The 72,089-nt window shown below is 46.0% G+C and overlaps 1 protein-coding gene, 1 long non-coding RNA gene and 1 pseudogene across 11 annotated transcripts; 1 reads left to right on the forward strand and 2 right to left on the reverse strand.

Moving 5' to 3' along the window:
- The first annotated feature begins 7,490 nt into the window (after positions 1 to 7,490).
- LOC103631129 (L10-interacting MYB domain-containing protein) lies at positions 7,491 to 11,565 on the forward strand. 9 transcript variants are annotated; one of them, XM_035959960.1, is made up of 7 exons: positions 7,491 to 7,767; positions 8,399 to 8,459; positions 8,578 to 9,105; positions 9,179 to 10,514; positions 10,595 to 10,667; positions 10,781 to 11,283; positions 11,382 to 11,565. In XM_035959960.1, exons 4-7 carry the CDS (start codon positions 10,194 to 10,196, stop codon positions 11,385 to 11,387), a joined length of 903 nt encoding a protein of 300 aa, XP_035815853.1. In that variant the 5' UTR covers positions 7,491 to 7,767; positions 8,399 to 8,459; positions 8,578 to 9,105; positions 9,179 to 10,193; the 3' UTR covers positions 11,388 to 11,565. The 9 variants fall into 9 exon arrangements, with proteins under 9 accessions (XP_035815853.1, XP_020394874.1, XP_020394870.1 ...); XM_020539285.1 differs by lacking the exon at positions 8,578 to 9,105 and having other exon boundaries at positions 7,519 to 7,767; positions 10,187 to 10,514; XM_020539281.1 differs by lacking the exon at positions 8,578 to 9,105 and having other exon boundaries at positions 7,519 to 7,767; positions 10,192 to 10,514.
- A 12,040-nt stretch (positions 11,566 to 23,605) lies between these two features.
- Positions 23,606 to 24,674, reverse strand: LOC100277062 (uncharacterized). Of its 2 annotated transcripts, none has more exons than XR_004850195.1 (2): positions 24,142 to 24,674; positions 23,606 to 24,046 (listed from the first exon to the last, which is right to left on the reverse strand). It is a non-coding gene; the product is annotated as an uncharacterized lncRNA (long non-coding RNA). The 2 variants fall into 2 exon arrangements; XR_004850194.1 differs by having other exon boundaries at positions 23,606 to 24,060; positions 24,142 to 24,594.
- A 22,026-nt stretch (positions 24,675 to 46,700) lies between these two features.
- Positions 46,701 to 47,365, reverse strand: LOC103631130 (uncharacterized; annotated as a pseudogene).
- Positions 47,366 to 72,089: the final 24,724 nt, after the last annotated feature.

A 72,089-nucleotide genomic window follows, 5' to 3' on the forward strand; every position in this document is an offset into this window, starting at 1 on the left:
CCTTCTACATCAGCGATGAAGAATGCAACAACAAGGGTCTTAGTCCCGATGGTTAATTCAACGGACATGACTCCCCTGGTTTTGATCGAACTATCAGTTCCAACACCGCTGAGGGTCATGTTGGTCTTGACAAGTTCGTCATCTTGTTTACCTAATTTTCTGTACAATGAATAAGGCATTAGATTTACAGCCGCCCCTCCATCTACCAACATTTTAGCAATCGGTATCCCATCAATGTGATCGCGCACGAAGAGTGGCTTTAAATGATTTACCGATTCCTTTGGTTTAGTAAAGGCGGCTTCTTTAGGACCAAAATCAAACTGGGCAACAATAGGTTCATCGTCGCCGACAATAGTACAATCGGCGGAAAATGTAATAACATTTACATCCATACCTGGGCGTTCTGGAGAAGCTTCATAGTCGACCAGGTCTTCTCCCAGTAGGTCATCCTCCTCCATTGATGTCGGTACGTCGTCGGAGGCGTCCTGGTGTGGTGCGGACGGTCCGGACTCAGGGGTCGGACGGTCCGCGCCTTCTGTAGCTAGTCCAGCCTTTTTAGCCAGGTTGTCTGCCATACCTGCAGGGTGCTGCACAAGTGCTATTTTATTTTCTATTTTCGTGGCCGTTTGCTTTTCCTCAACGACCTTTGGTCTCCATTTCTTTTGCGGTGGCGAGTACTGTGGATGTGTGTCATTGAATATCTTTTCCGCCTCCTTTTCCTAGTTTTATTTTGCTCTTAGGCGTTATAATTTTCGCTTTTGGGACCGTGTCAATCCCGCTGGGCACCATCGAGGCATGGAGTATTTTGGATCGGCTGTTTTGATGGTAGTCGTATCTTCTTGTTTGGTTGTGTTGGCCGATTCACCAAAAATCATCGGCCCTTCATTATCTTCCTGTATGATGACATTTGCAGTACCTATTTTGATGATATCCTTTTTTGTTGTTCTTTCGGTCGCTGCAGGTATATGCCCCTGCTGGATTGATCGGCCTTTGAGGCCGAGTACTCCAGCAATCTTGTTGGGTCTGTGTCTGGTGACCGGATTGAGCGACGCTCAATCGGTCTTGTACTGGAGGTGCCAACCTGTTGAATACAGATCTTTGGGGTGCCCCCCAAGCGGGGTACTGTGGCATCCCAAATGGATATGATGGCATGTGCCACATTTGATTTGGGACATATGGTGGAGGTAAATATGTGTATGGATATGGCATAGGTGGATAAGGGGGTGGAGGTGTCCATGTAGGTATGTTAGATATCAATTGGATAGTATGACCTTCCATTTCTTCCGGTTGGTGGGGGTGGTCCAATCAGTCTTACCTGACATTGCTCACGAATGGGCGAGCGAGGTCGCTTTGCTGGCCGGTCACTGGGGCCGACCTTCTTTTTCACATATTTGGACAATAATTGATCGAAAGTCGGGCCAGATTTGACCAGCCGACCAGCTGCTTTAAATGTATTTGTTTTCCACGTACCTATCTCTGGTCGTCGTGGTTTGAAGGTACGCGGTCGTTGCGGGTCTTGAGTATGATCGGATCGTCCGCTGGAATTCTCCGGACCGTCCGGTGTGGTCCCGGACCGTCTGCGCCTGTGCGTCGGACCATCCGAGATGCACAACACGGGCTCCTGCTCCTTGGTCTGTGCTTGCCCCCCAGCACTAGAGGTCGTGATGGTCACCTTAAGAGTCTCCCCTCCATCGGGAGTCTTCTCGGCCACCACTTTCCTGCAAGAAGTTTTGTGATTGCCATCGACCTCTCTTGTGTTGCCGATGATTATCTCTTTGTCTTTGCCCTTATCGGCTGTGTTTGGCCGAACCAGGATCCTTTTGCCCTCAAAATCGATCATGTTCATCGGAAAGGGCTCCGTGTCCACCTGCATTTCCTGAAATTTCAATCGTCCTTCGTTAATGGCCGATTGAATCTGTCGACGAAATACATTACAATCATTAGTGGCATGAGAAAATGAGTTATGCCATTTGCAGTATGCACGACGTTTTAGCTCGTCGGCGGATGGAACAATGTGATTTATTTTAATATTGCCATTTTTTTAGTAATTCATCAAATATTTTATCACATTTACCAACAATAAATGTAAATTTAACCTCCTTTTGCCGTTTCTTTTGAACCGGCTGCAAGGAGGAACAAGCCGAAGATTTGGCCTGCTTTGGCCAAACCATTTCAACAGTGTATACTTCTGTTGATTCATCGTCCGAGCTACTTTGGTCGCACTCTACTATATGGACATTGTGACGAATGGTTTTGGCAGTCTCTTTGTTTCGGCTTTCACAGGCCAAAGCTCTCTGGTGTAATTGTGCTAGCGTGAAAAATTGGATGCCTTCTAATCTTTCTTTAAAATAATATCGCAGTCCATTAAAGGCTAATCCTGCTAGCTGTTTTTCTGCTAAGTGTATTTGGAAGCATCAATTTCTTGTATCCCAGAACCTCCGGATGTATTCATTAACCGATTCATCCTTCCTCTGTCGCAGTGCCACTAGGTCTACCAAATCTAACTCATAGTCACCAGAGAAAAAATGGTCATGGAATTTTTGTTCTAACTCCCCCATGATGAAATAGAATTAGGAGGTAAAGTGGCGTACCATGCGAACACGGTTCCTGTTAAAGACAATGAAAATAAACGCACACGAAATGCTTCTGTGTCGGCCAATTCTCCTAATTGTGCTAAGAACTGGTCTATGTGTTTGCGCGTGTTTTTTCCTTGGTCACCCGAAAATTTTGCGAATTCGGGTATCCTGGTTCCCTGGGGGTATGGGTGGTGATCAAATCGGCTGTCATAAGGTTTCCGATATGATTGCCCCCAGGTACCATGCTTACTCTGAGCTTATCCCGGAACGCCCCGGCTATTTCCTCCCTCACTATATCGATGACAGCCGGTGCAAGACCACCGGCTCTCTGGTCAAACATAGGTGGGGTTGGCTGGATATTAGCGTGTTGTCTTCCCCCATTGGTTTGAGCTATGTGGTGCATTGCCATTTACCCTATATGACTCATAGGATTGATCGTTCCTTTCCGGCCTTCTAGGCGGGGCCAGAAAGCTTTGCTAGGCTTGGGATTTTGTATTAATGGGCTGATGCATCGCATAGTGTGATGGGAAGTGTTGCTGGGACGGGTGAGGATTCAGATAACAATCCTCCTCAAAAGACTCATGCGCGGACTGTCCGGACATGTACCCGGACCGTCCGTGATTATATGCGGACCGTCCGTCGTTGTATGCGGACGGTCCGACTGGGTAGTTTAGATTTTGTGCCATATGTGGTGGCTCGAGTGCATGTCTGGGTAACTCATTAAAAATGGGCCCGGCTGTTGCTGGCTCGGACGGTCCGCGCTCACGTGCGGACGGTCCGGGCATGTGCAGATCAGCTGATTTACTGTTGATTTGTGGTTGCTCAGAGTATGTGTCCATCAGCATCCCATAAAGGGGTTGTGACTGGTCGTGACAACCTATAGCCGATGTATTACGCGTGTTACCCCCTAATTCAACCTCGTGCGAAGGAAAATTTGCAATACTAGATTTATCAAATGCACGTACTAGTCTCCTATAATCGTTTGCATCCCCCCTATGATATTCTGCATTTGTTCTCGCTGTTCATCTACATAATTCTTAAGAGATTGTAGTTCGTTTGTATTACTTACATTAGAGATATCTGGTGTGGGTCGGAGCGAAGCCGGATCCGTCGCCCGTTGTCGGACGACTTTATTGTTCCTATCCACCTTGAAGTTGGCTAAGAACTTTGCTCTCGCCTCTTGAATCAGCTACTCCTTATGCTCCTCAAACTGGAGCTGTTCGTCAGCCGGCAAGGTTTCCTAAGTTGGCTCTATAATGTTGCTGGGGGAGACTTCAGAACTATCCCTTGAACCGGCCATTAAGGGCCGATTTGATGGGTCTAGATGTGTTGTCCCCAGCGAAGTCGCAAAAAATTATGTTGACGCCCTTTTCGGGCGTCAAACACTCAACAAGAACCAGCGGCAGTGCTCTCTGCACAAGCGCGGACGGTCCGCGGCTAGGGGCCGGACGGTCCGCGACCTAGCGTAGGGCTAGGGTTCCCTGCCTGACGGCCGGACGATCTGCGCGTGCGCAGGGGGCGGCGAAGGTCGCCGGCGGCGCCTGGATCTCGCTCCCGGGAGGGACCCCGTCGGGGAGGAGAGATCCTAGGAGTTGTCTAGGTTCGGCAGGCCGACCTAGACTCCTCTAATCGATGTAGAGTCAAAGAGAAGCGGAGAATTTGGGGATTGAGAGGCTAAACTAGAACTAGACTAGAACTACTCCTAATTGTACAGGAAATAAATGCGAGATAGAAGTATTATTGATTCGATTGATGATTACAAATCGGTCGTATACCTCTCTATTTATAGAGGAGGGGGGCTGGACCCTTTACAAACTAATTTCCGAGCTAATTCCGCGAATCTAGCTAACAACCGTAGCACAAAACTCGGAACCCTAATCTGTTCTGCGCACGCACGGACCGTCCGGCCCACAGGCGCGGACCGTCCGCAGCTCAATCTGGTGCCCAACAATTATAATCCAGATTATATAATCTATAAGCTGAAACAAACAGGCCCTAATACTATACAAGCCTTTTGATAATGCCCATCTTCCTCGTGTTCTCATGCCGTTCTTGGAGGGGGGTTCTTGGAGGGGGTGAAGGGTGTGGCCGCCTGGGCCTCCAGTTACATGGGGCCCACCTTCATTAGGATAGATCAACAACATATTACTATATATATTTGGTATTTAGTTTCAACTTTCATGTGATCTTTGCGATAAATAACTGGTTCAGAGTGCTTAGCCCACAACGCACATAATGATCCATGTGTCTTGTATTTTGTCACCTAGCGGCTATCGTGTGCCGTCACCCATTAGCAGATCCCTTCTAACAAGTTTGCGACGCGGGACCTGTGATTGTGACGGTGACTATTACATCAACATAAATGAGCTTTTCAAAGTTAAAGTTGCTGACAAATTATTCAAGGTCTAAAATATCACAAGAAACATAAAATAGTTTGACTACTTTATATATCGAGAAGATATTAGCGAATAAAATTGATATTGATGTCATTATAATGACTTTGTAACAAGTCATGTTAGAATTTTTTAAGGTGACCATATATTCTATATTTTTACTTGAATATTTTTATATATGATTGAGTATTTATTAGTAACATATATTATATATTATAAAATTAGGGGTCCCTATTTTTAAATCTTGCTCTAGGCCTCTGATTTGTTAGGAACGGCCCTGTGTGTTCTCACCTAAGCCCCATGTGCATCCGCTCGCCAGCTCGGCTCGATGTGGCTCGATGACTGAACGATCTCGGCTCGTCCACTTGGCGAGTTGGAGAAAGAGGCTCAACTCGGCTCGCGAGTCATTTCCTGATACTTGTTATTGCATTATTTAGTGAATTAACATTATATAAATTTGAAATATGGAATCATCATTCAACATTTTGAGTAATTTAAATCATAAATTGTAATATATTCATCATCAAAGCCTAAAAACGAGCTATTATCCATAAAATTATCTAGTATTCATCATTATTCTATAAATTGATTAATTTAGCATGGCTCACGAGCTGGAACGAGCCGACTCGGCTCGCTGCAAAAACGAGCTCGAAAAATGGGCTCGGCTTAGCTCGCGAGCCGTTTCGAGCCAAGCCGAACCGCTCTGAGCTCGAACCAGCTCGAGAGCCTCAAGCTTATTTTCCATTCTTATATGTGGCTTCCGGTTGGTTTAGCTTTTCTTACTAGCTTTTCTGAGAATCTGAGTATTGTTGGGATTACTTGCAGAGGAAGACGAAGGTGTCTAAAGTTGTTTGGACTGCTGCAGCTGCAATCTATAGAGGCAAAATAATGTAGAAAAAGCAGAACCTGGTGGATTAAAGCCGAAGCGAATAGGATAAGGGTTTAGGATCTAGAAAGTGGCGGATTCCTACTATTGAAACGACTCGACCAATTATGTGTTTATGTTGATTTTTGGATGTTTTTTACCAAATCGATTTTTATATAAGCTAGCTGAAAAACTGGGTGTTTGGTAGTCCGCAACATATTTTGGTGGCTTCAAGCTGGAAAAAGACTAAAACAAATAGCCGCCTTGTCCACTACTTTGTCGTCGCACCACACTCGCCTTAAATGAACTAGGAGCCAACTCCGACAAGACTCAATGACTAGATTCTCTCCCACTCCTCTGGTCGCCTTCAACGGCTTGCCCTAAAAGACCCTCTAAAACTTTAGCTGGCTGAAAAACTGAGTGTTTGGTAGTCCGCAACATCTTTTGGTGGCCTGAAGCTGAAAAAAACTAAACAAATAGCCGCCTTGTCCACTACTTTATCGTCGCACCACACTCACCTTAAATGAACTAGGAGCCAACTCCGACAAGACTCAATGACTAGATTCCCTCCCACTCCTCTGGTTGCCTTCAACGACTCACCCTAAAAAACTATATAAAACTTTAGGAGCATCTTAAAACCACAACGTTTATCTCTAAAAGACTCTAAATTTAGAGACATGTCCTGTACTAAATTTAGAGACACGTCCTCTTACCCATACATATGTGGTCTCTCTTCCTCCCTACACCTTTTTCTACTCTAAACTACGAATAAAACACATAATTAATATGTACATAGCGTTTTAGGTCAATATGATAAATGCATATATGAAAAATCTTATTTAAAATATGTTAGGAATATGGTGTGTTATGTATAGGAGGTGAATTTAGAGAAAATTGTTATAGGAGCTAGGTTTTAGGGGGTGGAGGATGGTGAAAAAGTGAGATTTAGGGGTCGTATAGAGGCAACCGCCCAAGCCTCACACCGCGACACCGGAATCTCACTACCAAAGCCAACTAGCATGCGCTCTTGTCAAATCGCACTGACTTTGCCGCAACACGTGTGCTTGCATAGTTGATGTTGTATGCCTGAAAATAATGGCGACAGTGCTACAACAACTTCCTTAGGGCTTGTTCGGTTAGCTCTCAATCCATATGGATTGAGTGGGATTGAGTGAGTTTAAATCCCAAGCAAGTCAAACTTCTTCTTAATTTTTTTCAATCCCATTCAATCCATGGGTAACGGAATTAACCGGTGTGATTCCGCACAACTTCCCAAGCTTGAACCAGTGTGACTAACGGTCAGCAGTACTGAAGACCTGAACCCGGCAAGGCAACCGGAGATGGCAACAGGAGGAGTCTAGGCTAGAGTCCAGACCAGGCGCAGCCAGCGTATACCGAAACTGAATACCAAGTATAGCGGTGTGGAGTGGAGTACATAATACGTATCTAGAGTGGTTGCAAGGGAGAAGGCATTTGGGTATAAATAACCCTGTAAGGGCTCCTTTGGATGACCCAATCCCTGCAGGGATCCCAGCCCAATCCACGTGAGAAATAAGGCCCGCGTCTTCTCTTCCGCACATATCTCTGGCTCCTGTTTGGATGAGACACGGGCCAAAAATGTCACGGGCCTTTTTATTCCTAACCCTGTCGATCCACGGGGAAGTAAAAAAACTAGTCCCCACTCGTGTTTCTCATTCCATTCCCGTGGTCGCTCTCGGCCTCTCATCTCGTCCGTCACTCCCACAGTCCAGCAGCACCTATGGCGGCTAGGGTTTGCGTCGGCGGTTGAGAACTCACGCGCCCACGCTACATCGCCTCCATCCCCACTCGCCCAAGCTCCATTGCCTCCATCCCCACTCGCTCACAGCTCGCTGGGACGTGTCGGCAGTGGATCCAGAGCCGGTGACGCGATCTGCAGCTACGAAGGAGAGAGGTAAGAGGAAGAGGGACGCCTCCATCGTCTGCTTTGACACAGTGCCGCGGACGTGGGTTTCTTCGTGTTTAAACCTCCCCTCCGCACCAGCAGCAGCCGCCCGATGGAGGGCGTGGGTTTCTTCGTGTTTAAACCACGCTGACGCCACGCCAAGCCTTGTAGCAGTTCGCGCGGCGTCACCAACCGAACTCACCAACCGATCAGAGGAGCTGAGCTGCGAGCCTGCGACTGCGACTTGTTGGGGACCCTGCCTGAGCGCTGAACTTGGTTTTGTCAGTGTCAACCTTGTTCGGCTGGCTGGAAAAGGTGTGGACTCTGCCTGGAATAGAAGTTCAGAAAACTGAAACACGGACCAGAAGGTTACAAGTTCAGTTCAGAAACAGAGACTAAAAGGTTACAAATTCAGAAAGTCCAGATTCCTAAACTATACAAACACTATCTTCCCGTCACCATTTTTATCTAACTAACAAGCATCGTCTTCTCATAATATGTGATCAGCAGACTAATAATATGCAGTGATCATATTATTCTTTTGTGTTGGGCCGTGTGGGGGAGGCAAATTCTTTTATTCTTTTGTGTTGTTCGACCATATAATATGCTATTGTAAACTCACTTCTCAATTAATATGCAGTGATCAGCAGACGACAGTGCTCCCTGACACTGGGATTTCGCTCAGAACAGAAGCTACCACGGTAACTCACTTCTCAATATGGTAATTAATTCATCAGTTTATCTGTTTACCTGTTTATCTGTTTATCACTTACTATTTTTAATACTATAACTAAGTTATGTACTATTTGCAACTCTTAGATAATGGGATCTAGTGACAAGATTATGGAATATCGAAAGGAAAAAATTAGGAAATTCATGCAATTACAACAAAAAGAAGACGATGAATTGTTTTTTGTAATAGTTCCTGCCATACTTCAGTGCCTTAATGATGAGAAAAGGCCAGTTCATACTTCTGAATATACTGGTGCTAAAAAGATGAAGGAAATTCTAGAGGGGCATGAGAGTTGGTGTAAGTCAGAGTTTCGTATGGAGCCCGAGATTTTTAAGGCAACATGCAACTATCTTAGGTGGGAGGGGTTGTTGCGTGACACACGGAGAGTTACCATTGAGGAGCAGCTAGGAATGTTTCTATTTATGATTTCACACAATGCTAGCAATGAAAGACTAAAGAAAACATTTCAACATAGTGGGGAAACAGTCCATAGGCACATAAAGGCGGTTTTCAATATAATTCCAACTCTCACCCACAAATTTTTGAAGCTTCCTAGTTCCAACCAAACTCACCCCAAGATTGCAACAGATCCTCGATTCTGGCCTTTTTTTAAGGTGAGACATAGACACTTGAGTCAATTGTTTCCTAACCTTTGTTGCATCTTAAATCTGACTTGTTCATCTACAGAACTGTATTGGTGCCATTGATGGTACACATGTCCCCATCACAATTTCAGAAGAGAAAGCCCCACCATATAGAAATAGAAAAGGCACACTGTCTCAGAATGTGATGGTAGCATGTGACTTTAATCTGAACTTCACATTTATATCCTGTGGATGGGAAGGGTCTGCTTCAGACGCTGGAGTTCTTCGATCAGCTATTAGTAAGGGTTTTCATGTGCCAGAAGGAAAATTCTACCTTGTGGATGGCGGATATGCAAACACACCAGAATTCCTTGCACCATATCGTGGAGTTCGGTACCATTTGAGTGAATTTAGGAGGCGACGCTCATCTCGTGCAAGTGAATATGCTAATCACAAGGAAATATTCAATCATCGCCATGCAATCCTTAGAAACCATATTGAGAGGGCTATTGGGGTTCTAAAGAAGAGATTTCAAATCCTGAAAGTGGGTACACATCATCCCATAGAATCTCAGATAAAAATTCCAGCAGCTGCAACTGTCTTTCATAACATAATTAGAGGCTTAAATGGAGATGAGGGGTGGCTAGATGAGCAACCTACTTATATCCAACCAAGTGATCATATCGACCTACCTGAAGGAGATGGGAACTATCAAAATGATGTGGAGTCTCTTAACTTACAAGATCATGCTGGAAGCATACTTCGAGATCAGATTGCCATACAAATGTGGGAACGCTACAATCAAAACCAATCTTAAGTTATAATTGTTGCTGCTATATTAAGTTATGTATAATTGTTGCTGCTATATTAGTATAATGTATGTGCAAATGTTGCTGCTGTATTGAACTTCTTGAAACTTAATAAATGTATTATTATTGACATCAGGTGTTTTTTTAAGTTACCTATGTGCAAATGTTGTTGCTGCTATATTAAGTCATGTATTGTTGCCATACAAATTGTGAATGAGATGATACATTTGTAGTCAAGTTTTCTTATTTATCTCCATTGTATAGCTTGTGAGTTGTCCTGTTCATCGGGTGTTTTTTCTTAGTATAGCTATGAGTAAAGGAGAAAACTCTAGGGCTCATTGGAACTTCAATAAAGAAAAAGGCCTAGTTGATATATTGAATGAGCACAATCATCAAAGGTTCCGAGGGCAAAATGGATGGGCGGCCGAAGGGTGGAAGAGCATTGTGAAGAGTTTTAATGAAAAGTTTCCATCTGATCGGTTTACAAAGGGCCAAATACAAGAAAAGGAGAAAGAGCTTAAAGCAAACTACAAGGCAATCCGTGATGGAAAAAAGAAAAGTGGTGCAGGATGGAATGAATCTTTGTGCATGATTAATGCTGAGCCAGTAATATGGGAAAAGCTTATCCATGTAAGGTCATTTTATCCACGAAAAGTTTCATTTTATGCCTTGTTTATATATTAATAAATGTTTTATTTTGTACCCAATAGGATATTCCAAGGCTGAAGAAATTCCAAGCAAAATCATTCCCTTTGTTTTATGAACTGGAAAAACTGCATGAAGGTATTGTAATATTTGTATCGCATACCTTTCAGTTAATTAATTAACTTGTTTTATGAACTGAAAAAACTGCATGAAGGTTTGTTTTTTGTCTCTCTATTTTCTATGTGAAACAGGAAGCATTGCTACAGGTGATTTAAACTTCACATCAGCTGAACCAGCACCCCAACCAACTGAACATGTTAGCACTATTGATATTGATGCTCATGATTCTCACCTTAACCCTTTCCTTGCAAATGTGGATGATCACATGCCATCTAGTGGACCCATAGACATAGATGAGATAGAAACACCGTCTTCATCTTGCTCTAAAAATCTTGAAAATAGGATTGGGAAGAAAAGAAAGCTCAGTATTGCTGGAGTTTTACAAAACTATGTGGACATTAGGGCAAATGAAACAAAAATATTTATGAATGAACTCAATGAGACAACTAAGGAAGTAGATGACTATTCTATCAAGCGGTGTCTAGATCTTTTAGAATCAATTGAAGAACTTTCAGATGAGGAAAAGGCACAAGCAACAAATGTGCTGAAGTGTGAGGTCAACAGAGAAATTTTCATGAACTTCAAGATTCCAAAGGTTCGTTTGTTATGGGTCAAAGGCGAAATCTCTCCCAAGGTAACTTTCATATGTTTGTACTTCAAGATTCCAAAGGTTCGTTTGTTATGGATACCAAAATGATTGCATCTAATTGTTTTGCTTTTATGTAACTGTAGATCTAATCTACATTGTATCGTGGTTGCTGGTGGTGTTTACAAGCTGATGGCTGCAGATGGTGCTTCATTTTTGGCTTCTTTGTATCTGGTTTTGAGACATTGTAGTGAAGGTTGACATGAGAAACTCTTGTATGAACTTTGGAATGGTTATCTTTGGACTGCCTTGTGACAATTTACCTTTTTATGTACTTCGGATTTATATGGAATATTTCGTTTGATGCATGTACTTTGGATTTGTATGAATATTTTTATCCTTGCTAATAATTTTGTGTATTGCCGCAACAATTTATATTTCTATGTTTTCTGATTTTTCTATTTTTTATTGGTCGGGATTTTAATCCCTATCCCTCCCAAATAGATATTGGGTAAAATTACCTCTAGAGGGTTCTAATCACCTAGTGGGGCAGGGATGTCTGGTGTAGGGTGGAAATTCCCTTCGGGGTGTAAATACATGTGTATTTTCTTTCCAAGCATCCAAAGGAGCCCTAATAGAACTCGGAGAAGCATCTATTCTGAATTCTGACATTACTGTTCACGAACCAAAAAGATAAAAGAAATAGAGAATCTGAGGCGATCGTGAGGAACTCGTTCTGTTGCTCACACTAACGCCATTAATCGTTGTTGTAGAACCTAGGGATGTCAACGGGGATGATCCCCGGCGGGGAGTGCACCCCGTACCCGTCCCCGCCAAATTAAACATTCCCCGTTCCCCGTTCCCGTCCCCGCCTAGGGGGGGGGGAATTTTCCCCGTACCCGTCCCCCATCGGGTATACGGGGATCCGATGGGGAAAATCCCCACCAACGAGCAGGACCGAAGAGCAGCCGAGCAGCAGAGCCCGACGAGCAGGCGAGCAGCAGGGGACAAGGCCGGCCGAAGAGCAGGTGAGCAGCAGGGACATGGCCGGCCGACGAGCAGGCGGCCAGGAGCACTGAAGCAGCCGACCGATGAGTGGATCTGTGGAAGACGACTTGACGAGCAGGACTGCAGGAGTCCGACGGGCGACGGAACAGATGGAGCTAGAGGGCTGCTGGACGCCTGGACGCCGGCCTGGTCGCCTTGACTCCTGGAGCGTGCGTCCGCTACTCAGCTGGAGCTGGGAGGCTGGGAGCAGAGCATCGGAGCAGGCACAGTCGCACTCGCACAAGAGCTGAAGAGCAGCCGCCGCCTGCCGCCCGCCAGGCACTGCGCTGCGCACCAGCCACCAGAGCAGCCGCCGCAAAAAGAAGCTAGGGTTACTGGGTTAGCCGTCAAACATTTGAGGCACTGAGCTACGCTGAGACATTTGAGACACTGACTAATGGTCCCACCTGTCATAACGGCCCCCGACGGGTAGCGGGTATGGGGGGCGATAAACCGTACCCGTCCCCGCCATCCCCGATGGGGATTGATTCTTGCCTATATCTTTCCCCGCAGGGACTATTATCTCCCCATCCCCGTCCCCTAATGAAGGAATTCCCCGCCGGGATCGGGGAATGGGGCCCCATTGCCATCCCTATACAACCTCCTGGAGCTAATCGAGCCGCAGATGAGCACCTCCCCCACCTCTGTAGCATCCTCTACTAGCCTCGACGTCATCTCCCTTGCTATTCTGAGCCATCACCTATCTCAGCTTGCCATGTTCGTGCCTCCCCAATGTGAGAGCTCCTCCCCCGGGCCCCGACCACTCCCCAAAACCCCACCTCAAATGCATGAGCTACAGACTGGGATGCTTTCTCCTCTCTCCTAGGCGATCCTCTCACCTTACATACCCGTATTGGAGCTCTTAGTAGCTATCTATGGTGAACAGAGGCGAGCGAAAGAAGAAGACTCCCATATACACATGTTCTCTGTGTACTATGAAGGTCCTTTTTTTTTGCTATCGAGCACCTTACATTCAAACAAACTAGCCAATAGCGTGGTCGTAAGTCCTCCACCTGGGAGGCATACGAACAGGGTTCAAACCTTTGTTTTTATCCATTCATTTTCGTAATTAATCCCAACCTGGGAGGCATATGTAAAAGATATTAATTGTGATATTATACAATTAATATCTTTTACATATGGACTATGATTAATTTGATTCTTTCACCAATTTTTTTTCTAAAATCAAACTCTACATATTGTAATTTTTCTAAAATCAAACTCTACATATTGATTGTTAAAACCATACAACATACTCATATTTGTGCTTATTGTGTGATTGGTTAATTGTATGCGTACTCGATGACGACTGTTGGAGTAGACCCAATCTCGAAGGATGACCAGTTGGAGCCCACCGACAATACGCGAGCCAAGACCATCTCATTGACCTAATCATGATTGATTCCAGGTTAGATTGATTAATAAAAATAATTAGACATAGGCCCGCATCAAATACTACACCGTATGCCATGTGAATGACCGAAATTATGCTTGTCATGATTGCATATCGATGTTCCCGCAAGCATAATATTACACTCTGTCACATAATAAAATGAAGGGAAATGGTTTAAGAGTAGAGTGGTATGTGTTGGTTCTTGCGCTACTATAGTTGTAGACCAGTGATCGAGCTTTATCATGGTGATATCTCGGGTTTGTTGTTGGATATGGTTGTGGTTGCCCTAATCACAACAATAAAACATAAAATTTCTGACGGCTTAAGCCATCGGAGATTAGTCTTAAACCATTAGACATAGACTATTTCCGACAGCCTAAGATTTATCTCCGATGGGTGTCTATCGATTCTAAAAGGTCGGAAATAAGCTAATGTCCGACGACCCCGGGCACCGTTGGCAATATGCTCGGTTAACGACCGTGACAACGTCCAGTGGGCTCACATATGTTATGTCCGGCGGACTGCATGCAGACCGTCAGACATAATAATATTATCTCCAATGGCTTGCATGTAGTCCAACGTTAATTACTTTATATTATGTCCGGTGGCCTCGGGTAGCCGTCGAATACTATTTAGTAATGTCCGACGGCTTGTTTGTGGCCATTGGACATAATAAATTCTAGGGAGTTCAAAATTTTCCCTGCTTTTTTGTTCATTCCCACAATATACATTATAACAACCAGAAATTTTTAGATTTCACAACATTAACATATCACAAACACGTACACATAAACAAACACATACACATTCACAACCATAAACACATAGATTCACAACACACATTTTGTCGACAAGATAACATTCGCAACCAAAAGCACATTGTAACACCCGTTTAAGGGCAAAAACGAATGTATAGCATATGTGTGCCAGGATCTATTTCCACACATATGTTGATGTCACAAGTGTAATATATCAAAAGAACAATGCATAAAAACGTAAATAAAGATTATAATAACATATTACACTTCAAACAGACTTAATATCTTAACCTTTATTCATCAAAGTACAACAGAACATGGGCATCCTTCCACAGAAAGATGATCACGGGAATCACTAGACTAGCATCCAACGAGTTCACCATCATAATTTTCATCTGCAACCTTCTGATCAAAATTAAGCAAGGGGTGAGCTCACTTATGGTGCAGGCCCAGCAAGTGGGGTGAAAATGCAAGGTTAACAAGGTAAGGTTGAGTTTTAATGCAGTTAGCATTTTAGTTGGTCAACATTTTATTATCAACACCTGATTATTAAGTATAAGTACATACCAAACCCATATTAAACATAAGCAAAAAATCTTTAGCATATATGTCACCAACATAAATAATCACCAACATCAGCTCAATTCACTTGAGCAAAATAGAGCATGATTTATTTCCATCTTCAAGTTCAATTATCATGTGAGGGTCCAAGCTGCTCTTAACCGTGAGTACGACTGATATATCAGTTTGACACTCTGCAGAGGTGGTACAACTTTACCCACAAGTCATGTATCCCCTTTAGCTTAGGTTGATCGCACCCGTACTCACTACCGAGGTGAATGGCCAGGGATCCATTATGAGACTTTCACAATATACACTTAGTACGAAACAACCCGCTAAGGTTTCTAAGTCGGTGTGAAGGCTCTCTGGGCGAGGCAGCTTAGCCAAGACTACGTCCCCATATTAACGTGAGCTGCCACCATCAACTGCTCCCCCTCTTTCCTATATTTTAGGTAAGGTTGCTAAACACTAAGCAAATTAAGCTAATTACCAAAGCTAGAGCCATGATAGCACTTGTGGTTGCACTGTTTTCCTGGGTGGTCACTCCATGTTCCAATTAACACAATATGATCTTGTTTAATCATCGGATTAACACAATAACGTAAACTTAATCTTCAAAACAATATTACATCATCAACAGGAGTACCAGCCTAAAGTTGAAGTTGTAGCAATAGCATAGCTATTTGATTAGATCATAATCCCAGGTTAAACAACGAGTAAGGTTGGAAAGGTTATGTGTATCTGAATAGGTAACCCATCAAATTATGCACATATCAAAAGTAAACTTTATTATATGTATTGTTGGGATCAAACAGAGTATGCAGAGGGAGAAGACAACTTGTCTTGCTTATAGAAAACTTGAGATTCTTCCACGGAATAGAGCTTGATTCTCAACTACTGGATTAATCTCTAAACAACACACAACAAACAAAAAGGAATAAACACCACTCAATAACATACAACAATCATCATAAATCAACCTAAAAACATAAAAAAGAACATTTACTTTTTGAAAACATCACAGACGAGGATTATAATGAAAAGTATTCTTTTTGAAAAGGTCTGATCTATATTTTATAAAACAAGACATAATATTAAAATATCTTAATTATAAATATACAAATATTTGGTTTACTAATTGTCTCTTTTATAAAAGTCATATGTGGTATGTCTAAGATTAAGGGTTCACAAGGTTATAAACATTTTATAAAACATTAATTATAGGAAAAGCTAATAAACAACTTAAACAAATTTTATGTGGAAAGATCATAATCATATTGTCAAACACCTAGTTATGAAGAGCTATGATATATGCCTTAAATGAACTTTCATGCAAAAGATAATAAACAAATAACTATATTTTATTCTTTATTAAGAAAGCTATATAAAAAATATGTAAACTAATTATAAAAGAATATGAAAACAAACTTTATTATTTTATTCTTTAGGAAAAACAAAGTGATATACATAAATAATATGGACTCAATTTGATGGACGGTTAATCATGCCTAGAAACTAATTAAGTCATTTTAATTTGGAAACAAATGATCTAATTCATTAATAGAGAAATTTTATTCGACATTATATAAACTATTATTTTAGTTTATAAAAGCAAGAACACTAATTAATCCATTTTAACACTTATTTTAGAAAAATCTCTATAGCATCTTTAAACATTGTGAGAAGTAATATATCATCATTTATAAAAACTTGAATATAAGGCTAAATATAATTAGACAATTATTCATATTTTATTTTTATTAAGAAGCATATGGTCTATAGTTTCTTTTAATTTTCTATTTAGGAAGGTTATACTTAATGAACATTGTTAAATTATGTAAAAATGATATTCATCGAAAAGGCCATTTTAATATTTCTTGTATAACAACCGTAATTCAAATTGAACTATGAAAATGCGTGAATTGTTGGAAACTCTAATTAAAATGCTTATCACATAATTAATGAAACTAACAAAATCTTTTCTATTTTATTTAGGTTCCAAATATACATGTTATTAACAAAAATTGTAACAAGGATCAAAATAAAACTAAAGGTAGACTAGCATGGGTAGCTTGTAAATTTGCATTTTGTTTACTATTAGTAATTGGCGCGTGCTTGCGTGCGTCGGAAATATTTTGTAAATCTGTTTTTAAAGATTTTATAGGTATCTGTATATATATTATACTACTTTTGTTCTAATATTTGTCGTCCGCTAATTTATTTTTTTAAACTAAATCGCGATAAATAAAAAAGAACGAAAGGTTGACACTAAACGATTTGGCACAGAACTAATCTTGCAGGCTATTTGCAGCGCAAACAACACCCAAACCCTATATCCCTAACGAACAAATAAGTAAGAGTTCATATAACATAACAGGGCATGTTTAAGTAGATAGATCAAATAAAAATATGACATAAATTAAATTATGGTGCAGATGTAGTCTTCATGCAAAGTAGGGGTCAGATAGTTGATGCTCAGTGTGTGTTAACTGTAAAACACAGATACTCATTAGTAGCAGAAGTCAGGGATGTAATCAAATTGAATACGAACGAATATTTGTTGTATCATATTTATTTTTATATTCTCTCTTCAAATTCAAATCGAATATGGATATTGTCGAGTTGTGTCGGATAAGATTAGAATTGATATCGATATCTTAAATATCCAACTTAGAGTATACGAATACAGATCGAGTACTGAATAACCGGACTCGAATACAGATCAGATTTCAGCCCTCTTAAACGGATTGATTTTGAATACGAACAGATACACTACAGGAATTCCGTTGACTCTCGTCGGCCAGATTAATTCCCGTCGGCCAGTGTAAAAGCCGACGGGAATTAAGTAACTCCCGTCGGTCGTCAACTAGCTGACGGGAATTATTTTAATTCCCGTCGGCCACGTCACCTAGCCGACGGGGTTTATTAATTCCCGTCGGCTTTGTCCCTAAGCCGACGGGGGTTATTTAATTCCCGTCGGCCACGTCATAGGCCGACGGGGATTAATGGTTTTAGAGCAACGGCCGAGCCCGCGCGGACTCATTCTTCCTCCTCTCTCTCGCTGAAATTGACGAGCCGCCGTCGCCACCGCCGCCCGTTCGAGCCGCCGCCCGCCCGAGCCCCAACGCCGGCGCCCGCCCGCGCCCCAACGCCGGCGCCCGCCCGCGCCACCAACGCCGCCGCCCGCCCGAGCCCCCAACGCCGGCGCCCGCCCGTGCCCCCGCCGCCCGTCCGAGCCGCCGCCCGCCCGCGCCCCAACGCCGGCGCCCGCCCGAGCCCCCAACGCCGCTGCCCGCCCGCGCCCCAGCCGCCGCCCGCCCGTGCCCCCGAGCCGCCGCCGCCCGCAGCGAGCAGCCGCCCGCCCGAGCCGCCGCCCGCCCGAGCACCCGCGTGGCCGAGCTCCTGCGCCGCCGGGCCGCCGAGCCGCCACGCCACCGCGCCGCCGTCATCCGAGGCCCGCCACCCGAGGCCGGAACGCCGCCCCCGAGGCCGCCAACGCCCTCAGTTCGTCCCGAAGCGCCGCCGTCCGCCCGAACGCCGCTTCTAGCCCTCGTCGAGGTATAATCCTACCTATATGTAAATAAATGTGATTATTTTCGTCGGTTTTTATGGCCGACGGGAGTTAGCTTTAATGTGATTAGAGTGTGATTAGAGTTAGTTTATGTGGCTTGATTAGAGTGTGATTATTGTTTATTTTCGTCGGTTTTTATGGCCGACGGGAGTTAACTGTAATACGATTACAATTTGTTAGTTTAATATCACATGTTAATTTTCGTCGGTTTTAATATCACATGTTATTTGTTAGTATTATTTGACTTAAAATTGGATGTTGCAATATTGTTAATTAATTATTATCATGTTAATGTGATGAAGGTGATGTTATGTATATATATATATATATATATAGTTTTACTACTTACCTATAGATATATGTGTGACGTGTAGAAACATAAATGTCTCACACGCACTCTTTACTCGTACACACAGCCACAATAATGGGTGATATACGTGATTGGATGTATGAAGGTTTCAAGAAGGGTGGGTGTCATACAAGTGAATGGTTTGTCAAGACGCAGATGTTTCTGGACCATGCAGCTGCTTTGTCACAAATAGATAATATTAGGTGTCCATGCAATAAATGTAGAAATATGACGAGCCACACCAAGAGGCAGGTCACACTACACCTGTGTTCGCATGGTTTCGTGCCAGGCTATAAGGTCTGGTATCTCCATGGTGAAGATGTTGAACGAGCAGCAGAAGTAGAAGTTGATGATGGTGAAGATGATGTTGATAGGATGGACCAGATGCTTGAGGATCTGCAGCCTGAACTGGCACCAGATCATCATGATTCACCTACACCGGAGGTTCAGAAGTTCTTCGACCTACTCAAAGCGTCAAAAGAGCCTCTTCACGGGCACACTGACGTGACCGTACTGGAATTCTTGACCCGACTGATGTCAATCAAGTCCAAGTTTGCATTCTCAATTAATTGTTACAAGGAGCTTGTGGATTTGATTAGCGAGGTTCTTCCTACGGGTCACAAGATGCCCAAAGACATGTACCAGTCCAAGAAATTGCTTGAAGGTCTTGGTATGGAGTATGAGAAGATTGATGTTTGCCAAGACAACTGTATGCTTTTTTGGAAGGAACATGGCAGAGAACAGAAATGCTTAAAATGTGGGAAGTCGAGGTACGTGGAGCTTGTAAATGAAGATGGGGAGAAGGTGGTGACAAAGGTTGCACATAAACAGCTTCGGTACATGCCTCTCACTCCTAGAGTGAAACGTTTGTTTCTCTCGAGAAAGACCGCTATGCACATGAGGTGGCATAAAGATTGTACGGACAGACAAGATGGGTTAATGGTGCACCCGTCAGATGGTGATGCATGGAAGGCTCTTGACAAATTTGATCCAGATTTTGCCAGCGATGCAAGAAACGTTCGTATCGGCTTGGCAACTGATGGTTTCACGCCGTTCAATATGACCGCTGCGTCGTATTCATGTTGGCCTGTCATTGCCATACCGTACAACCTTCCACCTGCTCTATGCATGAAATATGAGTTTATGTTCCTATGTCTTGTTATACCTGGGCCTGAGCATCCTGGCGTACGCCTCAATGTGATGCTTCAACCACTGATTGAAGAGTTAAAGAAGCTATGGCAAGGTGTGGAAGCCTATGACTGCTTCAAGAAGCAGAAATTCAATCTTCGTGTTGCATATCTGTTCTCGGTTCATGATTTTATGGCGTATGGTATTTTCTCTGGATAGAGCGTGCATGGTAGATTGACGTGTCCTTATTGTGCTAAAGATACAGATTGTTTTCGTCTTTGTGCTGGTGGCAAGATATGTTACTTTGATTGCCATAGATGTTTTCTACCCTTCAATCACCCCTTCAGAAGGCAGAGAAAGGAATTTGTTTACATATTTACAAATAAATCTTGAGTTGTATGTACCAGGATGAGCAGCACACTGAGGAGCAGCACATTGAGGAGGAGGAGCACAATGAGGCTGAGCAGCACAATGAGGAGGTGGAGCACAATGAGGAGGTGGACCACGTGACATGGGACTAGGCCGCACAGCATCACCAGCCATGGGACCAGTGGGACCACCAGAGAGAGCAGCAACAAGCGTGGGACCAGTGGGGCCAACAGGGCGAACCAGCTGACAACCCGATGGATGATGGCTCGGGAGGCTCTTCAGGGACACGCACACGTCGCTCAAGAAAAAGCCACTCAGTAAAGCCTCGTCACGCGATAGAGCGAGAGGCTGATAGGACTTTAATCATGCCACATGGAGATCGGTGAGTGTAATATATTAACTTATCTAATATAACTATTATGTGTATTGTTAATGTTTTTGTGTACTGCAGGAATTGGGAGGACCTGTCCTTTGACGGCAAGGGACACCACACTCAGGTTAACCTTAAATTGGGTTCTCTTTGCCGCCTTCACTACCCTGGTATAGTGAAGGTGTCAAACGGTGATACCGAGGATGAGGTGCTCGTCAGTACCTGGGATGAGTACAAGTTTAAAAAGGAACGAAACCACACCGACAGACAGGGACTTGTGTGTAATGACTTTTGGGTATGAATTCTTTATTATTTTTGTTATGTTTCTTAATATTGTAAATCTATGACTTATACCATTGTATTTGTATTCTTTATGTTGTAGCTTCGATATCGGTTGCCTGACGGAGAGGATTACATGGGGCACGCTGAACGTGTCTTGCAAAACAATGCAAAGAAGCTGGTGAAGGATGCCATATACTATGCGAGAATTCAGGCTACAAACCTGTATTTTCAAAAGCATCCGGAAGAAGCGGGCCCCTTGAATAAAAAGGAAGGGTCCTCAAAGATATATTTGACTGAGGATCAATATCGTGAGGTTAGTATTCAATTTGTTTTACCCTTTATATTTATTGTTGTGATTGATATAATATGTAACATTGTGTGTGTGCAGGTGATGGTTCCATGGATGGCTCCCGTGCCTGATGCGTACTATGCTTGGTGTCGATATTGGGCTTCCGAAGGCTTCCAGAAAGCGTCAGCGCATCACAGACAATGTCGAGGAACCAATCCTAACCACAAGTTTGGCGGTGACGACATGATACGAAAAGCTAAAAGAATGGTAAGTTTGATCTTTCTATGTCGATCAACAAATAATACGATTGCTTATGAATGTTTTTTGTTTATACAGGAAGCTACGAGTGGCCAAAAGCCTAGTGACATTGAGGTGTACCAGGAGGGCCACAAAGGACCAGACCCGAACAACCCTGACCAGCTCTGCAGCCAGACAGCCACGGATCGCTTGGTGAGTTTTGGCTAAAAAGTTCAAACGTTCAAAGTATATAAATTCCTGCATTTGTAAGGTTGTGAATGATGTATAGGCGGCATATGGGGAGGAGATGGTTCGTCGCCATGGCCCTGACTACGACTGGCGCCATGAACCGGTGGATCCCTCGGTGGTGTACGCAAGTGGTGGTGGCAAAGCACATGGACGGTAAGCTCTAACTTATGAAATTATATGGTTGACACTAAATGGATTATGCAGTAATAACATTTTTTGAATCACTTATAGATACGCACTCTTCGACGGATTCATTGACTCGTCGTCGGTGAGATCTCAGAGGACGTGTTCATCTTCCCGTAGCTCATGCTCTCGTCGACCGAACGAGCAGGAGTTGGAGATTATGAGGATGCGTGAAGAGATGAGACAACAACGCGAATTTATGGAGGCTTGCAATGCTCATAATCAAGCGATGTATCAAGTGAGTACACATAATCCGAACTCTAAATTATTATATTTCAATACAACATCTTCAGTAGTAACACATATGTGTTTAACAGTTAATGCAGCAACAGGGCATCACATCAAATTTTCCACCGCCACCACAATGGAGCCAATTTGCAAACACACCAGTTCCACCACCACAGTTCACCACCCCTCCGACACATATACCTGCACCTGGAGATAGGGTACGTTTGATAACTCTCCATTAATTTATACACTTGTATACTTTTTGATATTTGCATTTAACGTGTTGATATTTGCTAACTTGCATAGGTTACGCCTGAAGCGGGTGGCAGTGGGTCTGATCCAGCAGCAGGGACTGGATTTGTTGACTCGCTCTTCGCGTTCCCTCCTCCTAGTGGTGAAGGCGGCAGCGGTCAAAGCTCTAACCACCCAAGTGGTGGTTATCTCTAAACACTTAAACTCGTGCTCGTTATGTTTTTAACTCCTGGATGTTATGTTTGTGTAAACACTCTCGTATCTGAAATGTTTGTGATGTGTGAATTATATCAATGTGTTTGTGATGTGTGATGTCAATGATGTTTTTGTGATGTGTGATGTCAATGCGTTTGTGATTTATATGTTTATGTGATACGTTTTGTCATATGTTTGTGATATATATGTTTTGTGTATGTTATGTGTGAGAAATATCTAATTTGGTGTTGCTGTTGCAGAAATATAGGTTAACTCCCGTCGGCCCAGTTAATTCCCGTCGGTTTGACCATAGCCGACGGGAATTGACTATTAACTCCCGTCGGCCCAGATAATTCCCGTCGGCTGACCTGGCCGACGGGAATTAATTATTAATGCCCGTCGGCTGACCTGGCCGACGGGGATTAATTAGTAACGCCCGTCGGTTGTAGTGGCCGACAGGAATTAGCCCTTATTCCCGTCGGCTCGATTATGGCCGACGGGGATAACGTATTCCCGTCGGCGGCCGACGGGAATAACCGTATCCCCGACAAGGGACGCCTGGCGGCTGACAACCGACGGGAATAAGGGCTAAACCGACGGGAATTACTTATTCCCGTCGGTTTAGTGCTTATTCCCGTCGGTTCCTGGCCGACGGGAATTAACTGTTTTCCTGTAGTGATAATATCCTTACCATTTACACCCATTCGACTGCTGATGATGGCCAGACTTTGAAGTGGACCTGTTAACCTGCCAACCACTGCCATGGTTCTGTAGGCTATGAGTTAACAAAATGTTAGAGTCAACATATTTAGCCCTTAATTGATCTCTAATATAGGTTGCATGATGACTGCACACTTAGAAATCGATAGGAAATGCAACAAAACTAAAACAACATCAACCAAAAGTAAATAATGGGATAGCCGGATGGGCAACCACAAAGGATATAGATGGGAGAATCGAATCGATGAACTGTAGTAGTCAAAGAGCCTATTTGGAGAACCTTTTTACTGGATTCTTATGCGAGAAAAAGCGAGGAGACACGCCCTAATGAGACAAACACTTTGTTTCAACATAGAATTAGAAACGACGCCAAAACAACAATGAGAGAAATCGCCTGTGATTCTCTCCTCGCTTAGACGCTCCTACTCCGCACCACAACAGCACAACTCCGTTCCATGGTGTTCTCGTCACTCTATATAGGCCATGCTTGAGCAGTGAGGTCGCGATAGTGGAGAAACACCAGCAGCTACACATCTGTCTCATCTTGCTGATTTGCTCTACTGATTCCTCTCCCTTAGCCTCCGTCAGGCTCTTCCTCCACACATACACACCAGCACACCGTGAGTGTATCTATGACAAATTTGCTAAATATTAAATAGAAAATTAAGTGAATACGATGATTTAGAGATGAACAATTAAGATCGGAGTCTTGAACCATTGCATACCCTAATTGTTGCGGGTGTGATGAGGACGGTGTCGGTGTTGTATCCGACGAGGCACTTGGCGATGCAGGTGCGACCAATGTGCATGGAAGATTTGTCGATGATGGTGTGGGCGGAGACGACGCAGACGACAAGAGTGTGGCCATGCATCTGGGGGCGCAACTGGTTGACGGTGGTGAAGACCGGCTTGCGCACGGTCTTGGCACCGTTTGCGGGATCCGCAGCCAGCTCCTGCTGGATGCCGCTAGAGCGTGTTGTAGTTGAGGTAGTGGCCGGCCAGGGGCGGATCCATGGGAGGGCAGGTGGAGCGTGCCGTCGAGATACTTCCCCTGCAGTGAGATGTTGGCGACGGCACAGCGGGCATCACACGTGGCGCCCTCAAATCTCCTTGTAAGGTGCTAACACGCATGGGGCGTGGTCAGGCGACCACGATGGGTGCTGGCGGCCGTCCGTTCCAGCGCACGGCCCCGTAGCGCCAGAAGCACACGCACCTTGTCTTCGTCCGCCGTGCGGGCCTCACTTGACACCTGGCCACGAGCGAAGAAAAGGAAGGCAACGAGCGCAGCGAGGCAGGAGCTTCTTCTAGAAGGCTCCCGTGTTTTGGAGGTCGGCTTGTGGACATCGAAAGATGAACGTTGGATGACGAACGTGTGGCTAAGAAAAAAAGGTTAACATGGCGCATGGGTTTGCAACCTCTTGCGTCCGGCTCTATTATATAGAAACTAGTATCGTGCTCGCAACTTGCGCGAGTCAGTGATCGCTTTATACAGTTTAAATACATTAATTTTCTTCCAATACATTCAACAATCTAATTTATCATAATCATCTTACTTCAGAAGAACAATTTATTTATATGTATCAAGGTCAACGCCTTCAATTTGGCTTAGGAGATGAAGGTTATTACCTACCTAGAAGAAGATTAAAAAACAATTCCAATTTGCATGACTTAAGAAATACATTTGAATAGATTATCCAGATGACGCTGAGTTACCGAACCACATAGTTCATTTCTTTCCTTTCGACGCTTTTTCTTTTCTCAGAAAGGCTCCTATAGGGCAAACATATTGTTTTCAGTTTCATATAGGATGGCGTAACCTGAGAATGGATTTAATCACTGTCTCATTCACGTGGCATGGTAAAATGCATGGTAAAGAATTAAGGAATAAAGGCAGATTCTAACTTATGTTTCAAGCCTGCAACATACCAGATGCTACATTCGGACCTAGAGTTTGTTCATTTCTATGAAATTCTAAAGAACAAATTCAACTGCGTTGTTAATAGTTTCTTCAACCCTGCATCATTAAAATAGAAAAATATGATGGGACATATGGCTTCATTAATACTTCATTGGGATAGATGAAGTCATAAATTTTAGGTTTATTGTGTGATGCATGTTCACATATGCCTTGAACTGTATTAACAACAATCAAACTGTACAGAGAGTATTAGTAACCAATCTTATGTGATATTCTATACAACAATCTTGGTAGAGAAACACTCTAGCCTATTAGTAAGAAAATTTGATTCTCTCGGTTTGTTAGTCTGATGCTGGCTATGATCTTATATGGAGTGTATTATTTTCGATTAACATTAGTATTTGCAGTTCGGCAGTTCCTATATTTACTTTTGTGATGATTAATGACAGTTTTCGTTGATGCTAGGCTGAGTGTATAGGACATTTGAAGAGGCACCACATGAAGTTTCAAAGTTACTGATACTGTATTACAATTTGACTTATGCCATGGTGCCATTTTTATGTGTGTTTCTGGCTTGAACTATATGTAGTTACATGCATGTCTCTACTTTGATAACCTAGAAGACTATTGCAAACGATTGTAATTATGTATCAGTACTAAATTTATCAGTCGTACTAAATTTTAGTTTGAGAAAACGTTATTTATGACTTTTCTATTTTTCTGATTGTGAATATTTTGTACCTGTGTTTTCTAGACTGCAGCCGACACTCTTTCCTCGGCAACATTTTGACTCCTAAAGGGATATGGATGGCACAATAAAGCAAAGGGCACTTCGCAGTCAGAGAAGCTAAGTTGAATGCGTGCCCGAGGTAGAAGAGGAGGATCAGTGTGAGCCCCGTGAGGAGGAAGGTCTCGGCGGTGGCCCGGTCGACTTCACGGTGGAAGGACCCACTGCACTGCGCTGCGCAAACCGCCCGCACACATCCTAGCGCCGCACGCCCGCGTCGGGGAGGAGCGACGCATCCTTTACCAGGGGCGACACAGCAACGACTTCCAGGGACGGCGGCGGGGCTTGCTCATCTGGGAGGTCTGTGCAGCGAGCTAACGGGTGAATGAGAGCATGATGGATAGCGCTGACAGCTGCCGTGGAGACGGTGGGGCGAGGGCGATGGTGGGCCGCTGGGGGGAGGGGCGGAACTGCTACGCCCAAGCGGGAGGGTTAGTCAGGGGTCGATGGGGCTCGAGCTTCACGGAAAGGATGAATGGAGAGGTGGGAGGTCTGCGTAGCTCCTGGAAGCGTCCCGACACGGAGAGGGCAGAAGGTTTCGAGGAACGTTGTTTCTCGATTCGACGGCTAAAAAAATAAATAATGACGTGATGGTCCGGTTGCTCTTCCTTGCTCCCACGGTTAATATATAGAATCTCTTATTATTTTTGGTAAAAAACATAAAAGCTATAATTCTTTTTAATTTCTTTATTTGAAAACCACCAACAAATCGATTATAACAACATAATTCTAATTAATTTACAAAAATATGTAAATTATTGGGACTTATAAATTTAAACTGATTAGCACTCTAACACAAAGCTAACAAAATATTATTTAATTTATTTAGACACCTTTTATATAATGAAATCAATGTTGTATGATTAATACACTATTAACCATAGCTTCTAGGAGATAGTTTAAAAATATGATCTTCTATCTTGGGATGCTGGTTTGGCGAGCAGAGACTGACACGACCGGCGGACGCAAGGGATCAGATGCAGCGACTCGTGGACGTCGGCGCCGACGTGGATCACGGTGCAGAACAGGAAAGTCAGAACAAGCTCCAACGAACTGGGCACGGTTGGCGCGGACATGGGATGCCGAGTGCGAATCCACCGGCGAGCTACGTCGACGATGGCTCGACGACGCTGTTGCTGTGAGCAGAAGCGAGGGGCGACAGGGAACTTGGTGGGGCGACTTTTTCAACCTTGCATCGAGCAACCGAAGCCAACAAAAGAGACTGAGCCATGACCAGCTACAGCGAGGGGGAGCAGGCATCGACGACGGTTGTGCGTGGCGCACGGTCGGTGAACAACACAACAGGGCCTCAACAACAGGAGGAGAAGGAAGCTCTAGGGTGCGGCATAGTTCTCTGGTGGCACGAGCTGGCTCTAGAGAGACGCGACGTGGGCTCTTGTGCGCGGCGAGAGAGACAGCAAGGCGGGCACTGTGCGGCGTGAGTATGTGTCTTATAGCCAGGGAAGGACAGATGGAGTGACACGAGGCGAGGAAGAGAAGTCGACACCATTAATATAGATGGAGAGGGGAAGAAATTGCTGGGGAAGGGAAACGTAGGTGTGGTGGTGGAAGAAATCAATAAAATGAAACTTTCATAAATACCTAGAAACGAAAATTATTAACCTATCAAAATGCGTATTCCAAAAACACTTATTTTAACAATTCATTGTTATTTTATAAAAATAAGATCTTCTTCATAAGATTAAATCCAAAAAATGGATTTGAAAACCAAGTCAAACAAAACATATGCTTCAACATGAATGCATCAATCACTTGATGAAATTTATATATTCAAGAATTTGTTTGATTTAATTATATCACTATTTCATTATTTGAAAATGTAAATATTTTTCTTTCTATTAGAAATTAATAATTTAAACTAAGTTACCTTTAAATGATGAATTTAGGGTGTTACATACATACCTCACATCCTCATTCACATATCACAAAGGTCCACACATCGAACTTAGTTGATCCACATTCATATAGTTCCAAATTCATTCAAATATCATAATAAAACTACTAAGTTCCAAAAGGGCATTGGAATTGAGTCCTAACTAACTAGGCTTGCTAGCCGTCACCAGGTTGGTTAGAGTTGTGGCCATTTCCTTCGACTGGGCTTTGGGTGGTGAAGAGGTTGTTCACTCACGAAGTCGTGGTGTCGTCTTGGCTAGATGCATCTTCAGGTGCTGCAACCAGAGCACATGAGGTGTCTGGAAGGCCTATAACACATATTTGGATATTAACCACTAAGTTCTTCATTTTATAACACACACACATTTATGTACATATCCACAAATATGTAAGCTGGATCAACCAAAGGGAAATGTGGCGGCAGTGGAAGTTGCAGTGGAGGCAACAGTTGAAATTCCGGAGACGACATCCTAAAGGATGGCGTCTAGACGTCCATTTGCTGAGTCAGTTGCTACAAATTAAATGCAAGTAATTATTGAGGAAGTATGATACACAACATGTTTGTAATTGTTACAGATAACATATCACTTCAACTTACTGGGAGGAGAGCTTGTTGCTAGGCCAAGAGGTTCTAATAGTACTCGTTCTTCTGCTTCTGGTGCTCAGCTTGCTGCCTCAACAGTTCCTATTGATAATCTAACTGTTGTCGCAACACTGCAATCTCCATGTCCTAGACGGAGGATCGAGAATGAGACACCTGCGAGGACAAGGTAGTGGCCCCAGCCATCGTCCTACCCCGACCCCTGCGTCGGGGGTTGCATAAGAGGTGACCACTGGCCCGCATACGTCAGCGGTGGGGCAGCAGGGGCCAAAAATTCGGAGACCGAGGCCTTCTGCCATGCCTATCTCCGGGTAAGTTGTCGAATTACGAAAATGCCTTTCGTGTATAGTTTTTTCTCTAATTGTTGTTTTTGTCCTTAGCTCCAAACGCCGAGCCAATGCGTCGATCTTCACTGCCACCAAGGCGGTGAAGCGTGGCGCGGGGACGTCCGCGGGGGCCTCGGCCCGCCCCCCTTCTGTCTAGGAGCCATCTCAGCATGGTGCTGAGGTGGCTGTGCCCACCCCTGGGGTGCCGGTTGAGCCCGACACGGCTGTGGCCGAGGTTGCTTCCGTGCGTCCCGTGTCACCGGTGGAGGCCATCGTTGTCTCCTCCAAGGATGAGGCAGAGGCCGATAATGCTGCGCCGCGCATAGCATCGCCCATGGTCTCCGACCTCCTGCGCGCCATCCCCGACACCCCTGAAGTTGCATCTAGCTCGGGGGCGGGATGCGCCGAGGAGGCCAGTTCCACGGTGCCGCCAGAAAGGATAGTCAGCGGGACGCTGCTCGGTGATGAGACGATCATCAAGCCCCCTATCTCAGGGGCTAGCAGTGACCTTGTCCACTCCGGGCCGAACCCCTCGATATGGGGAGGGCCACCCCTGGCGTGGACATCCACCGAGGGCGACCCGTACTTCGTCCTCGACAACATCGAGGAGCGGAAGTTCTAGGCCGAGCTAAGGGCGTTGGGCCACGTAAGGGCATTGCTCTCTTTGTAGAAATTCTTTGTCCCTTAGCAGCATGATGAAGAAAGTTTTCCTTCCCCTATAGGAGCTCATGACAAGGTCGATATCCAAGTCCATCTTCATCCGCCACGAACGGGGTGTCTGGGATGAGCTGCAGCGCCACCAGACCGCGCTGCTTTGGTCGAACGAGCAGCTGGCATGGAGGAGCGTCGAAGTGGCGGACCTGACGTCCCGGTGCGAGGGGCTGAAAAAGGAGGGCACGACCGACCGCGAGGAGGTCCATCGACTGAGGGATGAAGTCCTCGGACTGAAGGCGGAGGCGGACCGTCATGAGGGGGAGCTGCGGTAGGCGCATGAGAGCCTCTAGGCGGTGACGGTGGAGCGTGACTCCCTCTCCAAGTCCCTATAGGATTAACGGTTCGAGGACCAGGCTCTAAATGCCCGTATAAGAGGTATTTAGCTGAGGTCTTGTTTTGATTTTTGAGTTTGGACTTTTTTCTTAGCCTCGGCTTGACGTCTTCATCCACCCTCTAGGTCTTGAGAAGGATCTATAGGTCGTGGCCCAGACCTCTCTGACCCTATCCCGGACCGTGGAGCAGAAAGGGACCGAGCTGAGGGAGTTGACCGAGGCCATGACGGACCTCTTCTGGGACCTCGACGTGGTGGGCGTGCCTTGGAGTGGACCCCCACAGCCCTGTATGCAAGCCATAGGTGGCTATGTACGGGGTGAGCTTTACGGAGTCGTCCACCTTGGGGTAAAGCGGGCCCTGGCCGTGGTTACTTTCCACTACGAGATTGATTTCGAGCGGGTGTGCGACGGCTATGTGCTCCCCGACAAGCCCGAGCTGGCCACCGCCGAGATGTGGAAGCTGAATGACACCGTCGAGGGGTAAGGGACTTTGCTAGCCCACCACTTCGAGGTCGAGGTGGTTCCTCCTCCTACATCGCCAGCCGCTGCCGTGCCCCTTCCAGGACCTCCTCCCGCATGAACGTGGTCATCGCTCTGCGGGGAAATTTTGAGATTTTTGTAATATATGCCAAGAACTTCGGTTGACACTAGACATCAATTTTTTGGTTCGTTGTGTGTTTTCCACTGTTTTGTGCTCAGTGCCTTAGTCCTACTGCGGTGGCCCTGTCAGAACGCGAGTTACCCTTTAGGGAGGGAATAATGAGTGAGGAAACCGTATCCCTGAGGCGTAGGTGTTCCTGTGGCTTGGCTATTTCTCCTTAGTCGAGACGTCCTCTATTCCTAAGGGTTTTTGCATTATGACTTAGGGCGAGGCTATGAAATGTGTTCGTTTTTCAAAACTGCGAGAAAAAAGGCAACATAGAGGAGGGGTTCCCCCTTCTAGCCCCCGAGGGAGGCTCGGTTTTGAAAGCAAGGCCGAGCCTTTCTTGAGAGCCATTCTTTATTAAATATGTAGAACATAGTACAAATAGACCTAGGCTTGTTTGCCTAAGGGTAAAAGCGACGTAGCTGCTCTATATTCCACGTGTTGTTGTAGATTTCTCCTTCCTCGTTGCAGAGCTTGTATGTTCATGGCTTCAACACCTTGGCGATGATGAAGGTCCTTCCCAAGGAGGAGTGAGCTTGTGGCGTCCTTGGTTGTCTTGTTGTAACCAAAGCACTAGATCACCTTCTTGGAATCCTCGAGGTCGGACACGCCTTTCGTGGTAGCGCCGAAGGGACTATTGGTATTTTGATGAGTGAAGGAGTGCTACGTCCTGAGCTTCGTCTAGCTGATCTAGCGAATCTTCATGGCTGACTTGATTGCTGCGCTCGCTATATGCCTGCAGCGTCGAGGGACCATACTCTAGGTTGGTGGGTAAGACGGCCTCAACCCCATAGACCAGAAAGAACGGTGTGAATCCTGTGGCTCAGCTCAGAGTAGTCCTCAGGCTCTAGATCACTAAAGGGAGCTCGGCGAGTCATCGCCTCTCGAACTTGTTCAGATCATTGAATATCCTCGGCTTCAGGCCCTACAGGATCATGCCATTGGCACGTTACACCTCGGATGAGCCACTGCTAAACAATCTACACGGATGTGATGGTCGCTGCAGAAGCTGAGGAACTTCTTCCCTGTGAACTGGGTGCCGTTGTCAGTGGTGATTGAGTTAGGGACTTCGAAGCGATGAATGATGTCCATGAAGAATGCAACCGCCTGCTTGGATTTAATATTAGCGAGGGGCCATACCTCGATCCACTTGGGGAACTTATTGATGGCGACCATCAGGTGCGTGAAGCCCCCGGGTGCCTTCTACAGAGGACCGACGACATCCAACCCCCATACCACAAATGGCCACGTTATTGGGATCATCTGTAGGGCCTGGGCCGACTTGTGTGTTTGCTTTGCATAGAACTGGCAGCCTCGGCAGGACCACATGATCTTGATAGTGTCAGCTACCATAGTCGACCAGTAGAACCCTTGCCTAAAGGCGTTGCCGACGAGGGTTTGGGGCGCCGCGTGGTGCCTGCAAGCCCCCGAGTGGATTTCTGCCAGCAACTCCTACCCTTGGCTGATAGGTATACATCGTTGAAGTATCCCCAAAGGGCCGCGTCAGTACAACTCCTTTTCTTCACCTATCAGCACAAAGGTCTTTGCTCGATGGGTGAGGCGTCGGGCTTCGGCTTCCCTAGAGGAAGCTCTCCTCGGAGGAGGTACTATAGGTAAGGCATTCTCTAGTTCAAGGCTGGGGTGACCCGGTCACTGTCATAGTCGATCTGCATAGCCTTGGGCCCATCATCAAGGGGCATTTCTTCGTGGGGGGTGAGCTCGGATGCCTCCCTGGGCATCACCGAGGGCTTGAAGATGTCCCTGGCAAAAATGTTTGGGGGGGACCATGGTACGCCCCAAGGAGATCTTCGCCAGTTCGTCTGCTACCTTGTTGTACTGGCGCGACGTGGTTGAGCTCCAGGCCAAAGAATTTATCTTCGAGGCGCCAAACTTCCTCGCAGTAAGCCTCCATCCTTGCGTCATGGCAGCTCGAGTTTTTCATCACCTGGTCAATGATGAGCTGGGAATCCCCTCGGATGCGAGGCATCTGACTCCCAACTCGATGGCGATGCCCAGACCATTGACTAGGGCATCATACTCGGCGACGTTGTTGGATGCGGCAAGGTGAAGACGTACGATGTATCGCAGATGTACGCCAAGGGATGAGATGAAGAGCAGTCCAGCACCCGCCTCGGTTTTCATCAACGATCCATTGAAGTACATGGTCCATAGCTTGGCCTAGATTGGAGTCATTGGCAACTGGGTGTCGGTTCATTCGGCCAGAAAGTCAGTCAGGGCTTGGGATTTGACGACCTTCTTAGGGGCGAACGAGAGAGTTTCTCCCATGAGTTCGATAGCCCACTTGGCCACCCTGCCCGAGGCTTCCCTACTCTGGACAATCTCCCCCAGAGGGAAGAACGACACCACTGTTATGGGATGAGACTCAAAATAGTGGCACAGTTTCGCCGAGTTAGGACTACCGCAAACATCAGCTTCTGGACTTGTGGGTAGCGTACCTTCATCTAGGACAGTACCTCGCTGACAAAGTACACATGCCTTTGAACCAGCAAGGCATGTCCTTCCTCCTTTCACTCTACTACGATAGCTGCACTAACCACCTGGGTGGTTACGGCTATGTAGAGCAAGAGGGACTCCCCTTCGGCAGGGGCACCATGATGGGCGCGTGGGAGAGGAGCTTCTTGAGGTTCTTGAGGGCTTCTTCGGCCTCGGGCGTCCAAGCGAAGCGCTCAGTCTTCCTCAAGAGATGATACAGGGGCAGACCCTTCTCACCGAGGCGTGAGATGAAGCGGCTCAGGACCACGAGGCATCCCATGACCTACTGAACTCATTTGACATCTTTTATGGGCCCCATGTTGGTGATGCCGAGACCTTCTCCGGGTTGGCCTCGATCCCTCGCTCTGAGACTATGAACCCCAAGAGCATGCCTCGGGGGACGCAGAAGAGACACTTCTCAGGGTTGAGTCGGACACTCTTGGCTCGGAGACAAGCGAAGGCAGTTTCTAGGTCGGTGACGAGGTTGTCGGCCTTCCTGGTTTTAACCACTATATCGTCAACATAGGCCTCAACAGTTGAGCCTATGTGGTCGCTGAACCGTGGTTCATGCAACTTTGATATGTGGCCCCTGCATTGCGCAGCCCGAAGGGCATGGTTGTATAACAATACATGCCCTGCGAGGTGATGAAACAAGTCTTTTGTTGGTCAGACTCTTTCATCCGGATCTGATGGTAGCCTAAGTACACATCAAGGAAGAAAAGCGTTTCACACCCTGTAGTAGAGTCTACAATTTGATCTATCCAAGGAAGAGGGTAAGGAACTTTCAGACATGCTTTATTTAACCCAGTGTAATCTACACACATCCTCCATTTCCCTCCCTTTTCCTAACTAGTATAGGGTTTGCTAACCATTCAGAATGGAATACTTCCTTGATAAATCCGACCGCCAAGAGCTTGTGGACCTCCTCCCTGTTGACCCTGCGCTTTTCTTCGTCGAATCGACGCAGGTGTTGCCTCACCGGCCTAGAGTTGGCTCGGATATCCAAGGAGTGCTCGACGACTTCCCTTGGTATGCCCGACATGTCTGAGGGACTCCACGCGAATACTTCGGTGTTCGTGCAGAGAAAGTTGACGAGCATTGCTTCCTATTTGGGCTCGAGCTGAGAGCCGATCCTCAGCACCTTCTCTTTAGAGCCGCTAGGGTCGAGGGGGATGGTCTTCATGACTTCGGCCGACTCAAAGTTGCCGGCGTGCTTCTTGGCCTTAGGAACCTCTTCAGTGAGGTTCTCTAGATCGGTAATGAGTGCCTCAGAGTTGATGAGCGCCTCGGCGTATTCTACGCACTTGATGTCGCACTCGTAGGCATGACAGTACGTGGGACCAATGGTGATGATGCCCGCAGGCATAGGCATCTTTAGCTTCAGGTACATATAGTTCATAACAGCCATGAATTTGGCGTAACATGTCCGCCCGAGCACAGTGTGGTATGTACCTCGGAACCCTACCACCTCGAACGTGAGAGTTTCCTTTCGAAAAGTGTCTGCATAGATGATGTTGAGGCTGCTGTCTCCATCCATGAGCACCTTAGTGAGGCACGTGTTGCCGATGATGGGGTCGACAACAAGTGGATACTTCCCAGGTTCGGGATGTAGTCCGGGTGATCGACTCGGTCAAAGGTAATGGCGCGATCTGACCAGTCTAGGTAGACTGGGATTGCTACTTCGACTGAGAAGACTTCCTGACGTTCCTATTTGCGCTGCCTCGAGGAAAGGATGACGGTGTCCCCCCAAAGATCATGTAACAGTTATGTACATCGGGGAAGCCATCGTCCTTGTCGTCATCTTTGTCGTCAGGAGCTTTCTTATTTCCCCCTTTTGCCGAGGGACCGAGCTTGTTGTAGAAGCGCCGTAACATGTCGCACTCGCCGAGGGAGTGTTTGACTGGGCCCTTATGGTAAGGGCACGACTCCTTCAACATCTTGTCGAAGACCCCCGGCCCCCCTTGGGGGCCTCGGGGGTTGCTCTTCTCTGTTGCGGCGACGAGCTCGGCGGCGAGGGCCTCGGGTGGGCCCTGCTGCGTCTTCTTTTTCTTGCCCTTCTTGGGGTTGTGTTGGGTGGACGCCTCAGAGGAGACCTCCTTTCGCTTCCCGTTCCCCTTGTCCTTGTGGAAGATGGCCTCAACCACTTCCTACCCCAAAGCAAACTTCGTGGCGATGTCCATCAATTCATTGGCCTTGGTCAGGGTCTTGCGACCCAGCTTGCTGACCAAATCCCAATAGGAGGTCCCAGTGAGGAATGCTCCAATGAAGTCGGAGTCGATGACGTTGGGGAGCTCGGTGCGTTGTTTCGAAAATCGTCGAATGTAATCGCGGAGGCTTTCATCACGCTTCTGTCGGCAGCTTCGGAGGTCCCAGGAATTCCCTGGGTGAATGTACGTGCCCTGGAAGTTCCCTCCGAAGACCCTAGCTAGGTCTTCCCAGTCGTGGATCTAAGCCGGCGGAAGGTGCTCGAGCCAAGCTCAGACAGAGTAGGAGAGAAATAGGGGGAGTTTCCAGATGATGAGGTTGTCATCTTTGTCCCCCAAGCTGACGGGCGAGCCGGTAGTCAACAAGCCAGAGCTCCGGCTTTGTCTCCCCCTGAGTACTTGGTGATAGTAGTCGGGGCTCGGAACCGAGGCGGGAACGGTGCTCTGCGGATGGCCTTGCTGAAGACCTAAGGTCCTGGCGGCTCGAGGGAGGGGCTTCGGTCGTACCGTCTGCCCCATCGAGGGCGGTAACCGAATGTCTCGTGTTGTTGGGTGCGTCCGCCGAGATGCCTAGGGCTGGCGGTTGTCTCGGAGACGATCGTGCACTGTGGGCACCCTCGCTCTGGTATGGATAGGGTGCACCGAGGCTTCCCTCTCGAAGTGAGAGGCCCCGCCTGATGGCTTGAGGTGGGCTCTCGGAGCCGAGAGGCAGAGCTCTCGACCTGCTGGACCCCGACGCATTCCAGAAGCCCCCGAAGTTCGTAGTGGATGTAGCATCCCTCGGTGGTGGAGGGCTCCGGCATGATGCAGAGCATGAGTGCTACTGCGGCGAGACTTTGACTCACTCAGTTGAGGATGGGGGGCTCGACGGCGTCGGCATCTTCCTCGATGCGACGCTAGACGTCGTGCGCCTTCACCCATGCGCCTTTGTCGAGGGCTCTGCCACGACCTCCCTCTCTAGAGCTTGTCATAGTTGCTGCAGCCGTTGCTGTTCTTCCTTAAGCTTGTTGTGTAGCTCTCGGAGTTGCTCGAGTTGAGCCATGTGGCTCCCAGGAGGAGTCTGGGCCCCGCTCGGCTCCTGAACGTGCGGTGGAAGCTGGTCACCTTCCCGCGGCATGCCAAGGCGATCTCTCTCGTTGGGGATATCCGAGTCGAGGTAGAGGCATTCTTGGTTCAGATCGTAGCCTTCCCCACCGGAGCTATAACCCTTTGAGCTTTCCGAGAGCATCTCGTTACAAACATACAGAAACTGCAACATGGACACGGGATCTCTCAACCCGAAGAAGTCTAGGGTGAAGCTCGAACTGTCCTCTTCCTTGGAGTCTAGACACCCCGAGGGAAAAGGAAGTTTGGTATACGTCCTTGTGACGGAGCTGGTGTCGAAGCTCAACACGAAGGGGATGGGGTTGAACATGGACGATTCTCCCTCGGCCCCTGTCATGTCTATCCAAGGAGCAACCGGTTCCTCCTGACCCACGGGTGAGAGGATAGGTGCAGCTGGTACCACTTGCTCAACTACGTGGGGGGACTAGTGTTTCCCACACCAGAGGCGATGGCGCCAGATGAGTCGGTGCAGGTGTGGCTAGTGGCGCTTCGGGTGCAATGTTTACACTGGCTAAGTTCCTCGAGAGGGAGTCTATGCCATCAGCCATACCGGAGGCTCCTCTAGTGCACGGGGTGCCATGAGTGGCATGATCTCGATTGCTCCGTATCTACCTCCTGCGATGAGAAGGGTGGTGACGGGAACTTGGGCGCCCAACGGGGACAGGCGGGAGGAATATCATGTCATACCCGATGCCGAGAGACATGAACTCGAGACTCCCGAACCTGATCACTGTGACGGAACCTCCCAAGTCATTAGGCCCACCTACAGTTGTCCTTGTCCAATGGACCTTGGACAACCCTGTAGATGCACATAATCACTCGACAAGTTCGGTATCTGTATCCTTTTCCTCGCCCAAGAGCGTTTCACTCGTCACACAGATATTACAACACATCGGAGGAACGAATAAGCGGAAGCAAATTACAATAACTTAATTTACATTCATCAAAATATAGAAAAGGGTGTTATAGTTATTACAAAACCAGAGTATATGAGTGCATAAGTATTATTATTACAAACTTGGGAGGCAAAAACCCCTCCCGCATAAAAGTATATTGTTTTTCAAAAGGGAGGCCAACATCCTCCCGCAACCACTTCACTGTTGAGGTTCGTCCTTGGGCACCACGTCCTTGGGCACCACCTTAGTGCAAAAACAGCAAAAGTCTGCTGTTTCCTCACCTACAACAACATGGGTTCAAAAACCCTGAGTACGAAGTGTACTTTCACAAGTCTTACCCGTCAAAATAAAAGACTCTCAAGGATATGCTGGCTTAAGGGAGTCAAGGTGAGGCTGATCAAGTAGCAAAGACTATGTTTGCAAAAATGCTTACTAAAAGTGGATCCTTAAAAATCCAGTTTTATTAGCAAGTTAAGTCATTGACTGAATCTAGAGTTCCTTCTACCCTAGTTCAAGCACTTGGCCTATACTAGCCATCCTTTTATCAACCCCTTTCTGTTCACTGGAATGCTACGTGTAGGGCAGTGACCTAGTATTCATGTCCGAGAAGTAACGGCGATCCGAATCGATTAATACCCAGCTGGGGATCTCCAATCACACGACATATGTAGCACTTAACCCTTGCATATGTCAACTCGCCACCGGGGTTCTTAAGACCAGGCCGGGTTCACGCCGACCGAGAGCACAAATACACCACCGTCCAGCCTCTTGCCACGGAGGGTACACGCTACTCTCACCATCTTTCCACTCCCATTGCGTGTTGGCCTTTCTAGTATTAGTCTGCCCGAGGCAAAGCTTACCCATGATGAGGCATGTGACCAGTTAAAAGGTCTTCAATCATCAAGCCTACATCGACACGGTCCTTAATCGACTCAGACGGAGACACTACACCGAGACTCTCTTCTCGTGCAAGTCACCCGCCCGGTCTCAGCTTTATCATTTAAACCCCAAAGTTTGGTACCTGGCAGAGGTACATCTTTTTTGATGTTGAACCCATCACAGCCATGATGGATCCACCATCAAGTTTTATTTTTGAAAACATCCCATCCACTGTGAAGCATCACCTTTTGTTTTAAAACAAAACATTTGTTTTTCTAAAGCAGGACTAAGCATCAGAAAACCTTTTAATAAAACAGGTAATCAAGGAATGGTAAACAATTCCAAGGAAGGAAATGCAACAATTGGTTTAACACCCAACTCCTATCACCTAATGCACCATTCAAGTGATAAAGAGTTTAAAACAGCAAGGAGGTGGCAAATGCACCGGGGCTTGCCTTGTGTTGTTGGAGAGTCGGGTTCTGTTCCACAAATATCAAAATAAAAGCAGTTCACGACAGGTGGATTTTCTGTTGATGGAGTAGTCTCCTCTTATATATATATAACCATGAATGCCCATGTAATGCTTATGAAAATACAATGACAGAAGGGATACATTAAGTTGTATCTTGAATACAACTTTCCTTCACGGTGTACGAGGAAACTATGGTCTTCTATGTCAATACCCTAGTAGGGTTAGATAGTTTTACTCTAAGGAGCTAGGGTTTTTGGTTTAGGCATCAAACAATGTCCAAAGCAAGCAAACTTCACTCATGGGATCTAAATATCATATTAGTCTTATCCAAACAGTTTGGTGATTTTTGGAGTTATTAAATAATTCCTAAAATTCCAAGAGACTAAATTTTGGCCTTCTTAAATACTAAATAATTCCTGGTTTGGGCTAAAATTCTTGGAACCATTTTTATTAAATACTAAATAAATTTAGGAGTCCAACAAAACTGGTCTCATATTTTTATCATTTTTCTATAATTTTCTATGAATTTTCTAAGTCTGGTATAAAAAGAAAAAGGATGAATAGTGATGGGCTGAAACTAGCCCAAACCGGCCCACGCACAGGCGAAAGCGCGCCCGCACGCGCCCGCGGTGTTCACTTTGCGCAGAGGACCTTGCTCTTTTAAATAACTTGTTAAGACTCCTGTGCACTGTTCCTATGTGTCACTGACATCTTGCGTCGAGGCCCCTCACTTTATATTCCTTTGAGAATTGAGGTCCCCATGGACGGTGGAGCAGCGGCTTCGGCGAGCCTGTACTAGCCAAAAACGCAACGACCGGTGCTCCGGTGTGGCTGACACTTAATTCTACCCCTAACTAGGCAATTAGCTATGACGATTATTGGGCAGTCACTATGGCTTGCGACGACGTGGTAAATGTCTTGAGGCGTGGCGCAACCGCGGTGAATGGTGCATATTCCGGTGACGGCCGCTCGACCACGTCGCCAGCGCAAGTGGGCATGGCACAGGGCAAAACAGTGGCCCAAGTTCATCCTCAACGCGATATTTCTCACCCCAAGCAGTTATCTGCACTTTACTGAGCACGAATCGCAACGGCGGCGACGATCACAGCACGGAGCTCACCAGCGGCACGTTCTATGCATCTGAAGATTTTTGTTCACTGTACCATCAGGGTCTTATTCAGTCTGCCTGATAGAGCCATTTACAAGGCGATTTGCTCCAAAATTCATGTAGCAACTTGACCAGCCCTCTATATCAAAGTTGTAGCTCTATAAACCAGCTATAATTCGACTATAGAAACCCTGACCATTTGCTTTCTGGATTAAGCACAAATCCACTCCAAAGTTCTTCAGGGTTCACTGGTAGTCACAATTCAGGCTTCTGTCTTGACTGACAGCCAGTCTTTTGGTCCATTTAACTCCAATTTTTGTACAGTACTAGTGCTTAGTCACTTAATAAAACTTGTACTCCTAACATAGCTCTACAAGTTTGCTATATTGACCAAGAGTAAAATCCTTAAGAATTCTGAGATGTAGTGCTCCAAAGTTGACCCTATGCACTGAATTTCAGACTTAGGCATATATGGTTTATGTGGTGCTTTTTGCAAATAGGTCCAAATTCCACTATTCCACTTGTAAATCCTCCAATGTGAAAAACACATGATTTGTGGTGTTCTATTACTTTGGTATTTGCACTTGGGTCCAAAAGTGCACAAAATTTACACTTAACCCCCTAGGGTTTCAATTTGGGTTTCTAGGGTTTGTTTTTAGGGTTTTAGGCACATTTAGGGTTTTGGTGCCACTGGAGTCCATCAAATGTGATATCTTGTGATCATTTCTTATGTCTTTTGAGGTTTTACTTATTTAGGCTTCACTTTCACCCATAAGCCCTAAGTTAGGGTTAAGCACTCTCTCCTAGGGTTAATCACACATCAAGTCACATCATTACATCTTGTTTGAAATTTTTACCTAGTGAATGCACTCTAGGTATACAAACACATGATATGCCAATGCTCATGATGTTATGCTTAAGTTTTAGTGATAGTAACACCAGAGGTGTTACATCCTTCCCCCTATGCATAAAAGAATCTCGTCCCGAGATTTAAGGTCCTAGGGCAAGTAGTGGAAAAGGAAACATGTCATATTTTTATTTCCTTATTTCTCGTACAAAGCAGGGGGGTGGTATGGGTCTATTTCATCTTTACAACAATTGTACATATCTCACAAATTACATGAAGCTAAAAAGCCAGGGAAATTCTTTTCTAAGAAGTCTCGGGTTTCCGAGGTAGCTTCATCTTCAGTATGTTGGTTCCATTGTATCTTATAGAATTTGAGAACTCTTCTTCGGGTGACCCTGTCCTTTTGATCCAGGACTCGAATAGGATGTTCTGAATATGTCAAGTCTGGTTCCAAGGTAACATCCACAACATCAATGGTTCGATCTGGAACCCGAAGACATTTCTTCAATTGGGATGCATGGAACACATTATGCACTGCAGACAATGTTTCAGGTAGTTGGAGTGGGTATGCCACTGGCCCACATTGTTCAAGAATAGGAAACAGACCAATGTATCGGGGTACAAACTTTCCTTTTACATCGAAACGAGTCACACCCTTCATTGGTGATACTTTCAGGTACACATAATCTTTGACTTGAAAGTACAAGGGTTGGCGTCGTTTGTCTACATAACTCTTTTGTGGAGCTTGTGCTTCTTTCAAGTTATGTATGATTCGTTGAACCTTTTCTTCCATCTCTTTCACCATATCAGGCCTGAAAAACCACCTTTCTCCTGGTTCAGACCAATTCAAGGGGGTACGACACCGTCGTCCATATAATGCTTCGAAGGGTGCCATCTTGATGCTTTCTTGATAGTTGTTATTATACGAAAATTCTGGCAAGGGTATACAGTCATCCCATTTCTGTGGAAATTCTAGAACACATGCCCGTAACATGCCTTCAAGTATTTGATTCACTCTTTCAGTTTGCCCACTGGTTTGAGGATGGTATGCAGAACTGTGGAGCAACTTAGTACCCAAGAATTTATGCAACTCACTCCAAAATTTGGATACAAATTGTAGTCCACGATCTGATATTATTGTTTTTGGAATTCCATGCAAACTAAGAATACGGGCAATGTAAAGTTCCACATATGCGACCACTGGATATTTTGTCTTGACTGGCAGAAAGTGGGTGATCTTTGTAAGTCGATCAATTATAACCCAGATAGAATCAAATCCTTTTGCTGTCCTAGGTAATCCCACAATGAAGTCCATGCTAATGTCCTCCCATTTTCAAGTTGGGACGGACAAAGATTGCAGTGGACCAGCAGTCTTCATATGTATTGCTTTGACATGTCTACATGTGTCACATCTTGCCACATAGTGTGCAATTTCAATCTTCATTTTTGTCCACCAATAATGTTGCTTTGAATCTTGGTACATCTTAGTGCTTCCGGGATGAATGGAATATCGACTAAGATGATCTTCATCCAAAAATTGCTAGCGGACTTCATCATTTTTGGGCACAACTATGCGATCATTAAACCATACAATGCCTTGATCATCCTTCCTAAAGCAATTAGCTTTGCCGGCTTCTATTTTCTCATGAATATGTTTCATACCCTTATCATTCCTTTGGGCATCATTAATTCTTTGCAGAAGAATCAACTCAAGCTTCAATTGGTTCAAGGTTCCATGTTGTGTGGCGGAACCGCCCGAATTATTCCAACTTAAGTGCCTAAGTCCCGCCTTAGAGGCTAGACCACACTTAAATAGGAATAAACCGTCAGTCCCTCGGATCTAGTCCGATAAAGCCACTTAACCAGGATCGAATACCACTAGCTCACTCGAAGGTGAGGCACAGAGAAATGCAATAAAACATAATACCACAAATTTAATAACTATCATTAGTGATTACATTATCGGAGTTTCAGAAATAATAACCATAAATTTTAATGCAGCGGAAATAACTAACGGAGAAGAACCGAGTAACATGGCGAAGCCTGGCCACGCTACTCCTCCTGGTCCTCTCCTGCGGGAGCAATAACCCTCTCGACCGCCTATCCCGGTGGCAGGGATGAAGGCCAAGTCACACCATCAACAAATCATCCTAAGGAGTACCTGCAAAAATTATGCCACAAGAAAGGCTGAGTATACTAATACTCAGCTAGACTTACCCGGTGTGTGGAGTCTACTCCTCTACCTCTAGACATGCAGCTGTTTGGCTGAGGGGTTTGGTTTGCCAAAAGCACTAGCTGAGTCTAAAATCAAATTTTAGCTTTTCAAGTTTTAGTATGCTCCTTTTTAAACTAGGTGAGTACCTAGCTACTCATACATGGTATCGAACATTTTATCAATCAACATCTTTTGCCAGTCACCTCATTTCCACTTATTACTCAATGCAGTACAATGGATCAAGCAGTCTCATTAGCTACGAGAAGCAGACGATTCGAATCGAGTTTTTATCCTTGCAAGGTAAACCTAAACACACAACATGCAGGGGCACTCCGTCCCCACACACATCAACCGTCCCCATCGATTCCCCGTCAGTAGATTAGGGCTCACCGCCTTGGCGTACAATGCCTCACTGACCCCGACAGTCGTCGTGCAGTGACCGCACTTGTACCCACCATAACCGGAATGGGAGACCACGTCTCAGGTCGCGTGAGGGGATATGTCCACTGCCAGGTTCACTCAGGTACTAGGCTTACCAATTTACCATATTTCTCGGCATGTGTTTAGTACGTTCAAACGCTTGACACAGGTATCCGCACGTTAATCCTTATTCCAATTTTCATCTCGTAGACCACGCGTCCCCATGGACCCGTGTCCACAGACCATCACCATTATGTTATCAAAGTGGATACAACCAATTCCTGACCTCGCGCGAGTGCTAGAAAAATCACTCGACTTCTACCAAGATCCTAATTAATAAAGCAGCTACTCGACCTAGCATACTAGTATCCATCTCAAAGGAATCCTGAGTTCATGCAACTAAGGTTCCAGTCAACTCCTACACTTAAGTGCACAGTACAAGCCTACAAACATTAAGTGTAGTAAAATAGCATATATAAACGGTTATGCATAAAACCGGGGCTTGCCTTTATTTTAACACTTAGATAGTGTTTTGCTGGGGGAGGTACTCGCTTGGCGAGCATCTACTGGTCATGTCCACCATTCCTCAGGTCGTCCACCAACTGCATCTTGTGGTTGGCACCACATCACTGTCTCGATCATCATCTCTCGGTCCTAAATGAGATGCAAGATGCATATGTATGAATATAATGAAAGTAGCACAAGATACTTTAAGTACACGCTAGCGAATTAAACACTAAGTAGCGAGACATCATAAATAACCGTACACACTAGTGTTAGCTAACTACGCATCATCGAGCGCATAACAGTAACACCACTAAAAGAAGACAAACATTTTGTATATTTACGCAACGCAAATACGACCCCATAAGTACGAGCATCTATTTAACCTGCTACGGCTTTTCATTATTCTTCTGTTTATCACACAAAAGCATCCCAAGCACCAGTTCAATAGAGGAGGAATTCCTATCCACAATTAACTACTCAAGCAAACACATCAATCATGGAACACATGTTATCCTAAGTTTAGACATTACAAGTCTATGTCTGCTAAGTGCTAACTAAGCATTTTTAGCCAACAGGTGAACAAAACAATCAAATGCGCATTTGCAGATTTTTGGACAGCAATACAGCAGTTGCTTGTTTTAATCATAACTCTTCAATGGTTAGTCCAAAAATATCAAACTAGGACTTTTTGGAAAGCTTAAAAAGTGCTCTACAACTTTGGTATTGTCATCACAACCTGATTAAACACTTAGCAAGGTCGAATTGTGCAAACACAACAGCTCTGTCCAGATTTGGACAGATTCAGACTTGCAGCTTCAAAAATTCACAACAAAATATTCAGACATACAAACAAAGTGATCCTAGACTTTCTGGGAAGCTAATTAAATGTTCTACAAATTATTTATAAACATCCCTGGCTGGTTTAGCATGTATCAAGGGTAAAATATACTATGAAGGCTGTGCTGTCCAAAACTGGACAGATTCAGTCTTCACACTTCAAACACATGTAACTTAATCTTCAGACCACCAAAAATAGTGATCCAAGACTTTTTGGAAAGCTTGGGAAAAGTACTACATAACTTTTATAATCACCAAGAAGTGATTCCAGGTTTATTCAAATCAAACATTACAGTTTTTGAAATCTGTTCTGACAGAGGACAGAACACAGCAACCAGTTTGAAAAATTCATAACTCTTAAACTATCAGTCCTATGGTTATGAAATTTTAACACAAGCAAGATCAGAAAAGCCTCTACAACTTTCTTATAATCGACAAGGACTGATTCTAACATTAACTTAAGCAAACAATGCAGCTTCTGAAATCTGTACAGAATTTGGACAGATTCAGTCACTGAATTTGTAAAAAGCACAACTCCTAAACGGTCAGACCTATGGCTGTCAAATTTTAACACCAACAAGATAATAAAGTTATCTACCACTTTTCTATAGCACATATCTACATAAAACACAATTTAGTTCATCAAACATACAGCACACCGAAAACAGTACGTGCAGCCCAAAACAGCAATCAATACATTTCAGCTTCTATACAATTCAAGAATTGCCGCGTTCTAGAGACTTGAATTATTGTAACACTTTGACATTTGTTAGAGTTAAAACAACCAAGTGAGAACTAACAAGTGGACTTACAAATTTTTATCCGTGTCATTATGAGCACTAGAAGTACTATATTTAATTAACAACACATTCTCCCGATAATCGATATCGAAGTGTTGTTCACACAATAATTTGTAGTTTAACTTAGACTTCACATGAGCACTAATACTTTTCATTCGCGACCATAAACATACACATTTAGACTACAATAAGCAAATCATCGTGACTACGAGCTTAACCAAGTCATCTATTAATTCGGCTAACTAGCGCAACAACATAGGCCGCTATACATCCTACACGTCGGCTTGCCTCTTATCATCGCAATCTGAAACAACACATATATAACAAACACTTAACGAAATCGACTCCTATTTAACATGAGTTGGCTAATCACAGTAGAAGACCTAGCGAACCATTTTAGACATCGTAACTCAAGAACATGGGTTGGAGCCGATTGATCAGTATTTCTCAACCATTGCTCAACTTGAATTAGTTAACACACAAGTCACCTAAATAGCACATTTTTGGGGTCTATCGTGGAGGCATTTACACACGGCGTAAAACTCCATAAGACTACATTTGCTACTGGCATCAACAATACCTACCGACCTATTATTCACCATACGAACGCAGTTACACGCCGCCTACTAGTTTTTAACATAATCCTCATATAGCTCGGAATTCCAACTACTCACTAACAATAAATCACGCACGACCACTACCACATCGACCGGTTAATTTATTTGGACACCGCCTAGCGTACCACTAGTACCCCGCATTTTGACTCGACATATAAACATAGAGGAAGCGATGACTACTTCGGCATGTCACCACCTCTCTATTTAAGCAAAGACAATTTCCACCTAGAACGACTGAACATCCCCATCGAGCACACCTTATTTTACTATGTCTCGCATACAACCATATTGTGGCGTGCACTCGAGACACTACCGATTAACTTAACGCAATTACCACTACAATGCACTTCGATATACACGTTCGACATCACGGTGCTTCGACAAACCCACACTTCTAATCTATTTATCACATCCAACCAACACCACATGCCCACTGCACTCTTATGACCAATTTTAGCGCAATATTTATAACAACTATCGACTAGACGAGTGAACCACCAAACTGATTATTTGCACATCTCATCTTCAAACAACAACATGTCGCATAACTTATATTTTCAATCTACTCTAACCTACACCAACGATGAATACATAAAATATAATTATCTTAGACTAACTCATTGGCCGACTACGGAATTCACCGAGCATGCTTTAGGCTTTATTTAAATTTGCCGCGCGAACACAATATTTTACGACGAAGCATTTTAACAATCAATTAATACATCCGCGACCAATTCCTATGACGTACAAAATAACTATCGCAGCCACACATATTCAACATTAATATACACCATATTTGTATGCATGCCATCAATCGAAACACATCAATAGTAAATCATAAGTCTATCAACCTGTCAAACTCGGATTCGGGTTGCACATGCGTCCACGGTTTAGGGGCTTCACCAAAACATGCATCGCGCGCGGCTCCACGGCAACGTCTAGCTGCGATTAACATTACTCAGTGGTTCAACAGTTTTACCGCGCACAAAAAAAAATGACAGCAGCAAGGGCAGCGAGGAATCTCACCGAGGACTTACGGCGTCGCGGATGGGGCTGCGCAAAACAGCAAACACCCGGCGGGCATCCCGGCGGGCTGTTCGCTGCGCAGCACAAAGCAGCGAGCCGCGCGGAGACGTCGGAGCTGCTGCGCAAAACATCGAACATGTAGCGCGCGACTTCTTGTTGCAGACCATGGCCACGGGGAGGCTGCTGCGCGCTGTCCTTGGGAGGCAGTCGCAGCAAGGAAAAGCTCGCGACCATGGAGAAATGGAGCTGTGCAGGGAGGGGCGCTGGCTTCCTGCGCGACGTCCATGGCAGGGGGATCCGGCCATGGCGTGCTCCTGGCAGGGGGCGAGCTCAGCCACGACAAGCGCAGGGAAGGGGAGGGAGATGCTGCTGCTGTTTTTGGATTGAAGAACTGGGCGCAGGGAACTCGGACACCATGGACAGGGAAGTGCGCAGGCTGCTGCACGGCTGTGAAGAAGACAGGGAGGGTGCCATTGGAAGGGACGTGCAGGGCTGCCGCGTTCCAGGGAGAAGGAGTAGGGGAACAGGGAGGAAGAAAGGAGGTCGACCATGGACAGGGAGGTTCGCAGGAACACCATGGACGACGGCGAAGAGGATGTCGCTGGGGAATGGGAGCCGCTGCTCGCCTGCAGGGGACGCCATGGAGCAGGGGAACAGCAAGCTCAGCCTGCTGGGAGGAAGATGAACAGTGAAGGCGTTGGAAAAAATTTCTGGGCGCCATCCATGGGAGAAGAGCAGGAGCTCAGGGTACCGAGCAGCGGGAGGAGGGAGCTCGTAGGGAGGGGCTGGAGCTTGGCGGCCATGGGAGGCTGCTGCTGCCGTGTGCCATGAGCAGAGAAGAAGGAAGCTACGCGTGAGAGGAGAAGGCAGGGAAAAAAAGAAGGTGGCGGCTAGGGGGTAGGTGAATAAATGCCAAGTGCAAGTGAGGGGTCCTTCTATTTATAGAAGAGCTCTAGGGTTAGGGTTTTAAATGGGCCAATTGGACTGGAATGGACTTGGCCCAAAACACAAAATCGGGCTGCGCTAAATATTTTTCGGAATAAAAACGCTCCCGCGGAATTCGTTTCGACAGAGAACAGAGCGAATTAGAGTTTCGGCGAACGGACGATTGAGCGATTAATCCGACCGAGAGTTTGATTTGAATTTACTCGGAAATAATTCCTCGCGCACTAATTTAGAAATAAATGTTTCTCTCAGACTTCTGATCAGCTTCGGATTTTTGATTGAAAGATACAAATCGTGACATTTAAAATCATCGCCGATGTTGATTTTTAAATTGAGATCGAACACAGAGGTATAAAGTCGAGTCGGATAAGAATTAATTAGAGGGCGACATACTGAGTATCCCGTTGGAGAATACGGACCCGGATAAAATAGTCGAACATAGATCGAAGTTTTGAGGAATTAGATTCGGGCTCAGATCAGATAACAGTCGTCGAGAGTTTGATTTAAAGAGCTTCAGATGAGATTTATTATTCGAGAATGATCTTCGAGTTTGCATTCGTGCTGAGGATAAAAGTTTTAACACGCTCCAAAATTGGCTGTTTCTCGCGATCGATTAACTCTGAATTCGGTGAACTTCCAAGAGAAAGCCTGATAAACAGAGATAGGCACGATCGAGAAATAGAAATTTTTACTGAGCATCCGAAATTAGGATAAATCTCTCGACATAACACGAAATAAACACCTGGGGTGTCACATGTTGTATCATCCCCAGGTTTAATTTCTCCATTTCTTGACATAATGTGGTGTCCAGAGTCCTTATTGTAAGACAATGGCAAGAATCCTTGTGACTTAGTGCATCTGCCACCATGTTGGCCTTTCCTGGGTGATAGTGGATTTCTAATTCATAATCCTTAATCAGCTCAAGCCATCTTCTCTGCCTCATGTTTAGTTCTGATTGGGTAAAAATATACTTCAAACTTTTATGATCTGTATATATATGGCAGATATTTCCCAGTAGATAATGACGCCATATTTTAAGGGCATGAACCACAACAGCTAATTCTAAGTCATGAGTTGGATAATGTTCCTCATGCCAGCGCAACTGTCTTGAAGCATATGCTATAACTCGGCCCTCTTGCATTAAGACACATCCGAGACCACTGCCCGATGCGTCACAGTACACATCAAAAGGCTTTTCAATGTCCGGTTGAGCCAATACCGGAGCAGTGGTCAATAATACCTTCAGCTGCTCGAAGGCTTCGTTGCATCTTGAGGACCAGTTACATTTTGTATCATTCTTCAATAGACTTGTGATTGGCTTCACAATCTTGGAGAAATCCGGAATAAATCTGTGGTAATAGCCAGCCAGCCTAAGGAAACTTCGGACTTGATGTACAGTGGTTGGTGGTTTCCACTCTAGAATATCCTTGACCTTGGTGGGATCAATTGCAATCCCATTTGCAGACAATACATGTCCCAAAAATTGGATTTCCTCCAACCAAAACGCGCATTTGCTGAATTTAGCATATAATTGGTGTCCCCTTAAGCGCGTTAATACGATCCGTAAATGTTTAGCATGCTCCTCTTCATTCTTGGAATAGATCAAGATATCATCAATGAAGACCACCACAAATTTATCCAACTCGGGCATAAACACCGAGTTCATTAGATATGTGAAGTGGGCAGGAGCATTTGTCAATCCGAAGGACATAACCAAATATTCGAATAATCCATACCGCGTAGTAAATGTGGTCTTAGGTATATCTTCGGGTCGAATACGGATCTGATGATAGCCCGATCTGAGGTCAATCTTGGAGAATACCCGAGCTCCGGTAAGTTGATCGAATAAGATATCGATCCAGGGAAGAGGGTACTTGTTCTTGATAGTGACCTCATTAAGGGGTCTGTAGTCCACGCACATTCGAAGTGTTTGATCCTTCTTCTTGACAAAGATTGCGGGACATCCCCAAGGTGATGAGCTGGGCCGAATGAATCCCTTCTCAAGCAAGTCTTGTAGTTGCGTCTTGAGCTCTGCCAATTCATTTGGTGGCATCCGGTACAACCTTCTGGAAATAGGAGTTGTACCGGGCTTCAGTTCGATCACAATCTCTACATCCCTTTCTGGAGGTAATCCAGGCAGATCTTCAGGAAATACATCCGGAAATTCACATACTACCAGAATATCCTAGATTTCTGGTATGATAGCTTCATAGACCCGTCCAAATAGTTTGGCTGGGACAGCTATAGGGATGGACAAGAGAACCTCTTCATGGCCATGGCTCAACTTGATAGTCCTTAAGTCAGTGTTGAGGATAGCTTTATGCTGGGCTAACCAATTCATGCCCAGAATTACATCTATATCTTGGCCTTTCAAAACAACCATGTTGGTCGGAAAATCCCGTTCAGGCAATGTTACTGGCACATGGAAGGCTACTTCCTTAGTAAATATTTGTCCCCCGGGCGAATGGATGATAAACCCTTCCCTTGATTCAGTGCAAGGAATGCAATGTTTTTCCACGAATTTCTTGCTTATGAATGTATGTGAAGCACCAAAATCAAAGAGAATAACTACTGGGTGATTGGCCACAAGGAACATACCCATCATTACCGGCTCTCCTTCCGGTGTAGTGGCCACTTGAGTGTAATAAATTCGCCGAGTCTTCTTGACATTTTTGCCCGCTGAATTATTAGCCTTGTTCCCTTTGCCTTGATTGGAGCTCCCAGAATTCTATTGATTGTTGAACTTATTCTGCTTCGAATATGGATAGTCTTTATAAAATGACCAGACTTCCCACAGTTGAAGCAGCCGGTTGAGGAACTAGGGAGGGCGGGGAAACGAGCACCAGGGGCACTCGACTGATTTGTAGAAGTGGGGGCAGTGGTAGGACGAATGAAAACAGGCTGTTTGAACGGATAGGAGGGTGGACGAGGCGAAGAACGATTCTAATTAAAAGGTCGGATTACCATCCTGGTTCGCTTCTCAGGTCCCTGATTGGACATGTCACCTCCAAATCCCTTTGATTTTCCTTGGCCTGTATTCTTGGCTTCTACTGCCAGCGCTGTACTGACAGCTCTGATGTAAGTAAGGTCTAGGCAGGTGGCCATTTTCCGTTGGAGCCGGTCGTTGCGTCCTCTCATGAAGCAATTCTTCTTTTTCAGGTTAGTGTTTACTTGGTCAATCGCATATTGGGATAAATGATTAAACTTGTTGAGGTAATGCATCATAGTATCCCCTCCTTGTTTTAGTCGAATAAATTCCTCTTGTTTCATGTGAAGCACTCCTTCTGGAATATAGTGTTCACGGAATGCTAGCTTAAGTTCATCCCAAGTGACCTGATGTCCGGCTGGTTGAACTGCCACAAAATTTCCCCACCAGGTACTGGCAAGGCCTCTCAGTTGTTGGGCAGCGAACAACGGCTTCTGTGTTTTTGTGCAACGGATTAATCCAAACTTCTGCTCCATTACCCTGATCCACTCATCAGCTTCAAGAGGGTCTTCAGCTTTAACAAAGAGTGGGGGGGGGCGTGTTTCAGAAAATTATAGATATGAGGTTTCACGCGGTCCCTATAGAGGAGCTCTTCCGCCATGCTGTTGGAATTGATTACCCGCCATCTCATGTAAGAAGCGGGTATTATCGGCAGCTCGGCCAGCGTTGGTGGTACAGGTGGCGGATTAGGAGTATCTTCCCGACCACAGGAAGTCCCTGCACCGTCATGCGCACGAGTCCTTGATGGCATCTGAGGCAAAGAAACATTTGGGAAAAATATAACATGCCAATACACACCATCATTTTACATTACCAAGATGTAATGATACAGACTCAAGTGTCCAACATGACTTCATTACTTATTTTACATAGGTATAGTTTTTGTCGGTACCCTGAAACTAGGGTACCCCTTACTACAGTATGAAGACGCGGTACCCACACGTCTATCTCTAGTCGCGTGGTAAACAACACCCGACCCCACCACGTGGATGGCTCCGGGGCCGCCACGTGGCTAGAGAAGACAATATACTCCAAGGTATCAACAGTGGGTCTGGACCCCCATGGGAAAGTGCCGAACCCCTGTATATACAAACCGGACCTCCGGGTAAGGTCCAGGACCTCCACTGGCGCAAACTGAACCCCTAGGATGGGTTCCGGACCCCTCTGTGTAGGGTCCGGGCCACTCACAGCAGGGTCCCGTGATTCTGGGATAAAGAATACCCAGGCCTTAATCAAGGCCAGGCGGGGGTCTGGAGCCGACACGTGTCCAGACCATACCGTGTACGCTTCTGCTCCCCGCTCAGGCAGAGCCCCGATGCTGCCACGTGGCACGGTGCACGTGACGTAAGCCAACGGGCGGAGCCTGACGTAAGGCCTCTAGGCTGCGCGGGCTCTACATTTATTGCGGACAAGGCGCGCCGCCTGTCCATTCCACTGGCAGGCGATGTGCCGCCTCGGCATTTATTGAGCCCTGTCCATTCCACTGGCAGGCGATGTGCCGCCTCCGCATTTAATGAGACCTGTCCATTCCGCGGGAAGGCGGCGACCAGTCCATTCCGCAGGCGGCGTGCCTGTCCATTCCCCTGGCAGGCAGTACGCCCATGCTACCGCGTGCACTACGCCCATCATTACTCGCGCGTTACCAAGGAAGCAGCCGCAACATATCAATACTGCATGGACTACAGACAACATGGCGCCAGGAGATTGCTCAGGCGTACTCGCACTAGTTACTTCTATAATGTATTCCCTCCGTTTTGCTCCTGGGCCCACATGTTGGGGCTCAACATCCTTGTACGTGCCCCCTTGAGCTATAAGAGGGAGGGTACCTGACGTTACAAGGCAGATCCACACGGACTCTCAGACTCACAAGTTCATACAAGCTCTCAAGCTCACAGTCTCAATACAATACACAGTGGAGTAGGGTGTTACGCTCCGGCGGCCTGAACCACTCTAAACCCTTGTGTGTTCTTGTGTTCATCCCGAATCCACCTAACAGGCAAAACGCTTAGGCCCCCTCCTCATCTTAGGATTTAGGGCGGGTGCGTTCCGCCACCCGGCCGGAGAATTTCCTCTCCGACATTTGGCGCGCCAGGTAGGGGGCCTGACATTAGGTTTTTGCTTGTTTTCTTGCTTGACACCATGGTCCAGATCGTCGAGCACCATGATTTCGATCCCGAAGACTTCCCGATGGAGGAAGAAGCTGCGTCTTCCACGCCTCGGGCGTCCAGCCGCCCTGCGCCTGGTGCTGCTGCTGTGCGCTCTGCGCGGCAGCACACTCCTGCGCAGACGTCCAGGGCATCAAGGTCTGCGCCTGGGGCCTTGTCTGTAGTCAGGGAGTTGCTACGCTACCCTCCTAGCTCCACGGCCTTGTCGGGGGCCATGAAGCAGTGGCGTGACGATGTCGACCGTCTGCTCGGCATGCCGCATTCTAGCTCAGCTAGGCCCAGGCCTCGGTCATCCCGGCGTCAACATGAGGCGTCGGCGTCAGTGCGCTCACCCTCGGTGAGGGCCGCACCGACTGAGGACCTGCGGGCGAAGCTCAACCGCAGACGTGCGGGAGAGGATGCTCTAGTCTCTCTGGAGAGGCATGATGACCTGCGGGCAGAACTCAACCGCAGGCGTGCGGGCGAGGATGCCCGCGTCTCTCTGGAGAGGGCGTGTGAGCGTCAGCTAAACTTCGAGGGTCGCAACCTCGACCCCGACTTCGCTGCGGTTGCACCGCAAACTCCAACAGGCGCCTGTATCCAGGCGGGTGTCCTGTTGGCTGGCGTGGGCTGCGCCGCACTGGCAGATCATATCCGTGCGGTGACTTGGCCATCCAAGTTCCAGCCACACCTGCCGGAGAAGTACGACGGTACGTCAAATCCATCAGAATTCTTGCAGGTATACGTCACCGCTATTACGATAGCAGGTGGAGACACTGCTATAATGGCAACATACTTCCATGTAGCCTTGTCTGGGCCAGCCCGGACCTGGCTCATGAACCTCACCCCAGGATCGATCTACTCCTGGGAAGAGCTCTGCGCGCGGTTCACAGCGAACTTCACCAGCGCTTATCAACAGCATGGCGTGGAGGCTCACCTCCATGCAGTGAGACAGGAACCCGAGGAAACTCTCCGGGCTTTCATCTCCCGCTTCACTAAGGTACGAGGGACTATACCCCGTATCACCGATGCTTCCATCATCACCGCTTTCTGCCAGGGGGTACGTGATGAGAAGATGATGGAGAAGTTGGCCACGCATGACGTGGAAACTGTCACCACACTCTTCGCTCTCGCCGACAAGTGTGCCAGAGCTGCCGAGGGCCGTGCATGGCACTCGACACCACAGACCAGAGTCGCCCAGACGGGTGGCTCGGGTGCCGTCACCCAAGACGGCAAAAAGAAGAAGAACCGTGGCCACGAGAGGCCGCCGTCTGCTGCTCCGGTCGTCACAGCCGCGACTGGGGGCCGGAACGAGCGCAACAAGCGCCCACGGCCACAGGGGGGCAGAAGCGGCTCATGCCCTGTGCACCCCAACAGTTGCCACAGCGCCGCGGAGTGCCGCGAGATCATCAAGCTTGCGAAGCGTGTCAGCAAGCGGTGCGAGCAGACTTCCAAGGATGGCTCCCCACCTCGTCGCCAGCCTGGCAAGGAGAGGGTCGATGATGGTGATGTGGCCACGGGAGAATGGGACCTCGGGTATCAGTCCCCCGAGCAGGTCCTCAAGGACATCCTCACTGGAGACTCCGACTCCGGTGATGATACCAACTGCCGCAAGAAGCTGTACGTGATGTACGACGAAAGCTAGGAGCTCACCTCCCACAGGAACGTGAAGTCCCTGCGCCGCGAGGTCCTATCGGCGACCCCAGGGGTCCCGAAGACAGCCCCACACCAGCGGTGGTGGAGCACCACTATCTCCTTCGGGGCATCCGACTGCCCCGAGAACATGGCAGGGGCTGGTGTACTGCCGCTCATCACCGCCCCAATCATTGCCAACATCAAGCTGCATCATGTCCTGATCGACAGTGGGGCTAGGCTCAACGTCATCAGCCACACTGCGTTTAGGCAGCTGCAGATTCTCGGGTCCCGACTGGGGCCCTCTCGTCCATTCTCCGGAGTGGGTGCTTAACCGGTGTATCCCCTTGGGAGCATCACACTCCTGGTTACATTCGGGACAGAGGAAAACTTCCGCAAAGAGAACGTCCAGTTCGATGTTGCGGAGGTTAACCTCCCGTTCAATGCCATCATTGGCAGGCCAGCCCTGTACCGGTTCATGGCCATTGCCCATTACGGGTACTTGGTCCTCAAGATGCCGTCTCCAGCCGGGGTCCTCACCGTGCGGGGCGACCGCGCCGCTGCGCTTGCGGCTGTGGAAAAGCTGCACGCCCTGCTGACAGAAACTGCTCGCCCGGACGACGGAGGGAGGGGCCCCTCGACCTCCGGTACCAAGGCGCCCACCAAGGTGCCAAAGGTGCGGCCATCCGAAGCGGACGACGTCCCTGTCAAGGCCATCCGGCTCTACGCGAATTCCCCCTAGACCACTCGCATTGCGGGTGATCTGGGGGAAAAATAGGAACTCGCGCTCGTCGCCTTCCTCCAGGCAAATGTTGACGTCTTCGCATGGGAGTCGTCGTAGATGCCTGGGATCCCTAGGGAGGTGATCGAGCACCATCTGATGATCAACCCTGATGCCAAACCGGTGAGTTAGAAGCCTCAGAGACAGTCCGTTGAGCGACAGAACTTCATCCGAAAGGAGGTCCGGAAGCTGCTAGACGCCGGCTTCATCAAAGAGGTTCATCACCCAGTGTGGCTGGCCAACCCAGTCATCGTCCCCAAGGCAAATGGGAAGCTTCGGATGTGCATCGACTACACCAGCCTTAATAAGGCTTGTCCCAAGGACCCGTATCCACTTCCACATATAGATCAAATCGTGGATTCTACCTCCGGGTGCGACCTCTTATCCTTCTTAGATGCTTACTCTGGTTTCCATCAAATCTAGATGTCTAGGGAGGATAGGAAGCATACCGCTTTTGTAACAGTGGATGGGCTTTACTGCTATGTCGTAATGCCTTACGGTCTGAAAAATGCCTTGCCGACATTTGTGCGGGCGATGAGTAAGACTTTCGGGGACCTGATTAGGGACAGAGTAGAGGTATACGTCGATGACATCATGGTCAAGACTAAGAGAAGGTCGACCCTAGTGGAAGACTTAACCCTGGTCTTCGACAAGCTGCGGGCAACACGCACGAAGCTGAACCCGGACAAGTGTGTCTTTGGTGTCTCCGCACGAAAGTTGCTGGGGTTCCTGGTTTTGCATCGGGGCGTTTATAACACCATAAAAGCCATCAACTAAAAATAATAAATTTGGTTATTATGTTAAATATGGTAATAATTTTTTAAGTGTTTAATTATTTATTTGCACTTTGAATCATTTTCTTTGTATGCGCATCAAATGTTTTATAGCAATGCTTCTTAAAAGAAATCCTTGTAATTAATATGATAATTAAATAATTATTAGTCTAAAAATAAATATTGTATTTATAAATAGTTTTGGTGAATTTTTTTATGAATTTTTGAGCTATCTAAAAATGTATTTCGGAATTAGAAAAAAAAACAAAAACCTCCTAACCTAGCCGACCCACTAGGGGCCCAGTCCCCAAAACCCTAATGCGCGCCACGCCCTAGCTGCCCAATTTCTAGCCAGCCGCCGCGGCCTCCCTGCAATCTCTCCTCTCCCCTTCTCTCTCTCTTCTCTCGCTTCTCTCCCTGCTCTCACGCGCGCGCACAGGGAGCCTGGCAGACGCGCCCTGCCCTGCAGCCGCCGCGCACCGAGCGCCCCAGCCCGCGCGACCCGAGCCGCCCGCCGAAGCTCTTCCCCGCGACCTTGACCGCGTGCTCAGGCCACCCCTGCACAGCCACGCCAGCGACCGAGCGACGCCGTGCCCTGCACCGAGCCCGATCGGTGCCCCGCGCAAGACCCGGCCGAACCCCCACCGCCGCACGACCGTTTCTTCTACGCGCGATTAATGGAGCTCTACGCTTTCTCCTCCCTGCACTCCTCCGTTTCTTCCTCCTCCCATTATTTCTCTCCTTGAAACCGACGCATCAATGGTCTTGAAGAAACGCCGACCGTTCTCCTCTCCCCCACGGCGATCTCTCTTCTCCCCTCCCTCTCTCTATAAATCCGACACCGAGCTCTCTCTCCATTCTCCCCTACCCGAGCTCGCCTCTCTCTCTAGCTCTCCTCGCTCGCTGTCGCTAGTGCACTGCTCGTCGCCGGATGTTGCCGTTCGTCGCCGGAGTTCACTAGAGCTCGCCGTTCATCGTTGGAGCCACGCACCCGCCATCCGTTGACCGAATCCCTGCTCTTCTCCATCCGGTCGAAACCCGTCGAGCCATCCCCATCACACGCACGAACCCAAGGTTGAAGACGACCCAAATTAATTTGTGTATTTTCAAAATACTTTTGATTCGATTCATGAATTATATATTTAGTTTGTTGTAATATGAACACGTGTGATCCGCAATTCATGTGTATGTGCGTTATGGAATTTTTGGTAGAGATTTGCGATTATTAGTGCACCGTGTTAATTCATGTTAATCGATGCGTTGATTTTTGGATTAGAGAAATATGACGAAAATTTAGTAGTCACACGTTGGTGATAAAAACACTAGATAGGGAATTTTGTAGTTAAAATTTGGTCACAATAAACTTTAGAAACTATTTGGAGAATTGAAGTCATAGGTTCATTTTTAATGGATTTAGAAAATAGTATAGAATTAATGTCATATAAACATTATAGGATTTTAAATGATTTAGCTCTGATTATTTTATTAATATTTTCTTTTAGAAAGAAAGGAGAAAATATCACCGGTAGTATGGAAAGTAGATTTTTACTAGCCAAATAAACATGTTCGCAAGTATAACACTTAAATTCTTAGAATAAGCAAAATACTTGTTTATATCAAAATAACCTCGCTTGTGTTATAAAAAGTTCAATTAGTAATTTATAGGGATTTTTAGAATATTAAATTCATTTTTGGCTATACTCAATAATTATTCGAGTTAGAAATAAAAAGAATAAAATCTATTAATTAGTATTGAAGACGATAACTATCATTTATTTTCATTGATGATATTAATACGTATTAATACTAGTTAAAACTGTATTTATAGCACCCACTCATAAATTCACCATTTAGGACTCACAATAATAGCTATAATTGAATTAATAAGTATTTTCGCGTTTAGGACGTATTTAAGGTGTGATAAGTGCGACATGTTAATGTATATGTAATGGTGTATGTTTATGTAATGGTGCATGATTATTTATTGGTGTATGTTTTCTCTTTGTATGGCAACGTACGAAGCTATTAGAAGCTGAGTTTGTGGTAGAGGATCCGAATTCGTTCGAAGACGATCCGCAGGACACGTTTGAGCAAGGCAAGTGGATTCTCCCTCTGCATACTCTATTTGTACCTAATAATTGCATATAATAATGTTTACTTTTTGAGATACTGCATAATTTGATGAGTTTTACCTAATTAAGGATTTCCTAGATTTACTAACTGTATTCCTTGTTTACCCTAGGAAATTATTAAGCTTTGCAAACTTGTGCTACCGCTCCACTTAATAACTTTTATGCCACTCATTAATTGATATTAATGTTCCGATAATGAAATTGGCAATTATGATATTAACCCGATGGTTAAAACAACATTATTTCATATTAATTGGAACATGGAGTGACCATCCAGGATAACAGTGCAACCACGAGTGCTATCATGGCTCTGGCTTTGGTAATTAGCTTTATATGCTTAGTGCCTAGCAACCTTACCTGAAATATGGGCAAGAGGGGGAGCGGTAGGTGTTGGCAGCCCAGGTTAACATGGGGACGTAATCTTGGCTAAGGTACCTCACCCAGGGGGCCACAACCATCGTCTTTAGAAACCTTAGCGGGTTGCTTCGTATTAAATGTATTTTGTGAAAGCCTCATAATGGATCCCTAGCCATTCACCTCGGCAGTGTTTAAGGGTCCGATCAACCCGGGCTAGATGGGATACATGGCTTGTGGGTAAAGTTGTACCACCTCTACAGAGTGTAAAACTGATATATCAGCCGTGCTCCCGGTTATGAGCGACCTGGACTCCTCACATGATAATTGAACTTGAAGATGGAAATAAACTAAGATCCGATGATCTGCCAATTGTTCGCTTAAGTGGTTTCACTTAAGTGTTTTTGTTATACTCATATTCCTTTGTTTAATTGGGATACTTGGGATTCACACTTATTAGTAAGACAGGTGTTGTTAATAAAATATTGACCAACTAAAATGCTTACTGCTCAACCTTAGCCTCACCTTGTTATACCTGCATTAATTTCCCCCCACTTGCTAAGCCCCGACCATAGGTGAGCTCACCCTTGCTAATATTTTGATCAGAGGGTGATGCTGGAGTCTTTGATGGAGATTTTAACAATGACGAATTCTAAGTCTAACGATGCGCCGGTCATCTTCCTGTGGGAGATTGCCCCTGTTATTTAAATCTTGCTTTACTTTGATGTGATACTTGTTAAAGATACAATGATTCAGATGATGTAATAAAATATTCTACTCTCTTTACGCCTTTATTGCATTGTCTTTTAATATATTACACTTGTGACGTCAACATATGTGTGGAAATGGATCCTGACACACATATGCTATGCGCTCGGTTCTACCCCCTGGAACTGGGTGTGACAGCGTTGAAGCAAACCTAGACAAGATCAAAGAAATTGAGGCGATGAGGCCTCCGGCCCGTATCAAGGACGTCCAGAAGCTTACGGGGTCATTAGCTGCCCTTAGTCGCTTCATTTCAAGGCTGGCTGAGAGGGCGCTGCCCTTCTTCAACCTGTTGCGGAAGTCCGGCCCATTCTCTTGGACCAAAGAGGCGGAACAAGCCTTTCAAGAGTTGAAGCAGCACCTGGTGTCCTTACCAATACTGGTAGCTCCAGAACCTGGGGAGCCGTTGTATTTATACATCGCGGCAGCTGTAGAAGCGGTGAGCATGGTGCTGGTCGTCGAAAGGACGGCACAAGAAGACCAGGTGGCGCTAGAAGGCCAGAAACCTGAGGGCTCGGTAGGGGTCCGGACCGTTCAGAGGTCGGTCTATTACGTCAGCGAGGTCCTTCATGAAGCAAAGGCCAGGTATCTTGAGACGCACAAACTTCTCTATGCCGTGCTTGCTGCGTCCAGGAAGCTGCACCACTATTTCCAGGCACACAGGGTCGTGGTGGTGACCTCCTTTCTGTTAAGGGCCATCCTCCATAACTCTAATGCCACAGGCAACATCGCCAAGTGGGCCGTGGAGCTCGCTGAGTTTTAGCTGGACTTCCAGCCTCGCCACGCCGTCAAGAGCCAGGTCCTGGCTGACTTCATCGTGGAGTGGACACCTCCCCCAAGCGCTCCTGGGGGTTCGGATCCCGATTCGGACCCCACACTGGCGGAGCCCAGGGGTCCGGTCTTCACCGAGCCCCACTGGACGCTCTTCTTCGGCAGATCCACCCGTCACCAAGTTGGCGGAGCTAGGGTGGTCCTCATCGACCCCAACTACAAGAACATGCTAGGTCACCATTCAGAAGCAAAAAGAGATTGCCGAAGCAGAAGCGCGGCAGAATCAGCTGAAGCAGGTTTTACATACTGCTTCTTGCTACTCTCCCTACATACCAGAATATGTGGGCAATCAATCTACAGGTTCTGTTGCTTTGGCAAGTCATTCACAAGCTTCCTGGCCTCAGCTCCCACTGCCACCACCATTGCCACCTACTCATACCCGAAGCCAGCAGCCAGAAGGGCACCAGCACGCCCAACAGCAGCGCGACTTCAGGGAGGAGTCCGAAGCTTGTATAGTCAACAACACTGTACCAGAGTCGAAGCGTATATACTGAGGAATATCCTACTTTTGATGTACTTTTATCTTTTATGCCATTTTATTTTCTGTGTGAGAAACAAGTAATGAAGAATTTAATTTCATTTTCTTGTAATAATTGTGCCTACACCAGAGTGAAATATATCTTCATCATAGATTTACGAAGCTCGAAAAGACGTCTCTAAGGGAACGAAATAAATTTCTGAAGCTTCAAAATTCGTTCCTAAGAGAGCGCAGTGTAAGTTTTCTGCTCAAAAGTTGTTCCTAAGGGAATGAAGAGCCAAAAATTACAATCTGAAGCTGCAAAAGTCATTCCTAAGGGAGCGCAACATAAGTTTTCTGCTCAAAAGTCGTTCCTAAGGGGATGTAGAGCCAAATACCACCGAAATATAAGGTGAAGAAGCTCAAAAGTCGTTCCTAAGGGAATGCAGAGCTTAAATGCCACCGAAATAGAAGGTGAAGAAGCTCAAAAGTCGTTCCTAAGGGGATGCAGAGCTTAAAGACTCAAAAGACGTTCCTAAGGGGATGCAGAGTCTTGTGTATTCCAGTGTGGGTGCGTGGGTGTGTGTATTAGGCATCCTCATCATTTTGCATCATATCATCATATCATTTCGCATAACATTACATCATACATCATATTCCATTGATGGCATAAAAATTGAATACGAAGCAAATTTTCAGCAAATGCTTCGTCAAAGTAAAAATGTGCTGAGGCACGAAGTAAGCTTCGGGAAATACAGTTTTATCAGACCTGCTATAGAAGGGATTTCTTTCTTTATGAAGCATGAAAAGAAGGGAAGGTGTTTTTTCGCCGAAGGCTCAAAACAGTATGTGTGCAAATTTCACGCATTGTAAAGAAATATATTACAGTAATTTACATGTCTCGTCAATTGTTCCATACACCAAATATTACAAAGTATTTTTACAATAAAGTTATAAAGTATTATTACAACAAAGTCTACTCTTCTCTAAGGATCTTTTCTGCGGCTTCGTTTAATAATTTGTCGACAACTTCGTCGATAATAGAATTGGCAAGGCTCATAACGTCCAGTGCTTCCTTCATCTCCGGATCGGCCAGGGGATTGTACGGCTTCGGCAGCGGTGATAGCTCAGCTGTAATAGATAAACTATTAGTTCGAAGCCAAAAAGCAAGTACCGAAGTTAAAATTCAAAAAAACAATACCTATGCGCCTTTCGCGCTTAGCAGCCTCTTCAGTTCGCCTAGCTTCTTCTCGGGCATCGTGGGTGTCTTTTTCATTCTTTTTTTATAATGTCATGGGCCAATTCTCGGCCACCGTTCACCCAGACATCAGAATAAAATTTTCCGCCCATCAAAGTTGCTTCGGCTGAAGGATCTTTTGTATCATCTATGGAGAAGGCAGCTTCGGCATTGGCTGTAGTTTTGACGTGATTGCATCCAGCCTTCTCCAGAATAGCCACAATCCCCCAGGCGCTGGAGAAAGCACAGATATCTCTGCGATCGTTTAGAATTTCCTCAAAAGCTTTGGCTTCCCCGCTTATCCACTCAATAACGCCCTCGGGGTCGCCTCGAATGAAGTTCTCCTCAGAGGAGTAGGCACCAACTTTTGCAAAGCTGGTTTTCAAATTTTTCACGCAGTCCAAGGATTTTTCGTAGCATATTTCCTTAGATTCGCGAAGCTCCTCAATATTTTTCTCCAGCCTGGCCTTCCACCATGCACTTATCTCTTGGCTGGCCTTCGCAACTTCACAATTCTCTTTAGCTTTGGCCAGTTGTTTCCGAAGGTCTTCAACCTCGGCTTTATGGGCTTCGGCCTGAGCATTGTACTTAGCTTCGTATTCTTTTATTTTATTCACCAATGAAATTAAAATCATGTCTTTCTCCAAACCTTCATTTCTCAGCTCAATTACCTCTGAGCGAAGGTTGCTGAGGGCTATTGTGCAGTCTTCGTCTTCGGCGCTCTTTTATGCCCTCAAGGCATTGCTAAGAATTAAGCCCTGCAAGAAAAATAAAGAATTAAGCATAACAATGAAATACTTCATTTCCAACTTTAAAGTTAACTTCTATACCTTTATACTGTTGTACGCAAGGCTATCAGCAAGATCATCCTTCGACATGGCCGAAAGGCCTTCCTCAAGCTTCGGAAATCCCATACTTTTAGCTATCTCCTGGCAAACGGATATTTCTTTGTTGTCCGGGAGATAGTACAGGAAATCATCTTCGTTAGTGCCATTGAACACTAAGGCCCCCTTCGGATATTTTAGTTTCTGGGCGTAGTGTCTGGCATCTAAGATTTCTTCGTTGGATAATTTTTCCCCGAAGCATGTCGAATAATGTAATCAACATCTTCGGCTGGAACTTCGGGAGCAGGAGATTTTGCTTTTTCCATCATATCTTGCCCCGTTGCCATGCTAGTATCTGAAGTTTGTTGCTCAGCTTTATCTTTAGGCACAACAACCTTCGTTTTAATGGGCACTGTAGGCCCTTCTTCGGCTTCGGTCTGGACCTTGGCAACTTCGGCAACTTTCTTAATAGGAGCAGGGGTCAAGGCTTTTGTAGTCTCCATGACAGCGTCTAGCACGCTGGCCATCCTCCTCCTCTTGGGAGTTGTGGCAGGAGCCTTTGTCATCTTCGGCAATTCTTCCTCTGCCGGTGGGCTCAAAACTTTTGGCATCATCATTGTTTCTTCCAATTCTGGCTCTCTGGCCGTATCATCCTTGGCTTCGGCCAGCCCGACTGTAGGCACCTTCGGCACTACAACCGATTCTTCAGCGCTCTGCACGATGGGAGCAGCTTGTTTTGCTTCAGCAGTTGAACAAATCCCTTCGCTAAATTTAGGCACTATGGTCGGTTCAATATATCGCGGCCGGTGGGTCAGAACTTTTATTTTCTTGCCCTTCGGCACAACAGTGGTGGCCGAAGCAGTAGTTTTTCTCTTCTTTCCTTGCCTTCGCAGTGGGTAGTGATAATCAGGGTATACGAAGCCAATTGCATCAAACACCCTGTTCAATCTTTTCTTCCCCCGACCCCCGAAAGCTGTAGACAAGGCATCATCTTCGGCCTTGGAATACGTCCCAAGCAGCTCATCGCTGGTAGCTTCAATTCATTTCAACCAGTCATCATTTGGCTCGTCAAACTTCTCTCTAAATCTGAAGGTATATTTCAATCGAAATAGGCCACCTTCACTGGATTTAGCAGTAGTGTCCTTCGGCATATCCCAGCTCTCCACAAGTGGCCGCACTTTGTACGCTATGTGCTCTTGAATTATATCTCTTGTGCCAATGAAGGCGCAAACATTGCTAAAGGCCTTCTGACATGCTTTGATGTAACTTTCAATAGCTACCTTCGGCCTTCGGAGGCCGAAGCGAGACCAGATGGGGCGCTGGATAATTTCCTTGATGTCTTCCCTTTTAATCAGATCATTTTTAACATAAAACCATTCCTCCATCTAGGCCCCGAGCCATCTTTTTCGATATGTCGGCACCAGGTAGCTTGCATTGAGGCGAGCAATAAATCCATAACAACAGAAGTTGTTGTGGTACTGTTCTTTGCCAGTAGCCTTCGTCTCGTATAATAGCTTGTGCATATTGCAGAAGCACTTCGCACTCGGCTCCAGCCCCTGGCTTCTTACAGCCCAAACAAACATCCCCATCCTAATTATAGCTTCGGGGGTAATCTGATGAAGAAAGATCTGGAATATCTTTAACACTTCAACCACAAATCTTCTCAAGGGGAACCAAAGGCCTGCCTTCAAGAAGCTTCGGTAGATAACAACTTCATTTTCCTCAGGAGCAGGAGCAGTGCTCTCTCCTCCAACACTAACAATAGACATGTCGCGAAAATATCTCCCTCCCATGGTGTCAATATGACTTTGTTTGATGGTCGATTTTCCGAAGATGGTATGGCTTGGCCGCTAGGGCCGGTCCTCAGAATCTTCATATCCGCTTTCCACATCATAACTATCACTGTCATCAGAATCTTCAGACAAACCCTCCATTATCTCCTTAGTAATTTTCTCTGTGTTCGTTTTTGCCATAGACTCATAAAACCCAGCAATAAAAGGATCTGTAACTTTCTTCTCTTCATACAACTTCTTCTCCTCAGTTATCTTCTTCTCCTCAGTCATCTTCTTCTCCTCAGTCATCTTCTTCTACTCAGATTTGGAGCAAATGTCTTTAAACCGAAGCTCGAAAACCAAGCAAGAGTTGGTAAGCAAGAAGTTAAAAATTTGAGAAAATAACGCAAACAACAGAAATGGCGTATCAAATGCTGCCGCTGTGGGTTCCTATTTATACGCCTAGCGCTTTGCAACTTGGCAGGCCCCGGCTATCATTGACTTTTGCTATTCTAGCGAAGAGAAGGTGTTGTTTCGGACCTTCGGCTTAAGGCCTTTATTCACGTCGTAGTCTGAATTCATTGTTATAACAAATTAATACTGCGAGGGTCTACTGTTGGGGGCCTTCATCTTCCGAAGGTCCTCAAAAATACAACTAACATGTTTTCCAAGTATAATACATTCACAGGGACCTTCGACCTCGGAATGAAGCTGTACACGATATGAAAAGCATGGTCTGGGAGAAGGATGAACCAGTTCTGAAGCTACGCATGGAAAAGCTTCGGCTTAGCGGTGGAAAATGAAACCGACTTAAAGAGGAAAAGGCTATCTAGTCCTCGATAGATTGACCTTAAGTCAATAGTAAATATCAAGGGCATGGATGTAATTTTACATAGGCTGCGTCCTGTGCCTATAAATAGATGAACAGTAACACCATACTGTTGATGCTGACTGATATTCATTTGCACGTCACACCTGGATCTTTACCTTCTGTCAAGCCGATTGATGATGATATAATAAAAATATCCTAATGATGTCATGTGATTATTCATGTTATTTTCCATGTTTCATATGCTTCTACTTTCATTATTATATACTGAGATGATGAAGGTACGTCCTTCATAACCTTCGTATGAAGATCATTATTTCCTAAAGGAGATAATGCTTCAAAGGGCGAATGTCTTTAATCATTAATATTTTGTGTTGCCTTGTTCTTAACTCATAGCATTTGAGAACAAGTCCCCAACAGCGGCATATCTCCATAAGAGGAGAAGATTTATTAGTATAATTTTTAAACATGATGCATGCATAACCCAATGATTATGAAGTCAACCTTCGTTGATCCCACTTCCTATATATTGCACTCTATTACCTGGTCTTGCAAGATGAGAACTTCCAGAAAGTGGCAAGGTAAGAATGAAAGAAATTTTCTTGGATAAGTCTTTGAAAATTCTTTTTTGAAATGCTTCATAATATCTGAAGAGATGGGCTTTGCTCCGATACCAGCTGTGACGGAACCTCCCAAGTCATTAGGCCCACCTACAGTTGTCCTTGTCCAACGGACCTTGGACAACCTTGTAGAAGCACATAATCACTCGACAAGTTCGGTATCTGTATCCTTTTCCTCGCCCAAGAGTGTTTCACCCATCACGCAGATATTACAACACATCGGAGGAACGAATAAGCGGAAGCGAATTACAATAACTTAATTTACATTCATCAAAATATAGAAAGGGTGTTATAGTTATTACAAAACTAGGGTATATGAGTGCATAAGTATTATTATTACAAACTTGGGAAGCAAAAACCCCTCCCACATAAAAGATATTGTTTTTCAAAAGGGAGGCCAACATCCTCCTGCAACCACTTCACTGTTGAGGTTCATCATTGGGCACCATGTCCTTGGGCACCACCTTAGTGCAAAAACAACAAAAGTCTAATGTTTCCTCACCTACAACAACATGGGTTCGAAAACCCTGAGTACAAAGTGTACTTTCGCAAGTCTTACCCGTCAAAATAAAAGGCTCTCAAGGATATGCTGGCTTAAGGGAGTCAAGGTGAGGCTGATCAAGTAGCAAAGACTTTGTTTGCAAAAATCCTTACTAAAAGTGGATCCTTAAAAATCTAGTTTTATTAGCAAGTTAAGTCATTACCTGAATCTAGAGTTCTTTCTACCCTAGTTCAAGCACTTGGCCTATACTAGTCATCCTTTTATCAAGCCCTTTCTGTTCACTGGAATGCTACGTGTAGGGCAGTGACCAAGTCTTCATGTCCGAGAAGTAACGGCGATCTGAATCGATTAATACCCAGCTAGGGATCTCCAATCACACGACATATGTAGCACTTAACCCTTGCATATGTCAACTCGCCACCGGGGTTCTTAAGACCAGACCGGGTTCACGCCAACCGAGAGCACAGATACACCACCGTCCAGCCTCTTGCCACGGAGGGTACACGCTACTCTCACCATCTCTCCACTCCCATTGTGTGTTGGCCTTTCTAGTATTAGTGTGCCCGAGGCAAAGCTTACCCATGATGAGGCATGTGACTAGATAAAAGGTCCTCAATCATCAAGCCTACATCGACACGGTCCTTAATCGACTCAGACGGAGACACTACATCGAGACTCTCTTCTCGTGCAAGTCACCCGCATGGTCTCAGCTTTATCATTTAAACCCCAAAGTTTGGTACCTGGCAGAGATACATCTTTTCCGATGTTGAACCCATCACGGCCATGATGGATCCACCATCAAGTTTTAATTTTGAAAACATCCCATCTACTGTGAAGCATCACCTTTTGTTTTAAAAACAAAACATTTGTTTTTCTAAAGTAGGACTAAGCATCAGAAAACCTTTTAATAAAATAGGTAATCAAGGAATGGTAAACAGTTCCAAGGAAGGAAATGCAACAATTGGTTTAACACCCAACTCCTATCACCTAATGTATCATTCAAGTGATAAAGAGTTTAAAACAGCAAGGAGGTGGCAAATGCACCGGGGCTTGCCTTGTGTTGTAGGAGAGTCGGGTTCTGTTCCACAAATATCAAAATAAAAGCAGTTCCCGGCAGGTGGATTTTCTGTTGATGGAGTAGTATCGTCTTCTTCAACAGTCACTTCTTCCTCGTTCTCTCTCTCTCTCTCTATATATATATATATATATATATATATAACCATGAATGCCCATGTAATGCTTATGAAAATGCAATGATAGAAGGAATACATTAAGTTGTATCTTGAATACAACTTTCCTTCATTGTGTACGAGGAAACTATGGTCTTCTATGTCAATACCCTAGTAGGGTTAGACAGTTTTACTCTAAGGAGCTAGGGTTTTTGGTTTAGGCATCAAACAATGTCCAAAGCAAGTCAAACTTCACTCATGGGATCTAAATATCATATTAGGCTTATCCAAAAAGTTTGGTGATTTTTGGAGTTATTAAATAATTTCTAAAATTCCAAGAGACTAGGTTTTGGCCTTCTTAAATACTAAATAATTCCTGGTTTGGGCTAAAATCCTTGGAACCATTTTTATTAAATACTAAAGAAATTTAGGAGTCCAACAAAATTGGTCTCATATTTTTATCATTTTTCTATAATTTTCTATGAAATTCCTAAATCTGGCAAAATAGAAAAAAAGATGAATAGTGATGGGCTGAAACTTGCCCAAACCGGCCCACGCACAGGCGAAAGCGCGCCCGCACACGCCCGCGGTGTTCTCTTTGCGCAGAGGACCTTGCTTTTTTAACAACTTGTTAAGACTCCTGCGCACTGTTCCTATGTGTCACTGACATCTTGCGTCGAGGCCCCTCACTTTCTATTCCTTCGCGAATTGAGGTCCCCGACCATGGATAGTGGAGCAGCGGCTCCAGCGAGCCTGTACTAGCCGGAAAACGCAACGACCGGTGCTCCGGTGTGGCTGACACTTAATTCTACCCCTAACGACCATTTCCCCTCAATTAATTGCAAAGTTCTAGCTCCTAATCTCTCTGTCCACATTGATATCGCAAACTATGGATGAACCGAGGAGTTCCCGACGATCTAACGCGGTCTAATTCAGTTGGCCAGGTCGAGAAGCATTAAGAGCACATAAGAGAGCTAAAACAAGAGTGAGGAGGGCATGATCGGACCTGCAGAGCGCTGGCCACGGCGAGCTCACACACTGCGGTGTTCTGGACAGATTTGGGGGAAATCCCAAATTGGGGAGCTGTGGGGGACGATTGGAGGTGAGGGCTGGTTCACTGGGTGCACAACTACTTAGCGGAGCTCACTGGGGCGGAAATTTATAAGTTCCATCAGCGGTGGCGGCAAATTTTGGAGAAGACGCGCGGCGACCGGGAAAGAGAGTGAGTCACCGTGGCGGTCTGCCGTGGCGATCACTGGCCAATAAGCTACAACGGTTATTGGGCAGTCACTATGGCTTGCGACGACGTGGTAAATGTCCTGAGGCGTGGCGCAACCGCGGTGAATGGTGCATATTTCGGTGACGGCCTCTTGGCCACGTCGCCGGCGCAAGTGGGCACGACACAGGGCGAAACAGTGGCCCGAGTTCATCCTCAACGCGATATTTCTCACCCCGAGCAGTTATCTGCACTTTACTGAGCACAAATCGCAACGACAGCGACGATCATGACACAGAGCTCACCGGCGGCACGTTCACTGCATCTGAAGATTTTTGTTCACTGTACCATCAGGGTCTTATTCAGTCTGCCTGACAGAGCCATTTACAGGGCGATTTGCTCCAAAATTCATGTAGCAACTTGACCAGCCCTCTATATCAAAGTTGTATCTCTATAAACCAGCTACAATTCGACTATAGAAACCTTGACCATTTGCTTTCTGGATTAAGAACAAATCCACTCCAAAGTTCTTCTGGGTTCACTGGTAGTCACAATTCAGGCTTCTGTCTTGACTGACAGCCAACCTTTTGGTCCATTTAACTCCAATTTTTGTACAGTACTAGTGCTTAGTCACTTAATAAAACTTGTACTCCTAACATAGCTCTACAAGTTTGCTATATTGACCAAGAGTAAAATCCTTAAGAATTCTGAGATGTAGAGCTCCAAAGTTGACCCTATGCACTGAATTTCAGACTTAGGCATATATGGTTTATGTGGTGCTTTTTGCAAATAGGTCCAAATTCCACTATTCCACTTGTAAATCCTCCAATGTGAAAAACACATGATTTGTGGTGTTCTATTACTTTGGTATTTGCACTTGGGTCCAAAAGTGCACAAAATTTACACTTAACCCCCTAGGGTTTCAATTTGGGTTTCTAGGGTTTGTTTTTAGGGTTTTAGGCACATTTAGGGTTTTGGTGCCACTAAAGTCCATCAAATGTGATACCTTGTGATCATTTCTTATGTCTTTTGAGGTTTTACTTATTTAGGCTTCACTTTCACCCATAAGCCCTAAGTTAGGGTTAAGCACTCTCTCCTAGGGTTAATCACACATCAAGTCACATCATTACATCTTGTTTGAAATTTTTACCTAGTGAATGCACTCTAGGTATACAAACACATGATATGCCAATGCTCATGATGTTATGCTTAAGTTTTAGTGATAGTAACACTAGAGGTGTTACAATCACCGTCCCAAGCCTGAGTGGATGGTGAAAACCTGCCATCTAGAGTCTTGGCGAGAACTGAATGTGTTTCACACGACAAGCCCCTACCTGGCGCGCTAACTATCAGTGTTTGGACCATGGGTCCTTAACCAACCAGTAAATTGTGCTGCATGGCCAGACTCTAGATGGTGTGCAAGGAGACACAAGCAATTATCCTGGTTTGGGCAACACAAGGCCCTACTTCTAGTAGAGGGGGATGAAGCTTATATTACTCGCACCAGTGTGCCTGCAGTAGGGGTTACAAGCACCGCGGGAGAGGGGAAGTCCCCAAGTCCCTAGAAATGATTGAGGCAAGTGCAAATATCAAAGACCAAGAACACCGAGTAGAGAACTGAGTGTTCGTCGGTGCGTTGCTCGTCTGGTTGTCTAGATTGTTGGCCAGATGTCCCTTGGAGGGACCCCACTGCCCTATTTATACATGAAGGGGAGCATCCGCAGGTGAAGCCGAGTGTTATATTCGAAGGAGAGATGTCCTGGCGCCCTGCAAGCCGACGTGATGGTGCACTGTGTTGTTGACTTACGTTCATTAGTTTCCCGTAGAGAGCCAAGGCAGAACCCGAGGGGTTATCTGTACGCCCGAGCCTTCGAGGGAGAGGCTACCCAACAACGCTGGGGTATGGACTAAAGGCTGCTTACGGGGTGCGTCAGTGTCCTTGCACGGGATGACGTCGAGATTCCCTGCCGCGTTTATCGAGATCAGAGCCCCTACTCGATCGAGGCGGAAGTCTTCCCAAGGCGTTTGGACGAGCCATCCCTTGACATGCGCCATAGTGGGGCGGAGTGGCCGTCTGTGGGATTCACGGCGTAGTAGGTGGTCAAGGCCGAGCTCGAGCGAGGCGTAGAATTCGCTCAAGGGCCGAACCAGTCGTCGGGCGAGGTGGAGAAAACACCCAAAGGTTGGACCCGGGGTCAGGCGAGGCGGAGAGATTGCGCCCGCGAACTGAAGCCTGCTTCGGGCATGGCAGAGGGATTGCGCCCGAGGGCCAGTCTGCTCTACTTGTCGTATTAGGTGTCCTATCAGAGGGTGGCAGGTGGCATGCGCGCACTGTAGCGTAGACGTTATCACGATGTTGCGCCATATGTGATCGCCGTCTTGTCAGCTACTGTGCTTTGCTGCCACGACGTGGGGTAGGTACGTGCATTAAATGCGGGTGTTCCCTCTCTGTTTTTGAGTGTTGTTGTCTTATCCGCTTGAGACTGGCTCGGGCGAGACGGACAGAGCGGCGGCGACCTCGGGCGATATGGAATTCTGCCCGAGGTGGGAGACTCTTGGGGAGATGCCTCGACTTTAATAGCCACCTCGGCTATCATCCCTCGGGAGTTTCGTCCTTATCTCTCTGAGTGCGTTTGTTCGGGGGATAATACGGGTATCCCTAATTATTACCCCCAACAGCAGGGGTCACGATCGTCGCGCTCGCCTTGTGTTTCAGGTTTAAGCATACAAGAGTAGAAAATCATGTAAGATACTAAAGGAGAAGACCAAATTTTGATACCTCACGACAACTTTCCTGGACCGAGGCAGGTCTATCCTTCTTGGCCCTTGGCTCCTTGGGCCTTTTGTCCCAGAGGTTGGCACAGGGAGTGGGTCGACAGGTCGCTCCACCGCCATCGCCTCCTCCTCGACTGCTGGGATGGGTCCTAGCTCGGCATACGCCTGTGTCTCGGGCAGAGGTGCAAACACCTCAAGCCCGAGCACCGGCACATCCGGACCAACAGACGGGCGTGCCAAGGACGGCTCGGACCAGGTCCTGACCT

The sequence above is a fragment of the Zea mays genome, chromosome 6 (genome assembly GCF_902167145.1).
Source record: "Zea mays cultivar B73 chromosome 6, Zm-B73-REFERENCE-NAM-5.0, whole genome shotgun sequence".
NCBI classification, from domain to species: Eukaryota; Viridiplantae; Streptophyta; class Magnoliopsida; order Poales; family Poaceae; genus Zea; species Zea mays.

Bases quoted from the DNA above. Each gene is read 5' to 3' on its own strand.
- LOC103631129 (XM_035959958.1), top strand. From the start codon at position 8,581: ATGGGATCTAGTGACAAGATTATGGAATATCGAAAGGAAAAAATTAGG. The intron at 9,106-9,178 runs GTGAGACATAGA...GTTCATCTACAG, and splicing joins GATTCTGGCCTTTTTTTAAG to AACTGTATTGGTGCCATTGA.